The sequence below is a fragment of the Amblyraja radiata genome, chromosome 15 (assembly GCF_010909765.2).
Source record: "Amblyraja radiata isolate CabotCenter1 chromosome 15, sAmbRad1.1.pri, whole genome shotgun sequence".
NCBI lineage: Eukaryota > Metazoa > Chordata > Chondrichthyes > Rajiformes > Rajidae > Amblyraja > Amblyraja radiata.
Genome location: NC_045970.1, coordinates 50,575,097 through 50,647,185, shown reverse-complemented (window position 1 = coordinate 50,647,185; position 72,089 = coordinate 50,575,097). Strand labels below are relative to the sequence as shown.

The window sequence follows — 72,089 nt, the reverse complement described above, 5'->3', positions numbered from 1 at the left end:
CCAAACAGTTGGTAACCTGAAGTCAATCTGGATTTGTGTATGTTCGCTGTACATAAATTGCATTAGATATTGACAGGCACAGAATAGAAACTTAGCCCTTTGATTCCACGAAACCTCACTCGTTACCACTCTTTCCATATTATTCTACTTTCTCACCCACTCCCTTACACACTCGGAACAATTTAGTGAGGCCAATTAACCTATAAAGCCGCATGTCTTTGGGATGTGGGAGGAAACCCGAGCAACTGGAGGAAATCCACACAGGGTGACATGGAGAAAGGGAAACCTCCACACGGATAGCTCCGAAGTCAGGGTCGAACCCCGGTCTCTGGCATTGTGAGGCAGCTACGCTACCAGCTGCCTCACCGCGCCCCCGTTCATCCATGCTCCCCGTTCGATCCACATGCAACAATCCCGAGAATTGTATGATTTCTAAGAAGCCCACTATACCTTGATGGACATATTACTGATTGTTTATGGGCTGGAGTTATGCATATGTAGTTTCAAGTTTGTAAACTAAATTTCAGCATATTTTAACAAAATCACGAGCTCCAAATATTCTGTTCACTTGCATTTTACGACGTCTGACAAGGGCAGGGCCTACACAGTGAATAAGAAAGGACTACCTGAAACGTGACCTATTCCTTCTCCCCAGAGATGCTGCCTGTCCGCTGAGTTACTCAGCTTATTGTGTCTGCCTACTGATGGTAAGGATCTAAGTAGTGTTATAGAGCAGCGAGATCTAGGAGGGCAGGCGCATAGTTCCGCTAAGGTGGAGTCGCAGGTAGACCGGGTGGTCAAAAAGGCTTTTGGCACATTGGCCTTCGTCAGCCAGAGTATCGAGTATAGAAGTTGGGAGGTCATATTTCAGTTATACAAGACGTTGATGAGGCCACATTTATAGTACTGTGTTTACTTCTGGGCACCGTGTTGTATGAAATATGTTGTCTAGCTGGAAAGGGTACAGAGAAGATTTTACGAGGATGTTGCCAGGACTAGAGGGTCTGGGTTATACGCAGAGGTTGAGTAGGCTGGGACTCTATTCTTTGGAGCGCAGGACGATGAAGATTGAGATTATAGAGGCATATAAGATCATATAAACATAGACAATAGGTGCAGGAGTAGGCCATTCGGCCCTTCGAGCCCGTACCGCCATTCCATGTGATCATGGCTGTTCATCCAACTCAGTATCCTGTACCTGCCTTCTCTCATACCCCCTGATACGTTTAGCCACAAGGGCCACATCTAACTCCCTCTTAAATATAGCCAATGAACTGGCCTCAACTACCTTCTGTGGCAGAGAATTCCAGAGATTCACCACTCTCTGTGTGAAACTTTTTTTTCTCATTTCGGTCCTAAAAGATTCCTCCCTTATCCTTAAACTGTGACCCCTTGTTCTGGACTTCCCCAACATCGGGAACAATCTTCCTGCATCTAGCCTGTCCAACCCCTTAAGAATTTTGTAAGTTTCTCTAAGATCCCCTCTCAATCTTCTAAATTCTAGCGAGTACAAGCCGAGTCTTCCTACATATGAAAGTCCTGACATCCCAGGAATCAGTCTGGTGAACCTTCTCTGTACTCTGTACTCCCTCAATGGCAAGAATGTATTTCCTCACATTAGATCACGAGAGTAGTAGATCGGGTAGAGTCTCTTGCTCTGAGTAGGTGAATCGAGGACCAGAGGACATAAGTTTATGGTGAAAGGGAAAAGATTTAATAGGAATCTGAGGGGTAATTTTTTCACACAAAGGGTTGTGGATGTAGGGAACAAGCTGCCAGATGAGGTAGTTGAGGCAGGGGCAATCCTAACAGTTAAGAAGCAGTTAGACAGGTACATGGCAATCTCCTTTAAAACTACCCATGACTTGCCTCCACAACTGTCTGTTGTAATGAATTCCACAGATTCACAGTCCTCTGCTCTTCTTCATCTTGCGTGTGGCGTGCACAGCCTAAAGTTGTAGGACAACTTGTGCTATTTGCGCTTATTTGATTGTGCACGCCAAGTTGATTGCATTCGTCGAAACTGGGCGGACCACGTGAAGGTTGCAATTTCCCACCCCATCCCCGGCTCTGATCAAATACATTCCTCCTCATTGCTTTTCTAAAGGTAACTGCTTTTATTCTGAGGCTGCTTCCTCTGGTCACAGATTCTCCAATTTAGTGGAGACATCCTCTCCACGTCCTATAAACACAATATTCAATATTGACATCACCGCATTAATGCGGCATTCAGGAGAATATCGACTCCATGAGCTTGCTTTATTCACAGTATAAGGTCATAAAGTCAGAAGGAATAGGAGTAGAATCCGGCACACCAAGTCTTCCGCCATTCAATAAAGGCTGATCTATCTCTCCTACCTAAGCCCATTCTCCTACCTTTTCCCCTTTACCTCTGACAACCTTACTAATCAAGAATCTATCTATCTCTGCCTCAAAAAATATTCACTAACTTGGCTTCCACAGCCTTCTGTGGCAAAGAATTTGTCAGTCTCCCTACCTGCTTCCACTACCTGCAACCTCCAGCAACCAACTGCAACCTCCGGGAGCCGCACGGAAACCTTGGGTGGGGCGTAAAGTCTCCAGAGGTTTCCGTTGAAGTTTCCTAAGTGGGACAGGGACATTACACGTTAACTGGAGAGGCACCTACGGTCTGGCAGGCTGGTTTGCTAGTGCAAGGTCAGGACCAATAGTGACCGTTGTGAGAGAATAGGTGAATACCGAAATTAAAGTGTTGTATATGAATGCGCGAAGTGTAAGAAATGAAGTGGATGAGCTTGAGGCTCTATTAAAAATTGGCAAGTATGATGTTGTGGGAATGACAGAGACATGGTTGCAGGAGGACCGGGGCTGGGAACTGAATATTCAGGGGAATACATACTAGCGAAAAGACAGACAAGTGGGCAGAGGAGGTGGGGTAGCTCTGTTGGTGAGGAATGAAATTCCGTCCCATGCGAGGTGTGAAATAGAATCAGGAGATGTAGAGTTAATATGGATAGAACTGAGGATTTGCAAGTGTAAAATACCTTAACGGGAGCTATCTACCCCCCCCCCCCCCCCCCCCCCCCCCCCCCCCCCCCCCCCCATACAGTAGCCGGGTTATAGGGTAGCAAGTTGAATCAAGAGTAAAAATTAGCATGTAGCAAAGGTAAAGCTATCATGGTTATGGGAGACGTCAACATTATTATTAATAATAATAATAATAATAATAATAATAATAATAATAATAATAATAATAATAATAATAATAATAATAATAATAATAATAATAATAATAATAATAGAGGAAATTGTTTTCTAAATGGAGAGAAAATCCAGAAATCGGAGGTGCAATGTGAGAAAGCTGGAAAATTGAATTAGGAGGCAGAGATCAACCATGATTGAATGGCGGAGTAGACGCGTTGGGTGGACTCGGCTTGTACTCGCCAGAATTTAGAAGATTGAGGGGGGATCTTATAGAAACTAACAAAATTCATAAGGGGCTGGACAGGCTAGATGCAGGAAGATTGTTCCCGATGTTGGGGAAGTCCAGAACAAGGAGTCACAGTTTAAGGATAAAGGGGAAATCTTTTAGGACCGTGATGAGAAAAACATTTTTTACATAGAGAGTGGTGAATCTCTGGAAGTCTCTGCCACAGAATGTAGTTGAGGCCAGTTCATTGGCTATATTTAAGAGGGAGTTAGATGTGGCCCTTGTGGGTAAAGGGATCAGGCGGTATGGAGAGAAAGCAGGTACAGGATACTGAGTTGGATGATCAGCCATGATCATATTGAATAGTGGTGCAGGCTCGAAGGGCCAAATGGCCTACTCCTGCACCTATTTTCTATGTTTCTATGTTTCTATGTAATTGTCCAATACCAATAATTTGTGAACAATCAAGGACAAATCTAACATCGGTCACTCCCCCATCTCCCCTCAAGAGGTACAGAAGTGTGAAAATGCATGCCTCCACATTCAGGGGCAGTTTCTTCCCAGCTGTTATTAGACAACTGAACCGTCCTTTCACAAATTGGAGAGATGTCCTGATCTACCATCGACCTCATTGGAGACCCTTGTACTATTTTTAATGGGAATTTATTGGACCTCATCTTGTACGGAACGTTATTCACGTTATCCTATATCTGTACGCGGTGGACGGCATGATTGTAATCACGTGTAGCCTTCCCGCTGTCTTCGTACCACACAACAAAATAGCTTTCAATGTACCTCGGTACAAGTGAAAATAAACTACACTAAACTAAACTTTTCCTGATATGTCTTTACAACTTGAATGTAGAGAGGAACGTTTCAAACTTGTGGGATCAGATGTGGGAGCACTTGGAAGTGTGGTAAAGAGCGAGAATTAGTAAATACATCAATTGAGTGGGGACGGGTGGAGATATGGTCTGTTGAGTGAAATGTCAGCGACAAAATGATCAATATAATTTAATATCTAAAAGCTAACGCTTTCAAAACTCGATGGCATTTGAATTCATCAAAAGTAGGACGGACAGAGGGAAAGCTGTAGATTGTGTTTAACCTAGATTTTCAGAAGACATTCGATAAGGTGCCGCACGTCAGGCTGCGGGGGAAAATGATATTCATCGTATATCCCATGGTATTACCTAAATGGTGGCCGATTAGGAAAAGGGGAGATGCAACGAGACCTGGGTGTCATGGTACACCAGTCATTGAAAGTAGGCATGCAGGTGTAGCAGGCAATGAAGAAAGCGAATGGTATGGTAGCATCCATCGCAAAAGGATTTGAGTAGAGGAGCAAGGAGGTTCTACTGCAGATGTACAGGGTCTTGGTGAGGCCACACCAGGAGTATTGCGTACAGTTTTGGTCTCCAAATCTGAGCAAAGGCATTCTTGCCATAGAGGGAGTACAGATGGTTCACCAGACTGATTCCTGGGCTGTCAGGACTTGCATATGAAGAAAGACTGGATAGACTTGGCTTGTACTCGCTAGAATTTAGAAGGTTGAGGGGGGATCTTATAGAAACGTACAAAATTCTTAAGGGGTTGGACAGGCTAGATGCAGGAAGATTGTTCTCGAAGTTGGGGAAGTCCAGGACAAGCGGTGACCGTTTAAAGATAAAGGGGAAATCCTTTAGGACCGAGATCAGAAAAATATTTTTCACACAGAGAGTGGTGAATCTCTGGAACTCTCTGCCACAGAAGGTAGTTGAGGCCAGTTCATTGGCTATATTTAAGAGGGAGTTACCTTCTTCTTCTACCTGTGGCCCTTGTGGCTAAAGGAATCCGGGAGTATGGAGAGAAGGCAGGTACAGGATACTGAGTTGGATGATCAGCCATGATCGTATTGAATGGCGGTGCAGGCTCGAAGGGCCGACTGGCCTACCCCTGCACTTATTTTCTATGTTTCTATGTATTCAAGGGAAAATACTAGCAGGTATAGCGGGTAGGCGGGATGAAAGAAGGCAAAGTGTTGCAATAAAAGGCGCATTGTCAAGTTGGTTGGCAATGACGTGGAGTTCCGCAAGGGTCGGTGCTGGGGCCAATTATGTTCACGTTGTGTATTATTGATTTGGATAAGAGGATTGAAGGCTCTGTAGCCAAGTTTGCAGATGGTGCTCAGGCAGGTGGAGGGGCAGGCAGTGTAACGGAATCAAGGACTCTGCAGAAGGTGAGGATAGGGGGCAGAGAAGTGGCAAATGAAATTCAGTGTAGCAGAGTGCGGAGCGCATTTTGATAAAAGAATAAATGGAGAGAGAATCCAGAGAGAAGGTGCAATGGGAGAAGGCAGGGAAATGGAATTAGGAGGCAGAGATCAGCCGTGATTGAATGGCGGAGTAGACGCTTCAGGCGGAATGGCCTAATTCTACTCCAATAACTTGTGAACTTATTAATAACCAAGGACCAATCCCACATCGGACATTCCCTCTTCTCCCTTCAAAGGGTAGAGAAGTGTGAAAATGCATGTCTCCACATACAGGGACAGTTTCTTTCCAGCTGTTGACCCTTCCTAAAAGCAACGGAACCGTCCTCTCACAAACTGGAGAGATATCCTGATCTACCATCGATCTCATTGGAGACGATCTTTACCATGTACTATCTTTAAACGGAATTTATTGGACTTCATCTTGCACTTCATCCTGTACTTGTGCTCGGTGGACGGCATGATTGTAATCAAGTGTAGCCTTCCCGCTGTCTTCGTACCACACAACAAAATAGCTTTCAATGTACTTCGGTGCAAGTGAAAATAAGCTACACTAGACTAAACTTTTCCTAATACGTCTCTATAACCTGAATGTAGAGAGGAACGTTTCATACTTTGCAGATGTGGGAGCACTTGAAAGTGCTGTAAAGAGCGAGAATGAGTAAATACTTCAATTGAGTGGGGACGGGTGGAGATATGGTCGGTTGAGTGAAATGTCAGCGACATAATGAGCAATATAATGTAATATCTAAAAGCTAACATGCTGTCAAAACACGAAAGGATTTGCATTCATCCATTTTACTGCATTAAAAAAAATGAAACTCAAATCGGCTGCAATAAGCAGTTTGTTTCATGAATATAAATAAAAGCTGTGATGCAACATACTCCGACGTTCGGCGAATTCAACTGAAAAACAAGGTTATTATCTAATTGCATCTCTCATGAATTGGTGGGGTGCAATGCGCCATCAAGAAGGCATATAATGAGGGGTGTTAAGAATGTCGAGTAGACCGAATGTGTGACCCGGATCACACTTCGCTCGCAGGAAGAAAATGCACGCTCCGCCTCGAGGTCTGGTGTACGCCGTTTACTACACTGCTCTTGCAGCTTGCGCTATTCCAGGTGAAACTATTACGCAAGATGTCGTTATTTATTGCAGCCTGTTTCTTTCAGAATATGTTGACCAGCGCTCCGGTTGATGGATAACAGGAATTGATAATTGTACTCCCGTCTTTATTGCGTTGCTTTATTTTCCGACGGAATCTTTACCATGACGTTGAGTGGAGGAAGGTGACGGGTGCATTAGCAGCAAAATAACCTTTCAACCAATATCTCCGTCTATCAGGTGCGAGCAGCTATGCAGTTGAGGAAAGCTGTATCCAAAGGCATTCCACTTGCTGCAGTCTAATTGTGTGTTTACAGTGTGTTTTCTAGATGTGTTTCATTCACCGCCAGTTACTAAAAAGCACTTCGAAATAAATCGCTTAATGTTATGTAATTTTGTAATCGAGAATCGATTGGAATCGTTTCATTTATTTTTAAAATCTCACCATGAAACGTTGGCAGGAAATACATCAAGAGGTGTTCTACATGCTGCACTCATTAGAATGTAAACTTTCCGATGCAGCGCTGATATGTTTCAACCGTCTGCCTTTAACTAAAAAGAGCGTTCAAATAATTAGTTTTAAACGCCAGTATTTTATGCAATTCGTTATCCAGAATCTATTGGAAACGTCAAACATTTGGGCGAAATCGATCAAAACGTGTAGGAGGGAAATGCAGATGCTGGCTTACACCGAAGATAGCAACAAAATGCTGGAGTAACTCAGCGGGAGAGGCAGCGTCTCTGAATGAAAGGAATGGGCGACATTTCGGTCGAGATCCTTCTTCATTCTCAGAGTCAGGGGTGGGGAAGACACAAGAGATAAGGAAGGGTAAGGTGCGAAAACGAGACATGAAAGAGGATTGGTATCAAGGAAAATGTAGAATGGATCGTTGTTAGCTGCTTGTAAAATCATTGTGAGTGTCTCGACCCGAAACGTCACCCACTCCTTCTATCCAGAGATGCTACCTGTCCCGCTGAGTTACGCAAGCGTTTTGTGTCTATATTAGATTCTGCTTGAGTCATGTTCGAGGATCTACTGATAGCATTTATGGTCTCGTAAAAGCTTGCAGTGATTTTTTTTTTTGCATATATTGCAAAAAGGTATTCTACTTGCTTCAAAAAATCTACTTCATATGCCATTATCTAACAATAGTTTGATATAGTTTATAGTAGGCCACGTGTTTTTTGTAATCCACGATCCCGAATCTATTGGAAACGTTTATTTAGTTGTAAACCCTCACTATGAAGATTCAAAGTAAGATACACCAGATTCCACTGTATTCCACTTGTTGCAAATAATATAATTTAGCATTTCAAATGAAAAGTAAATAAAGAACGGGAAGAGGTCCATTGTCTACATAGTTCATGTCATTGCCCTCCCATTTTTGGATGAAACAATTTTGTGTTCTCCACGCCTTCTCAATGTACAATGTCGCTACAAGTACCTGAGGCGCGAATTCCACTTGATAATACTCTTATCTCTCTTTCTGTCTCTTATTACAGTTAATCTAATGGCCATCGTAATCCTTTCCCAAGGGAGATGCGGTTTGTCCAAATGTATCACTAAGTACCTACTGGCGATGGCGGTGACGGATCTCTTAGTCATTATCACCGCTGTTTTATTAAACCGGGTCCCTGCGACCTATTTCCCAGGCAGCTTCTTTTCCATTACACCTGTGTGTAGTCTCTCCATTACTTTAATCCAAGCAACCAGGGATAACTCCGTCTGGTTAACAGTCGCCTTCACTTTTGATCGATTTGTGGCCATTTGTTGCCAGAACCTGAAAATAAAATATTGCACAGAGCGGACGGCTGTTGTGGTGATAACAACGGTGTGCGCACTGGGAAGTTTGAAAAACGTGCCCTGGTACTTTATACACGAACCCCGGTATATCATCAATGCAGTTCCCTGGTATTGCAGAGTGAAGGAAATCCGTTACATCTTGCCCCAGTGGAAAGCATTTGACTGGTTGGATCGTATTTTGACCCCGTGGAGCCCATTTGTTCTGATAATTCTGCTCAATGTTCTGACTGTCAGGTTCATTCTAGCGGCGAGTAAAGCGCGCAGCAGGCTTCGGGCGCAGAGCAACGGAGAAAAACAAAGTGATCCAGAGATGGAGAACCGGAGGAAGTCCATCATTTTACTTTTTGCCATCTCGGGCAGTTTCATCCTCTTGTGGACGACGAATCTTGTACAATTTGCTTTAAAACGCCTTACGATTGGTTATAAAATCACCAGCTTCAATGACCCCAGATATATTCTGCAGGAGGCCGCTATTATGCTTCAGTTGTTAAATTCTTGTACCAATACGTTTATTTACGCGGTAACTCAAAGCAGCTTCAGAAAGGAGCTGAAGGATGCGATCAAATATCCGTTTGTTGCATTGGGCAAAATAATCAAATAATGGTGGTCTAAATATAAAATTAGATTCTGTTTACGTGAAGGTGTCGGGGTCCAGAAACGTTTTTATTATATTATCATTCGCTGAAAGTTAAATGTGTGTTCTTATTTTTCGGCTGTGGCAAATATGATGAATATGAGGAAAAGCACACAGAAAAATACTGCCCTCCCTGCTGTTGTATTGTGTATGTCGAATAATGAAGACCAATACCACTCCCCCCCCCATCCCCATCCCCCTCTTAACAACACAATTAATCTCCGCTTCAACCTTCAAGGTTCGATGTTCGCCAATAGTGTGCTAACATTCTTGGTGTATGACCTAGACACGTTAGTATCCAAGTATCACCTAGCATTTACCTGGATTAAAGTACATCTACTATTGCTCATCCCATTTCAGTAAGACGTCAATATTGCTCTGTAATTTTTTGTAAACGTACCGGGTTCACGGGAATGTTACCGTGTCCTGTTTAAAAAAAACCCACTAAAATGCAAGTCTGCCGGTGTATTAATAAAATAACATTGGATATTGAATAAAATATGTTAACCCAGAAATACCAAAATGTTGTGAATTGTTTAACCGAAATCTCTGAAAATACTGTCAGTAAGCCTGTAGGACCGAACTGGCCAAGGCTTAGTCAGGCTACAATCCTCTTAGACCAACTGAAAACATTATACACGTAACTGGAAGGGTGATCTTCGTGTCGGTACATTTAGGTAGATGAACCATCCCAGTCAATTGGTGGCATCAACATGTTGGCTCCAGGAGACCAAAAGAACCGCAGGTGTGCGTTTAAAACAACACAAACTGTTGGAGTAACTCAACGGATCACGCAACATATCTACAGGACATGGATAGGCAACGTTCGGCGCGGGAATCCTTTCTCAGACTGATTGCAGAAGGTTTTGGTGGGGGGGGGGCTGGATAAGGGAGGTGTGGGGACAAAGTCTGCCAAGTGCTAGGTGGGTTGACACAAAAAACCTGGAGTAACCCAGCGGGTCAGGCAGCATCTCTGGAGTTTCTCGACCTGAAACGTCGCCTATTTCTTTTCTCCAGAGATGCTATCTGACCCACTGAGCTACTCCAGCTTTTCGTGGCTATCTTCGGTTTAAACCAGCACCTGCGGTTCCTTCCCACACAAGTGCCAGGTGGATAAAGGTGAAGGGAGTTTGATTGGCAGGTGGTTGGACACAAAGATGAAAACGAGAATAAGCGGTATTAGATAAGGAGAGAAAGGGAGTCAACTGGAATGATAGAGGTGGGTGTGTAGTTGGAAATGGACGAAGGGAAGGGAAAATGGATCACGGGAGAGTGGGAGACATATGTGCGCATCAAAGTGCGGCATCACATAGAAACATAGAAAATACGTTGCAAGAGTGGATCACTCGGTCCTTCCAGCCATCACCGCCATTCAATATAATCATGGCTGATAATCCAAAATCAGTACCAGTCCCTGCTTTCTCCCCATATCCCTTGATTCGTTTCACCCTAAGAACTCTATCTAACATACTAACTAAGAAAGAGAACGGGAGAAAAGAGTCGGATGTGTTATCTAAAATTTCATGTTCGGTCCAAAGGATGCGTACCTACGAGACACACCAGAAATACATAACCCATCGCTTTAATGGACCTCTTCATGGCGGATTTCGGATAAAGCCGACCGAATCTGTTAACCATATAATAACCATATAACAATTACAGCACGGAAACAGGCCATCTCGGCCCTACAAATCCGTGCCGAACAATTATTTTCCCCTAGTCCCATCTACCTGCACTCAGACCATAACCCTCCATTCCTTTCCCATCCATATACCTATCCAATTTATTTTTAAATGATAAAATCGAACCTGCCTCCACCACTTCCACTGGAAGCTCATTCCACACAGCTACCACTCTCTGAGTAAAGAAGTTCCCCCTCATGTTACCCCTAAACTTCTGTCCCTTAATTCTCAAGTCATGTCCTCTTGTTTGAATCTTCCCTACTCTCAATGGGAAAAGCTTGTCCACGTCAACTCTGTCTATCCCTCTCATCATTTTAAAGACCTCTATCGAGTCCCACCTTAACCTTCTGCGTTCCAGAGAATAAAGACCAAACTTATTCAACCTTTCGCTGTAACTTAGTTGCTGAAACCCAGGCAACATTCTAGTAAATCTCCTCTGCACTGTCTCTCTATTTTGTTGACATCCTTCCTATAACTGGGCGACCAAAATTGTACAACATACTCCAGAATTAGTCTCACCAATGCCTTGTACAATTTTATCATTACATCCCAACTTCTATACTCAATGCTCTGATTTATAAAGGCTAGCATACCAAAATCTTTCCTTACCACCCTATCTACATGAGATTCCACCTTCAGGGAACTATGCACAGTTATTCCTAGATCCCTCTGTTCAACTGTATTCCTCAATTCGCTACCATTTACCAGGACACTATTTTGATGTGTCCTGCCAAGATGTAGCAGCTCACACTTATCAGCATTAAACTCCATCTGCCATCTTTCAGCCCATTCTTCCAAATGGCCTAAATCTCTCTGTAAACTTTGGAAAACTACTTCATTATCCAGAACACCACCTATCTTAGTATCATCTGCATACTTATTAATCCAATTTACCACACCTTCATCCAGATCATTGATGTACATGACAAACAACTTTGGACCCAACGCAGATCCCTGAGGCACCCCACTAGTCACCTGCCTCGAACCTGACAAACAGCCATCCACCATTACTCTCTGGCGTCTCCCATTCAGCCACTGTTGAATCCATCTTGTTACTCCTGCATTTAAACCCAACAATTGAACCTTCTTAACCAACCTTCCATGAGGAACCTTGTCAAATGCCTTACTAAAGTCCATATAGACAACATCCACTGCTTTACCCTCATCAATTTCCCTAGTAACCTCTTCAAAAAATTCAAGAAGATTAGTCAATCATGACCTTCCAGGCACAAATCCATGTTGACTGTTCCTAATCAGACCCTGTTTATCCAGATGCTTATATATATTATCTCTACGTATCTTTTCCATTAATTTGCCCACCACTGAAGTCAAACTAACAGGTCTATAATTGCTAGGTTTACTCTTAGAACCCTTTTTAAACAATAGAACAACTTGCGCAGTACGCCAATCCTCGGGCACTATTCCCGTTTCTAATGACATTTGAAATATTTCTGTCATAGCCCCTGCTATTTCTACGCTAACTTCCCTCAATGTCCTAGGGAATATCCTGTCAGGTCCTGGAGACTTATCCACTTTTATATTTTTCAAAAGTGTCAGTAATTCTTTTTCGTTGAATCTCATAATATCCATAGCTACTCAGCTTGTTTCCCTTACCTCACATAATTCAATATCCTTCTCCTTGATGAATACCAAAGAAAAGAAATTGTTCAATATCTCCCCCATCTCTTTTGGCTCTGCAGATAGCTGTCCACTCTGTCTCTCTAATGGACCAATGTTATCCCTCGTTATCATTTTGCTATTAATATAGCTGTAGAAACCCTTTGGATTTATTTTCACCTTACTTGCCAAAACAACCTCATATCTTCTTTTAGCTTTTCTAATTTCTTTCTTAAGATTCTTTTTACATTCTTTATACTCCTCAAGCACCTCATTCACTCCATGCTGCCTATAATTATTGTAGATCTCTCTCTTTTTCCGAACCAAGTGTCCAATTTCCCTTGAAAACCATGGCTCTTTCCAATTTTTACTATTTCCTTTCAACCGAAGATAAAGTACAGAATAAAGATTCTGTACTCTTAAAATTTCCCCTTTAAATGTCCTCCATTTCTCTTCTACATCCTTCCCATAAAACAAAAGGTCCCAATTCACTCCTTTTAAATCCTTTCGCATCTCACCAAAGTTAGCCTTTATCCAATCAAAAATCTCAACCCTAGGTCCAGTTCTGACCCTCTCCATAATTATATTGAAACTAATGGTATTGTAATCACTGGTCCCGAAGTGTTCCCCAACGCATACCTCCGCCACCTGACCTGTCTCATTTCCTAACAGGAGGTCCAGCGCTTCCCCTTCTCTAGTAGGTACCTCTATGTATTGCTGCAAAAAACGATCCTGCACACATTTTACAAACTCCAAACCATCCAGCCCATTTACAGAATGTGTTTCCCAGTCTATGTGTGGAAAATTGAAATCTCCCACAATCACTACCTTGTGCTTACTACTAATATCTGCTATCTCCTTACATATTTGCTCTTCCAATTCTCGCTCCCCATTTGGCGGTCTATAATGCACCCCTACAAGTGTTGCTACACCTTTCCCACTTCTCAGTTCCACCCAAATAGCCTCCCTCGACGATCTCCCCAATCTATCCTGCCAAAGCACTGCTGTAATATCTTCCCTGACAAGCAATGCAACACCTCCACCTCTTGCCCCTCCAATTCTATCACAGCTGAAACGAAATCCTGGAATATTTAGTTTCCAATCACAGCCCTCCTGCAACCATGTTTCACTGTTCGCCACACCATCATGCTTCCAGCTATCAATCCAGGCTCTAAGCTCATCCACCTTTCTTACAATGCTCCTAGCATTAAAATATGCACATTTAAGAAACCCACCGCCTCTTATTCTCTGTTTATTTACTTTTTCATCTTTCTTCCCTAGATTTTGGGTCCGAGTGCTTCCCTTCTCTGCCTCCTGCCTCACGCTCTGTCTACTAACTTTCTCTATTTGAGTCCCTCCACACCCCCCCCCTCCCCCCCCCAATTCTAGTTTAAAGTCTACCCAGTAGCCTTTGAAAATCTCCCCGCCATGATATTGGTCCCCCTCGGGTTCAAGTGCAGCCCGTCCTTTCTGTACAGGTCACACCTTCCCAAAAGAAGTCCCAATGATCCAGAAACTCGAATCCCTGCCCACTGCACCAGTCCTTCAGCCACGCATTTGTCCTCCACCTCGCTCCATTCCTACTCTCACTGTCGCGTGGCACAGGCAGTAATCCTCAGGTGGTTACTTTTTTGGTCCTTTTCCTTAACTCTCCTCCCAACTCCCTAAATTCTCCCTTCAGGACCTCTTCTCTTTTTTTACCTATATCATTGGTACCTATATGTACCACGACGTCAGGCTCCTCTCCCTCTGATTTCAGGATATCTTGGACGTGTTGTGGACCGATTGGTTGTTGCACTGGACAACCATTACGTGGACGGAGCTAATGGTGTTTTTAACCATTTTAGTTTAGATTAGTTCGTTTGTTCAGTGGTAAGGCGTGAAGGCACCGAGTCCGTGCCGATCAGCGATCACCTACACACTAGTTGTATCAGACAAACTAGGGACATTTCATAGAAACATAAAAATAGGTGCAGGACCCATTCAGCCCTTCCAACCAGCACTGCCTTTCAATAAGATCATGGCTGATCATCCAAAATCAGTAGGTGCACAAAAATGCTGGAGAAAGTCAGCGGGTGCAGCAGCATCTATGGAGCGAAGGAGATAGGCAACGTTTCGGGCCGAACCCCTTCTTCAGACTAACCCAGACTCACAGTTTTATCCCCTCTTAATTACCCCCTTTGTCCTCCTCTGTTGAGTTCTAAATGTCTCCCTGCGCTCTGGTTTGCTGCTTCTTCTGGCATTTTAAATGCCTCCTCCTTGGATTTAACACTATCCTTAACTTCCCTTCTCAGCCACGTTTGAGTCGCCTTCCCAATTTTAATTTTTGGCCAGACAGGGATGAACTATTTCTGGAGTTCATCCATGCGGTTTTTTAATCTTTGCCGTTGCATCTCCACTGTCAATCCTTTAAGTATAATTTGCCAGTCTATCCTGGCCAATTCCCGTCTCATACTTTCAAAGTCTCCTTTATTCAAGTTCAGGACCCTAGCAGAGGCTAGGGTTAACCGTGTCACTCTCCATCCTAATGCAGAATTCCACCATATTATGGTCACTGTTGCCCAACAGGCATTTCCCAACAAGATCGCTAAATAATCCTTCCTCATTACACAATAGCCAGTCAAGGATGGCCTAACCTCTAGTCGGTTGCTCTTCATATCGGTTTCAAAACCCATCCCGAATACATTCCAGGAAATCCTCCTCCTCAGCACTGTCACCAATTCAGTTGGCCCAATCTAAACGTAGATTAAAGTCACCCTTGATAACCGCTGTACGTTTGCTACACGCATCCCTAATTTCCTGCGTGATGCTATCCCCAGCCTCCCTACTGCTGTTTGGTGGTCTGTATACAACTCCAACAAGCGTTTTCTGCCCTTGGCTATTTAGTAGATCTACCCATACCGGTTCCACACCATCCAAGCTAATGTCTCTCCTTGCTATTGCATTCATCTCCTCTTTAACCAGCAATGACACCCCACCTCCTCTTCATTTCTGTCTATCCTTCCTGAATATCGAATGCCCCTGCATGTTTAGCTCCCAGCCTTGGTCACCCTGGAGCCATGTCTCCAGAATTGCAACTATATCATATCAATTAACTACTAAAAGCGTATTCTATTTATTTTGAATGCTCCTCGCATTAAGGCATTCAGGTTCGTTTTTCTTATCTCCATTTTACTTTTTATGGCCCTCTGTCTCCTTACACTGGGTCCCAGCCCCCGCCCTTTCAGTTTGAACGTGACACTTTCTTTCCCGTTAGCTGCATGAACATGCTTCCACGTTGTTGTATCCAGTCCCCCCCCCCCCCCCCCCCCTCCTCTCATCCTTCTAAATTCCAGTGTATACAAACCCAGCCGCTCCATTCTTTAAACATATGCCAGTCCCGCCATCCCGGGAATTAACCTCCTGAATCTTCGCTGCACTCTCTCAATATCAGGAATGTCCTTCCTCAAATTTGGAGATCAAAACTGCACACAATACGCCAGGTGTGGTCTCACTAGGGCCCCCGCACGACTGTAGACGGACCTCTTTGTTCCTATATTCAACTCCTCTTGTTATGAAGGCCAACATGCCATTAGCTTTCTTCACTACCGGCCGTACCTGCATGCTTACTTTCAGTGACTGCTGAACAGATCTCGTTGTACTTCCCCTTTTCCCAACTTGTCGCCATTCGGATAATAATCTGCCTTCCCGTTCTTGCCACCAAAGTGGATAACCTCACATTTATCCACATTAAACTGCATCTGCCGTGCATGTGCCCACTCACCCAACCTGTCCAAGTCACATTGTATCCTCGTAGCATCCTCCTCGCAGTTCACACTGCCACCCAGCTTTTCGTCATCTGCAAATTTGCTAAAGTTTTGACAAATTTGACATTGATTGATGAGGTGCTGCTTCATTCAGTGCTTTGGCTAAATAATTTGTATTCGTCTGTTTCCCAAGGGAAGCAATTCTCTCAGTCATTCAATCCGATGAAACAGATAACGCACCCACTAAAAATAGCCATCTCTCCAACTCCCAATCCCCAACAAAAAAAATCAGACATATTCTATCAGTTTGCGAACACTGGGATTAGGTGGAGCGGGTGGGGGGAGATGGGCGAAGAGGTTAATGTACGATTGTGACAGGACTCGGGCACGGAATATTTGCCCCCTCCGTCAAGAACGGAGATGGTGAGCCTCGGGTTCCTCGTGGGACAAGATGTAAACAAAATCATTTGGTCGATTTATTGAAAGACATCATGACCTCTCTCTAACTGTCCCCATCAACTGATCGACCACATTACCTACCTTACAGCTCCCCCACCTCTCCCCCCCCCCCCCTCCTACCCCCTCCGAGCACCCTTGGCTTCGCCCCATCATAGATACGCTGTTTGCCCGACCACCCTCCCTCCTTCCACATCCTTTCCACAACTTATTTCATCTGTTTCCCAGTTATCACGAATGGCCTTTGACCAGTAAAACCTGAAAAATAATATTGTTCCGGAGCACACGTTTTCAGTATCAATAATTGAATGCTGTCAAGTTCCATCGTCCGATGTATCCAATTCCTTGAGAAGTTTGCGTGAAGTGGATTGAACTGGCTGAAAGCTGGCATCTGCCATCCTGGAGACCAGAAGGTTCATCCACTCTGCATTTTAATGTCTGAAGATGTTTGCCGATGCTTCAACTTTTTTTCATTTGCGCTGATATGCTTGCACCTCCCTCCCTACCCGCCACCAGCACCACCACTGCCCCCACCCCATAGTTGAGATTGGTGAAGTTTGTGAATCTTCTATTTCAAAGAGTTGTTTGTGTACCACCATTCACGACTAGACGTGGAAGCTTAGATCTGCTCCTGCGGCTGTGGGTTCCATAAAGCCCCTGTCCCACTTAGGAAACCAGAACGGAAACCTCTGGAGACTTTGCGCCCCACCCAAGGTTTTCGTGCGTTTCCCGGGGGTTCCCGGAGGTTTTTTTGTCAGTCTCCCTACCTGCTTCCACTACCTGCAACCTCCGGCAACCACCTGCAACCTCCGGGAACCGCACGGAAACCTTGGGTGGGGCGCAAAGTCTCCAGAGGTTTCCGTTCAGGGTTCCTAAGTGGGACAGGGGCATTATTTAGTTGTGTCTATTTCTTGCTGTGTGTGTTGTTTGGGGCGCGAGAAGTCCTATCCGGCAGTTTCGCCAGTTTGATCCTTCATTCAGAAGTATTATCTTGTATAGCTCCTGACATCCCCTCCTTCGCATGGACAAGTATACCATGCTCAAACTTTATAAATCGTTGGGCAAACCTCTGCTGAAGTACCCCGGGCAGATTTGTTCTTCACGTTGGAAGAAGGACGTCCGAGAAGATGCAGAGAATATTTAGCGGGCTATTGCGTGGGATGGTACGTTTCAAATGAGGGGATATGCGAGAGGCTAGGATTATTTTCCCTCCCCTGGAGAAGGTTAAGAGGAGATATTATTGGGGGATATAGATCCTAGGATGTTCCGCTTGGGCAGCTTACATTTGCATTTCGTCTATCCCCCCGATTCCTGTTATTTTGCTAGTTTCACTGTTCGTATCCTTTCGTTATCGCCTCTTCCGCAGCCAACGATAGACCATTGAGGGTCTCGCCGACTCTGATGTGTTCTGTACCTTTTCATGCCTCTAGTTTCCCACTCCCCCTGACTCTCAGTCTGAAGAAGAGTCCGTGCCGAAATGCCACAAATTCCATTTCTCCAGAGATGATGCCTGGCCCATTGAGTTACTCCAGCATTTTTTGTGTCTTTCTTCTGAGGTTTCGATAAGGTTGACTGCAATAAATCTTTCCCCTCATCAAAGTAGTATAAAACGAGCAGACATTGATGTAGGGTATGGCGTCAGAAGTTTAGCGTGTTCTGATGCTCACTGTTTTCACTCAGAAAGGGACGAGTAACTGGGAAGCGCTGCATGACAAATTCGTGGAAACATATAACCATATAACAATTACAGCACGGAAACAGGCCATCTCGGCCCATCTGGTCCGTGCCGAACACTTATTCTCCCCTAGTCCCATCTACCTGCACTCACACCACAACCCTCCATTCCTATCCCGTCCATATACCTATCTAATTTATTTTTAAATGATAAAACCGAACCTGCCTCCACCACTTCCACTGGAAGCTCATTCCACACAGCTACCACTCTCTGAGTAAGGAAGTTCCCCCTCATGTTACCCCTAAACCTCTGTCCCTTAATTCTCAAATCATGTCCTCTTGTTTGAATCTTCCCTACTCTCAATGGAAAAACGTATCCACGTCAACTATGACTATCACTCTCATCATTTTAAAGACTTCTATCAAGTCTCCCCTTAACCTTTTGCGCTCCAAATAATAAAGACCTAACTTGTTCAACCTTTATCTGTAACTTAGTTGCTGAAACCCAGCCAACATTCTAGTAAATCTCCTCTGTACTCTCTCTATTTTGTTGACGTCTTTCCTATAATTTGGCGACCGAAATTGTACACCATACTCCAGAATTGGCCTCACCAATGCCTTGCACAATTTTAACATTACATCCCAACAGAGTCGACGACAGCATTTAAGGAATATTTAGGCGAGCATACGAATCGCCTCGGCATAGAATGCGAAGATGGAGCTGCTGGAAGATGACATTAACTCCGATAATCCCCCACTGGTTATAGTGGACATGATGGTCCGATTGTACTGTCTCTATGCTCTGTGAATCTTTGAAAAGTTAACAATATTTCTCTTTCCACCGATGCAATGTAACTATCTGGGAGTTTTCTGCATTTTCTACTGTTGCCTCCCGTCAATATCGAAGGATTAAATGACGATGACATGTCCACGTTCCCATAATTGGTTTTCCCAGAATAACAACAACCATCAGTCAGTATAAGCAGCATTGGAGTGTACCAGTTATGAATCAATTTGGCGAAATAGGCAAACAGGTTAATATTGTGATCTCATTCTGGTAAGAAGACAACGTGGCGTCGCATGAATGCGCATTGTGGAGAAAAAAAACTCTGTAACGGAGGGAGCGTGTTTGTTCAATGAGTCTAACTAATTGCCATGTTGATCTTCGTTTGCTCCATCGCTGATGTGGTCTAATTGTCTCACTTGGCGTTTGCAGTTATTAAATAAATGAAGCCTTTGTATATAACGGTGTCAGAGAGTTAAAAGTCAGTCGATACGGCAGGAGTGAATGTGAGGGAGATGCACGGGCAAGTCACGGGACTGGCCTATGCGATTTTCTATCCGCTTCTGGCGGCTCTCGGTGTTCCAGGTAAAGTCCTGTGACTAGTGATGTGTTGCCAAGCGCAGCCAACGGGCACAGAACATCGCTTCTTTTCCTCCGGCATATTTGCAATCTTTCCTATACCGTTGGATAACATTGTATTAGTTGTTCAATGTGATATTTCACGGCAAAACGTACGTTTATTTTATTTCAACAGGTTTAAATTAACGCGTTATTTAAACAAACCAGCATATGTCCTGCCATTTGTGTGTCTGCCTACGGTGAACTGAATAGCGCTTACGTAGTGACCATGACTGCTATTCTTTGACTCACTGAATTTCACCCTAAAGGTTCCAGTCGGTATTGGTATCGGTTTTGATTTATAATTGTCATTTGTACCGAGGTACAGTGGGAACAACTTGTTGTACGTGCCGTCCGGGCAAATGGTGCCATACAACAGATAGTGCCAACGAGAAAGGAAACTGAGTACAGATTCCGAGAAAGTGCCGTTCAATGCAAGTGCAAGGGCAGCAACGGGTAGGTTGGCAGGTCAGGAATACATCCACGAAAAAATAAATGTTCGGCACGGACTTGAAGGGCCAAAATGGTCTGTTTCCGTGTTGTAATTGTTATATGGTTATATGGCTATATGGTTACTTCGTTTAATTAGGCTTCTGATGACCGTTATCAGATTCCATAATCCACGCTGCCGGAGCGATAATTCCTAGCTCGGTGTGACAACTTTAATTTTCCAAACGATTGTGCCCTCTCTTAATGATGTACCGGTGGCAACAACTGGGTGTTTTCAGAAAAGACCCACACACAAGGATCGCCTGGATTTGAGAAGTCCAGTCTCGGCTAATCCTATAGCAACTACCCAGCTGGTGGATCTGCTGCCTCACAATGCAAGAGACCCGGCTTCAATCTTCATCACGATGTCGTCTGTGTGGGGTTTGCACGTTCTCCCTGTAGCCGCGTGGGGGTTTCCACCCGGCGCGACGCCACCCCACCACTCCTCACCTCCCCATCCCAAATGCATGCGGATTTGTAGGTTAACTGACGGATGTAAACTCCTTTGGTGTGTTGGAGAATCTGGGTGCGAGGGGGTTAATGAAAATGTGTGTCGAATTAATTAAGTGCAGAATTAATGTAAATAGATGGTTCGTGGTCGGAATCGGTGGGAAGGAGTTTGGGGTTAAGAAAGAACATCCATGGTCGAAAGGCGCAGCAGACTAGATGGGGCCCAGTGCCTGATTCTACTCTCATGTCTCGTGGTCTTTTGGCTGAAGAGCCTGTTTCCGTGCGGTATCGCTCTATGACTCTCAAGTACCGTCTGCGAACAACATTATCGGACCTACTTTTCCTGAAGTGAAGTTCAAACGGCGCAGCTTTTGAGTTGCTGCCTTACAGCTAGAGACCCAAGTTCGATCCCGACAAGGCAGGTTGCCTGTACGGAGTTTGTACGCTCTCCTCGTGATCTGAGTGGAATTTCTCCGGGATCTACGGTATCTTCGCACACTCCAAAGACGGAAAAAATTGTAGATTAATTGGTTTGGTATCATTGTTGGGGGGGGGGAAAGGAGACTTTGACGGTATAAGACGGGAATTGGCTCGGATAGACTGGTAAATTATAGTCTAGTAAAGATGGATTTAAGAGAGAGTTAGATAGAGCTCTAGGGGCTAATGGAGTCAAGGGATATGGGGAGAAGGCAGGCACGGGTTATTGATAGGGGCGATCAGCAATGAATGGCGGTGCTGGCTCGAAGGGCCGAATGGCCTCCTCCTGCACCTATTTTATATGTCCCTAGTGTGTGTAGCATAGCACTAGGTGGCTGGTCGGCGCGGATTCGGTGGGCCGAAGGGCCTGTTTCCACGCCGTATGTCAACTAAACTAAACTAAACTGAACATGACGGCCGTTCTCTAATGGGACCGGTATTCCACACGATGTGGCATTACTGGATCATCATCCGTCTCTCGACGATTATTATGCTATTGTATGCTAATGTATGCTATTGTGCGTGGTCTGGATAATAAATAAAACACTTCTGTTTCATCTCAGGTAACCTGGTGACTATCGCGATCCTATCCCGGGGGAAATGCGGCCTGTCCAAGTATACCACTCGCTACCTGGTGGGCATGGCGGTGACTGATCTCCTGGTCCTCATCACGGCGGTGATACTAAACCGGATGAGTGCGATTTATTTCCCTGTGTTCTTTCTCTCCACCACTCCGGTCTGTAGCCTGAAAATCGTTTTAATCTACGCGGCCAGAGACAGCTCGGTTTGGCTCACCGTCGCGTTCACCATCGATCGCTTTGTAGCCATTTGTTGCCTGAAATGGAAGGCAAGATATTGCACCGAGAGGGTGGCAGGCGTGATTATAGGAACAAGCTGCGTTGTGAGTTGTATCAAAAACCTGCCGTGGTACTTTGTTTATGAGCCTTTGTACATACTTAAGGGGGCCCCTTGGTACTGTAACATTAAATTAAGCTTTTATTCAGAACTGTTGTGGACTATATATGACTCGGTCGACCGCTTTCTGAATCCCTGGTTGCCCTTCTTCCTGATGTTGCTAGTCAACGCTCTGACCGTCAGGCACATTCTGTTGGCGAACCGAGCCCGCAGGAGACTCCGAGCCCATAACGCCACGGACAAGCGGGATGATCCGGAGATGAGGAGCCGAAGAAACTCAATCATACTGCTCTTCACCATCTCGGGGAGTTTCCTGCTGTTGTGGACGACTTTTGTCGTGAATTTCCTCTTCGTGCGATTTACCAAGAGCAATTACTCGACGGGTTCGAACGCCAATGACCCGCGGTTCATTCTTCAGGAGAGCGGGAATATGTTGCAGCTTCTGAGCTGCTGCACCAACACATGCATTTACGCCGGAACTCAGAGGAGATTCAGGGAGGAGTTCAAAAATGGTTTGAAGTATCCGCTGAATCTGATCAGGAAACTGTTAAGGTCGTGAAACTAGAGGGGTTGTTTGCTTATCTTGGAACCAGTTGCGCTTTCGTGTTTGGTTCCCTTTCTTTTGCCGTATTCACTGGGTCTGGCCGCGTCGCCTTCTTGGTCAATCCTGCCCCCCCCCCCCCCCCCCCCTTCCAGATCCCCATGAAGTGGTTATTCCCAAACAGACAAGGGCTGAGCGTAAATGAAAGGGAGCCGAAGGAAGCACAGTGGTGCCACCATGTTTAGTTTAGTGTACAGATACAGCGCGGAAATAGGCCCTTCGGCCCACCGAGTCCGCGCCTTCTAGCGACCCCCTAGTGCAGTAACGCTATCCTACACACACTTGGAACAAGCCAATTAACCTACAAACGTCTTTGGGATGTGGGGGGAAACCGGAGCTTCCTGGAAAAAAAACACACGCAGGTCACGGGGGAATCATAGAAATTCCATACATTCAGCACCCGTACAAGACCGCACCCGGGTCTCTGACGCTGTGAAGCAGCAACTCTGCCGCTGCACCAGTTGTTATTGCGTTCAGATACATTGAAGACATTTCTTGAGTAATGACCAATAATCTAGTGTAGTTGGGTCAATGGAAACCCGGGTTTCATTTTGTTATCACCCCCCGCACACCCTTCCCCGGACTCATTCTTGCCGCAGGAGTGGTCGCCACTGACCCAATGCGGGGCTTGTCAATATAGTGCGGGATTGGCGTTCAGCCATGATTGCAAATCGCCGGCCGTAAATTCTGTCTTAAATTAGTGTAACCGTTCAATAAATTTAGAATAGAATGATAAATATGCTTTTTCACAATCTTTGAATATTTGTTGAAAAATATCTGCAGCTTAATTGGTACAGCTAGAATTTCGTGTGGTCATTCAAATTGTATGTAAGATCCAATATATTGTCAAAAATCTACTTTAAATAACTGATATTAAAAGCTCAGTTATTAGCGGTAATGATGCTTGATTTTTAAATATATATCAATAAATACCTTGGAAAAATTTGCCGATTTATTTCAGTCCATAAGCGGAATCACTGAGGGTTACTATTCATAACTCCACCTACCAATGTTCTCCAGAGATGCTGTCCGACCGCTGGGTAACCCAACACTTTGTGTCCAGAAAACATAGAAACATAGAAACATAGAAAATAGGTGCAGGAATAGGCCATTCGGTCCTTCGAGCCTACACCTCCATTCATGGCTGATCATCCAACTCAGTATCCCATCCCTGCCTTCTCTCCATACCCCCTGATCCCTTTAGCCACAAGGGCCACATCTAACGCCCTCTTAAATATAGCCAATGAACTGGCCTCAACTACCTTCTGTGGCAGAGAATTCCAGAGATTCACGTGGTCCGCCCTGTTTCGAAAAATGCAATCAACTCGACGTGCACAAACGGAAGAAATGTAAAAAAATTCTGTGTAAAAAATCTGTGTAAAAATGATTTTCTCATATCGGCTTTTCTCAGCTCTGGCATTCCGCTAAAGCTTGGTATAAGAGTCAAAGAGAGGCAGAGTTCTACAGCATGGAAACGGTGGCAGTTCGGTCCGCCAAATCTATGCCGATCATCATGCCTGTCCATAAAATCCAAATTCCCTACATTAATTCCATATCCCACTATGCCACGCTCTTTCAAACAACTGTCGAGGTTATATGTTATTGTTCTAATATATTTAATGTTACTGTTCCTATTTCTACTGCTTTCTCTGAGAACTCACTCCAAATACCAACTACTCTTTGTGTAGACTTTGTTACACACGACATCTCGTTTAAATCTTCCACCTCTCATCTTAAACCTATGTCCTGTAGTTTTAGACTCACCTGCGTGGAAGATAGACACAGACTATCTACCATCTTATGTTTTATATCCCTGTCACATTTACTCCCAATCTCCTTTGCTCAAGGGGAAACGAACCGAACCTATCTGATCGCTTCTGATAAATCAAAATCCCCCAATCGAGGTGACATTTGTGTGAACCTTCCCTGCACCCTCTCTGTTCTTTCGTGTGTGGCGTGCACAACCTAAAGTTGTTGGACAACTTGTTCTATTTGATCTTCCGTTTGTGCACGTCGAGTTGATTGCATTTTTCGAAACAGGGCGGACCACGTGAAGGTTCCAATCTTCCAACCCGCACCCTTTCTCGATAAACCATGTCTTCCTATAGTGTGGGGATCAGAACTGAGCACAATACTCCAAGTGAGGTCGATCAACGTCCTGTACAACAGCAACATAACATCTCAATGCTCATATTCAATGCCTCGGCTGATGAAAACAAGCATGTCAAGTTCCTTCTCACCACCCTGTCTCCGACATCTCTATTTTGAGGGACTAATATGCTGTATTCAGCAACACATGCTAGAACTTTACCATTTGTTGTGCATGTTCTGGTCTGGTTTAACTACTTAAAAGACATCACTCTGTGCTTACTCGAGTTAAATTCCATCTACCATTCCCCTTGCCAGCTGCCCCGTTGTAACCGTGGACACCCTTCTTCTGGAGAAGGGGCCCGACCCGAAATGTCGCCTGTCCATTCCCTTCACGAATGCCACCTGACTCGCCCAGTTACTCCAGCACCTTGTGTTTTTGCACAAGATTCCACCATCTGCAGTTCCTTGAGAACCCTCTGCAATATCCACATTGCCACCAATGTTGGTGCCACATGCAAACTTACTAAAGATGCCACCTACTTTCCAATTTAAATAATTAATATATGCTGGCTGATAGTACCGTTTCAAATGCTACATTATTGAAATTTTGCATCAATCCAAAGGTTGCGGTAACAGTTCGCCAGGCAATTTAACGCTGACTTTAACCATTTGATTTAATGGATCTTACATTAAACGAACAGTAGGTTGTTTAAAGTGGTGGAATTAGAATTTCTAAACCCGTAAGGGTGAAAACCTTGAGGATCCTCCCTGCCGCCAGGAAGAATAAAATGACAGTCAAAACACCTGGGAATGTTGATAGCAAATGCACTTCTATCTGGAAATCCCATTGTTATTGTATTTTGTGCGGTAAATTCGCTGGCTCAATGGAAATCTGGTCTGTTTCTTTCACGCAATACCAGCCAATTTGGTTTTAAACTGGTGCACTTCAAACGACTTAAACTCCTCTTTAAATGTATTTCCTCAAGGTTGAGGGGTACTGATTTCTGCTCATTTCTTTCGATTGCGTGATGGCCGATGACGACAATGTGGTGTCAGTAAACCCTGCTAGAACTGGGACTGTTTTTGACTGTTCAAGTTCAAGTTCCATTTATTGTCACATGCACCAATTGGTGCAGTGAGATTTGAGTTACCTAACAGTTGGTAACCTGAAGTCAATCTGGATTTGTGTATGTTCGCTGTACATAAATTGCATTAGATATTGACAGGCACAGAATAGAAACTTAGCCCTTTGATTCCACGAAACCTCACTCGTTACCACTCTTTCCATATTATTCTACTTTCTCACCCACTCCCTTACACACTCGGAGCAATTTAGTGAGGCCAATTAACCTATAAAACCGCATGTCTTTGGGATGTGGGAGGAAACCCGAGCAACTGGAGGAAATCCACACAGGGTGACATGGAGAAAGAGAAACCTCCACACGGATAGCTCCGAAGTCAGGGTCGAACCCCGGTCTCTGGCATTGTGAGGCAGCTACTCTACCAGCTGCCTCACCGCGCCCCCGTTCATCTATGCTCCCCGTTCGATCCACATGCAACAATCCCGAGAACTGTATGATTTCTAAGAAGCCCACTATATCTTGATGGACATATTACTGATGTTTATGGGCTGGAGTTATGCATATGTAGTTTCAAGTTTATAGACTGAATTTCAGCATATTTTAACAAAATCACGAGCTCCAAATATTCTGTTCACTTGCATTTTATGACGTCTGACAAGGGCAGGGCCTACACAGTGAATAAGAAAGGACTACCCGAAACGTGACCTATTCCTTCTCTCCAGAGATGCTGCCTGTCCGCTGAGTTACTCAGCTTATTGTGTCTGCCTACACCCTGATGGTAAGGCTCTAGGTAGTGTTATAGAGCAGCGAGATCTAGGAGGGCAGGCGCATAGTTCCCCTAAGGTGGAGTCGCAGGTAGACCGGGTGGTAAAAAAGGCTTTTGGCACATTGGCCTTCGTCAGCCAGAGTATCGAGTATAGAAGTTGGGAGGTCATATTTCAGTTATACAAGGCGTTGATGAGGCCACATTTATAGTACTGTGTTTAGTTCTGGGCACCGTGTTGTATGAAATATGTTGTCTAGCTGGAAAGGGTACAGAGAAGATTTTACGAGGATGTTGCCAGGACTAGAGGGTCTGGGTTATACGCAGAGGTTGAGTAGGCTGGGACTCTATTCTTTGGAGCGCAGGACGATGAAGATTGAGATTATAGTCATATAAGATCATATAAACATAGACAGTAGGTGCAGGAGTAGGCCATTCGGCCCTTCGAGCCCGTACCGCCATTCAATATGATCATGGCTGATCATCCAACTCAGTATCCTGTACCTGCCTTCTCTCATACCCCCTGATACATTTAGCCACAAGGGCCACATCTAACTCCCTCTTAAATATAGCCAATGAACTGGCCTCAACTACCTTCTGTGGCAGAGAATTCCAGAGATTCACCACTCTCTGTGTGAAAAATGTTTTTCTCATCTCGGTCCTAAAAGATTCCTCCCTTATCCTTAAACTGTGAGCCTTTGTTCTGGACTTCCCCAACATCGGGAACAATCTTCCTGCATCTAGCCTGTCCAACCCCTTAAGAATTTTGTAAGTTTCTCTAAGATCCCCTCTCAATCTTCTAAATTCTAGCGAGTACAAGCCGAGTCTTCCTACATATGAAAGTCCTGACATCCCAGGAATCAGTCTGGTGAACCTTCTCTGTACTCTGTACTCCCTCTATGGCAAGAATGTCTTTCCTCACATTAGATCACGAGAGTAGTAGATCGGGTAGAGTCTCTTGCCCTGAGTAGGTGAATCGAGGACTAGAGGACATAAGTTTATGGTGAAAGGGAAAAGATTTAATAGGAATCTGAGGGGTAATTTTTTTCACACAAAGGGTTGTGGATGTGGGGAACAAGCTGCCAGAGGAGGTAGTTGAGGCAGGGGCAATCCTAACAGTTAAGAAGCAGTTAGACAGGTACATGGCAATCTCCTTTAAAACTACACATGGCTTGCCTCCACAACTGTCTGTTGCAATGAATTCCACAGATTCACAATCCTCTGCTCTTCTTCTTCTTGCGTATGGCGTGCACAGCCTAAAGTTGTAGGACAACTTGTGCTATTTTCTCTTATTTGATTGTGCACGCCAGGTTGATTGCATTCGTCGAAACAGGGCGGACCACGTGAAGGTTGCAATCTGCCACCCCATCCCCGGCTCTGATCAAATACATTCCTCCTCATTGCTTTTCTAAAGGTAACTGCATTTATTCTGAGGCTGCTTCCTCTGGTCACAGATTCTCCAATTTAGTGGATACATCCTCTCCACGTCCTATGAACACAATATTCAATATTGACATCACCGCATTAATGCGGCATTCAGGATAATATCGACTCCATGAGCTTGCTTTATTCACAGTATAAGGTCATAAAGTCAGAAGGAATAGGAGTAGAATCCGGCACACCAAGTCTTCCGCCATTCAATAAAGGCTGATCTATCTCTCCCACCTAAGCCCATTCTCCTACCTTTTCCCCATTACCTCTGGCAACCTTACTAATCAAGAATCTATCTATCTCTGCCTCAAAAAATATTCACTGACTTGGCTTCCACAGCCTTCTGTGGCAAAGAATTACACAGATTCACCACCCTCTGACTAAAGAAATTTCTCCTCATCTCCTTCCTAAAAGAACGCCCATTAAATCAGGGGCTATGACCTCTATTCCTAGACCACCCCACTAGTGGAAACATCCTCTCCACATGCACTCCATCCAAACCAAGTATAGTTAACACGAATGGTTCAGCTCTGTTTGGACTACCATCAGTGACATCACTAACATGTTAATAGCTCACACTGGTTTACAATAATTGTGCTCTTATCACAGCGCGCCTCTGGAGATTTCGCAAAGGGTATAATAAAGGATAATTAGCAAGTCTGCTGGAATAAAGCAGAGATCTTACCTTCTACTTCTCATCGAAAATGCATACTCCGCCCAGAGGTCTGGTGTATGCCATTTATTACGCAACCCTTGCAGCCATCGCCGTCCCAGGTAAAACGTTACACCGAGCTATTAATTTTATATTTGAATTATAACATTTGGCGCAGCGGAGGTGGTAGAGTTGTTGCCTTACAGCGCCTGAGACCCGGGTTCAATCCTGACTACGGGTGCTGTCTGTACGGAGTGTGTACGTTCCCACCTGTGACCGCTGTGACTGGCCGCTGTCTTTTCTCCGGGTGAGCCTTTCCTCCCACACTCCAAGTAAGTACAGGTTTGTGGGTTAATTGCCTTCTTTTCATTTCACTGCACTTCATTGCATTTCATTTCATTGCCACTTTTTATTTCACTGCACATCTCGTATGTGTATGTGACGAATAAACTTGACTTGACTTCACTTGACCTTCTGCAAAAATTGTAAATTGTATTCTGTAAATTGTCACAATTGTGTAAGATATTGCACGTGCTGAACGCTGGTGTCCCGAAGCGCCTGTTTCCGAGCTGTATCTCCAAAGTAAAGTCTACAGTCTAACTATATGAAATGCGTACGATGTGATTAGACATTATACAATGCCCTTCATAATGCTTGGGACAAAGACCCATCACTCATTTATTTACCTCTGTACTCCACAATTTGAGATTTGTAATAGAAAAAAATGCATGTGGGTCAAGTGCACATTGTCAGATTTTAACAAAGGCCATTTTTATACATTTGGTTTCACCGTGTAGAAATTACAGCAGTGTTTCTATACAGTCCCCTTATTTCAGGGCACCATAATGTTTGGGACACCGCAATGTCATGTAAATGAAAGTAGTCATGTTTAGTATTTTGCTGCATATCCTATGCATGCAATGACTGCTTGAAGTGATGCTCTGCCAGGCCTGTGTTGCAGCCATCTTTAGCTTATGCTTGTTTTGGGGGGCTAGTCCCCTTCAGTTTTCCCTTCAGCATATAAAAAGCATGCTCAATTGTGCTCAGTTCGGGTGATTGACTTGGCCACTCAAGAATTTATGTTTGGGATCATTGTCTTGCTGTAGATTGAACCGCCAGCCAATAAGTGTTGAGGCATTTGTTTGAACTTGAGCAGATAGGATGTGTCTATACACTTCAGAATACAATATGCTACGACCATCAGCAGTTGTATCGTCAATGTAAATAAGTGAGCCAGTACCTTCAGCAGCCGTACATCCCTCGCCATAATACCCCCACCACCGTGTTTGCTTTGGATCTTGGGCAGTTCCTTCTCTCCTGCATACTTTGCTCTTGTCATCACTCTGATATGAGTTAATCTTCGTCTCATCTGCCCACAAGAGCTTTTTCCAGAACTGTGGATGCTCTTGTAAGTACTTCTTGGCAAACTGTAACCTGGCCATCCTATTTTTGCAGCTAACCAGTAGTTCGCAACTTGCAGTGTAGCCTCTGCGTTTCTGTTCACGAAGTCATCAGCCGACTCAAGAAGAGTGTTTCCAATCTGTTGGACAGATGTTGGGGGGGGGGGGGTCTTGATTGTAGAGATAATTATTCTGTCTTCCTTGACCTGCCAGTCCCTTTGTGATTAGTAAGCTCACCAGTGCTCTCTTTCTTCAGACAGATGTTCCAAACAGTTGATTTTGGTAAGCCTAAGGTTTAGCTGATGTGTCTGACAGTTTTGTTATTTTCTCAGTCTCATAATGGCTTCTTTGACTTTCATTGGCACAACTTTGGTCCTCATGTTGATATACAGCAATAAAAGTTTCCACAGGCGATGGAAAGACTGGAGGAAAGACTAGGTGCCGGGAGCTCTCTAATACCTGCATTAAGGAGGCAATTATACGCACCTGAGCAATTACAAACGCCTGTGAAGCCATGTGTCCCAAACATTATGGTGCCCTGAAATGGGGAGACTATGTATAAACACAGCTGTAATTTCTACATGGTGAAACCAAATGGCCTTTAATAAAATCTGTCAATGTGCACTTTAACCACATGTGATTTTTTTTTCTATTACCAATCTCAAATTGTGGAGTACAGAGGCAAATAAATAAATGATGGGTCTTTGTCCCAAACATTATGGAGGGCACTGTATGTCGTTATAGTGTACCTATGGACGACCTTCTGACTCAGGAAGCAGTTAAAAGTGCCGAAGTGTTCTAACATGCATGCAGCCGTAGTGGTGAATTCCATATATGGCATAAAAATAGTCATAAGGTGAAGATTAAAGGGAAATTGCTTCTTCCACACAAAAAAAAGCTGGAAACCCGGTGGAATTTAGAACTCTTCTCCCAATTGAAGGGTGATATCGGTGGGAGATAGCAAACGTAGACAATTCTAGACAATAGACAATAGACAATAGGTGCAGGAGTAGGCCATTCGGCACTTCGCGCCAGCACCGCCATTCAATGTGATCATGGCTGATCATCCCCAATCAGTACCCCGTTCCTGCCTTCTCGCCATATCCCCTGACTCCGCTATTTTTAAGAGCCCTATCTAGCTCACTCTTGAAAACATCCAGAGAACCTGCCTCCACCGCCCCCCGAGGCACAGAATTCCATAGACTCATCACTCTCTGTGAAAAAAAGTGTTTCCTCGTCTCCAGTCTAAATGGCTTACTCCTTATTCTTAAACTGTGGCCCCTGGTTCTGGACTCCCCCAACATCGGGAACATGTTTCCTGTCTCTAGCGTGTCCAAACCCTTAACAATCTTATATGTTTCAATGAGATCTCCCCTCATCCTTCTAAACTCCAGAGTGTACAAGCCCAGCTGCTCCATTCGCTCAGCATCTGACAGTCCCGCCATCCCGGGAATTAACCTTGTAAACCTACGCTGCACTCCCTCAATAGCAAGAATGTCCTTCCTCAAATTAGGAATTGAACAGCATAGCACGGGAACAGGCTCTTCGGCCCACAATGTCTGGTCCAAAGACGATGCAAAGGTAAACTAATCCTCTCTGCCTACAGGTGATCCACACCCTCCATGCCCTACATATTCATGGGCCTTTAAGCCTTTAAAATGCCACTCTCGTATCTGCTCCATCTCATTTAAGCCATGCCCTCTAGTCTTTGACATTTCCACTCTGAGACAAAAGTTGTGACTATCTATCCTATTTAATCCTCGCGTAAATTTATATACTTCTTTTTGAAATTGATGTCAATTTTTCTCAATTTTGTCGCTTATATCATTTATTTTACAGTGGGATCAAGAGTGAACCACAATAGGTTCAATATTGTGCAAGTTGTTGATTATACATTCCTTTCGTTCCTTCCGGTATTGATTACCGGGACTTTAGTATTTCAAATAAAATACAATTGGACAGGTACATGGATAAGATAGGTTTAGACTGATGTGGGCCAAACACAGGCAGGTGGGACTAGTGCAGATGGGGGCATGGACCAACATGGACCTGTTTCCACGCTGTATGACTACGACGCTGTATATCACAGTGAATTTATTTAATCTCTCGCCGATTTGTCTCTCGTAATGGGATTCAGACAGAAATTTTATTAATGACTTTTAATTCCATCAACGTTGATATTTATATCAAGTCATAGTCGCCACATTTCTCGGAACTGGGACCGAATCAAATGTGTTCTTTAACCCGATTCCTGCCTCATAGCGCCAGAAACCCTGGTTCGATCCTGACTTCGGATGCTGTATGAATTTTGAACGTTATCCCCGTGACTGCTTGGGTTTGATCCGTGTGGCCCCTGTTCCATCCCACATCACAAAGATGTCCAGGTTTGTACCTTAATTGGCCTCTGGAAAAATTATCCCTAGAGTGCAGGGAGTGGATGAGAAAGTGGGATGAACGGGTGATCGATGGTCGGCGTGGACTTAGTGCACCGTTTCCATGCTGTAACTTTCAATCAAATTCTATAATTATTCTAGCATCATGTGTCTATCTTCAATAGTTTAAAGTCTCCGACCCTCTGGAGCCATTGTTGAATTGAATCACAGTATACCCGACCCGTGGAAACGGTATCGAATTTGGTGATATATTATGAAATCTGTCTATAGTTTGTTCTTTACTGCCCCCCCCCCCCCCCCCCCCCCCCACTCCTTCTCTCTCATTACAGTCAATTTACTGGCGATTGTGATCTTGTCCCGAGGAAGATGCGGCCTTTCTAGATGCATCACTCGATACTTGCTTTCGATGGCAGTTTCGGATCTCGCGGTCATTGTCACCGCTGTAATATTAAACCGCATCCCTGGTATTTACTTCCCTGCTGGTTACCTTTCCCTCACGCCCGTGTGTCGCGTCAGCATAACGATGATCTATGTAGCCAGAGACAGCTCGATCTGGCTAACAGTAGCTTTCACATTTGACAGGTTCGTGGCTATTTGTTGCCTGAAGCTGAAGACTAAATATTGCACGGATAAAATGGCGACTAAAGTCATTGCCACAGTGTGTTGTTTGTGTTGTCTGATCAATATCCCCTGGTACTTTCTACACGAACCCGTGTACATCATTAACGACGTCCCGTGGTACTGCAGGCTGAAGGAGATCCGATACAGCTCACCAATATGGGCGACTTTTCAATGGAGTGACCGTCTTCTAACCCCTTGCATCCCTTTCTCTCTGATTCTCCTACTCAACGCTATGACGGTCAGATACATCATGGTGGCCAGCAGAGCCCGCATGAGACTCCGGGTGAAGAGTGATGGGGAGAACCAGAGTGACCCAGAGATCGAGAGCAGGAGGAAGTCTATCGTCTTGCTCTTCGCCATTTCGGGGAGTTTCATCCTGCTGTGGACCACATATGTAGTACAGTTCTTTTATGACCGATTTACAAACGATTACCAAATCAAAGGCTTCAACGACCCCAAATTCATTCTCAGAGAATCTGCCAACATGCTCCAGCTCTTGAGTTGCTGCACAAACACGTTCATTTATGCAGTGACTCAGAGTAAATTTAGGGAACAGGTTACGACGATGTTGACCTGCTGCCTCAAACGAAGGGATAGACAAATTAAATAATAAATGTAAACAGTTGAATTTGTGTATATTTGTCCCGCTCGGCTCATGAGATGTAATGAATATAAATCTTTTATATTTTTACATTAAAAAATAAATTAGGGCAGCAGGTTGGGGTGGTCCGGTTACCTTCCACAATCCAAACTTGTACGGGTTTGTAGGTTAATTGGCTTCCATAAAAGTGTAAGTTGTCCATATAAAAGCATATAACAATTACAGCACGGAAACAGGCCATCTCGGCCCTTCTAGTCCGTGCCGAACACTTACTCTCACCTAGTCCCATCTACCTGCACTCAGACCATAACCCTCCATTCCTTTCCCGTCCATATACCTATCCAATTTATTTTAAAATGATAAAATCGAACCTACCTCCACCACTTCCACTGGAAGCTCATTCCACGCAGCTACCACTCTCTGAGTAAAGAAGTTCCCCCTCGTGTTACCCCTAAACGTTTGTCCCTTAATTCTCAAATCATGTCCTCTTGTTTGAATCATCCCTACTCTCAATGGAAAAAGCTTATCCACGTCAACTCTGTCTATCCCTCTCATCATTTTAAAGACCTCTATCAAGTCCCCCCTTAACCTTCTGTGCTCTAAAGAATAAAGACCTATCTTGTTCAACCTTTCTCTGTAACTTAGGTGTTGAAACCCAGGCAACATTCTAGTAAATCTCCTCTGTACTCTCTCTATTTTGTTGATATCCTTCCATGGCTGATCGTCCCCTATCAATAACCCGTGCCTGCCTTCTCCCCATATCCCTTGACTCCACTAGCCCCTAGAGCTCTATCTAACTATCTCTTAAATCCATCCAGTGACTTGGCCTCCACTGCCCTCTGTGGCAGGGAATTCCATAAATTCACAACTCTCTGGGTGAAAAAGTTTTTTCTCACCTCAGTCTTAAATGACCTCCCCTTTATTCTAAGACTGTGGCCCCTGGTTCTGGACACGCCCCACATTGGGAACATTTTTCCTGCATCTGGCTTGACCAGTCCTTTAATAATGTTGTATGTTTATATAAGATCCCCTCATCCTTCTAAACTCCAGTGAATACAAGCCTTCCACAATCCAACCAGGTACGGGTTTGTAGGCTAATTGGCTACCATAAAATTGTAAATTGCCCCTAGTGTGTGTATAGGACTGTGCAAGTGTATGGGGATCATTGGTCGCTGCAGACACGATGGGCCGAAGGGCCTGTTTCCGCGCTGCATTTCTAAACTAATCTAAACTTGGTCAGTCTGAAGAAGGGTCTCGACCCGAAACGTCACCCATTCCTCCTTTCCAGAGATGCTGCCTGTCCCGCTGAGTTTTTTTTGTGTCTATCTTTGCTTTAAACTAAACTTGCAAGTTGTTAACAGGAAAAGATCCGAACTGAGCATTGATTGGCGTTGACACAAGGAACTGCTGGTGCAGGCTCAGGGATATGCAGGGAATGGGGGGATATGTATTATAGGCAGACGGAGAAGATTATTTTAATCTGGCATCATTTTCTGCACAGACGTTATAGGCCAATAGGTTCCTGTGCTGTACAAAAAAACACACACACAGATCTGGAGCAACTCAGCGGGTCAGGCAGCATGGACAGGTGACGCTTCGGGTCGGGACTCAGTCTGAAGACTCCGGATTGATAGCCTGGGTCTACCTGGAATAATGGTTTAGGGATAAATGAATAGGCACTTGGTAAAGTGAGTTAATGAAGACTAGATTCAAATACATAAATTAAAATGTTCTCTTGGCATGATGACATGAACATTTGTTAAATATATTGTACTTCAGTTCTGCATGGATATACAAGTCGACAAATTGGTCGGCTAAATATCAAATAAGACCATTAATTATATTTGTGTGCAAATCTGCGGAATTCTCTGCCACGGAAGGCAGTGGAGGCCAATTCGCTTGATGTTTTCAAGAGAGTTAGATTTAGCTCTTGGGAAAAAAGCAGGAACAGGGAACTGATATTGAATGATCAGCCGTGATCATATTGAATGGTGGTGCTGGCTCGAAGGGCCGAATGGCCTACTCCTCCAAATATTTCCTATGTTTCGGTGAAAGTGGTGCTTTTGAAAGTGGGTACATGGTAATCTCCTTGACTCCAGCTGTGTCCCACGGATGTGGAAGGAGTCCACACTCATACCGGCGCCGAAGAAATCTAACGCCAGGGAGATGAAGGACTTCAGACCGGTGGCACTCACATCCATTCTTTCCAAGTGTATGGAGAGGGTGGTAAGTGATCACCTCACTGCTATGGTGGTGGACAGGCTTGACCCACTCCAGTTTGCCTATAAGGCAAGGCGTGGGGTGGAGGATGCCTGTTTGACTCTCCTGGACACAGTTAGCAGACAGCTGGACTCCCCACACCCCCACACACGGATTTTATTTATGGACTTTTCTTCAGCTTTTAACACAGTTAACACGGTCACCCTCTGCAACCGCCTTCTGGATCTACAAGTCAACCCATCACTTATCCTGTGACTTTCTGCAGGACCGGCCTCAGCATGTGGTGGTAAATGGTTTTAAATCCAAGAACATGATTTTAAACACTGGTGTCCCCCAGGGTTGTGTCTTATCACCGATTTTATTTTCCATCTACACAAACAACATAACAAACAATAACAGTGACATTTCCCTTTTTAAGTATGCAGACGATATGGCCCTGGTGGCCCACATCAAGGATCACACTTCTCTGGCTGCCTACTATCAGCAGGTCAACATCCTGATGCTGTGGATCAAAGAGAGCTCTCTGGAGCTTAACATCTCCAAGACCAAGGAGCTGTGTTGTGGGGGGAGGCGAACATCTTCCCCCCAACCTCTCTTTGAACCTCTGAGGCTGAATGGGCAGACAGTTGAGCAGGTAGAGGCCTTTAGATACCTGGGCACAGAGATTGACACCCGCCCTTCCTTCTCCCAGCACACAGACTCTGTGTACAAGAAGGCACAGCAACGCCTGTTCCTGCTGAGGAAACTCAGGAGCTTTGATGTCAGACAGGACATTTTAACAGCTGTCTATAAATCACTTATAGAATCTGTACTCACATTTAACATCACATCCTGGTTCACCCTCACCTCTGTCAAAGACAAATCAAAGCTTTCCCGGATCATCAATCAGGCAAGCAAAATAACTGGCAAAACTCAAAATCAATTATCAGTACTCCACACCCAGGCAGTTAAAAGGAAAGCCAACCTCATTACACAGGATCCCACCCACCCCCTGCACAAGTCTTTCCAACTTCTGCCATCAGGCCGCCGATATAAAGTCCCCCTATCCAAGAAAAACATCCACAAAAACTCATTCATACCCATTGCCATAAACAGCTTAAATAAAAAATGAACAATGGACAAATTAACCCTGACGCATTGTCACTTTACACGTATCCACAACTTTTATCTTCTCTATTTTTACAGTTTTTAATCTTTATATTTGCTTTTAAGATCGATACACACTGTGTGTGCTCACAGAAATCTGTGTTGTATGACTGCTTATCAGTACATTGTCCTGTCTGTATGTTGAGCCATGTCAAAGAAGATTTTCTGTTACGACAGACAATAAAGTTTTCTGAATCTGAATCTGAATCTGAATATTATTTTATTCAATGGCTTAGATGAAACACTAAGGGGCAGAAAACGCTGGTGGGTGGTGTGTACAGGCCACCTAACAGTAGTAGTGAAGTTGGAGATGGTATCAAACAGGAAATTAGAAATGCGTGCGACAAAGGCAAAACCGTTATAATGGGTGACTTCAATCTACATATAGATTGGGTGAATCAAATTGGCAGGGGTGCTGAGGAAGAGGATTTTATGGAATGTATGCGGGATAGTTATCTAAATCAACATGTAGAGGAACCAACGAGAGAGCAGGCTATTTTAGACTGGGTATTGAGTAATGAGGAAGGGTTGGTTAGCAGTCTTGTTGTACGTGCCCCCTTGGGCAAGAGTGACCATAATATGGTTGAGTTCTTCATTAGGATGGAGAGTGACATTGTTAATTCAGAAACAATGGTTCTGAACTTAAAGAAAGGTAACTTTGAGGGTATGAGACGTGAATTGGCCAAGATTGACTGGCAATTAATTCTAAAAGGGTTGACGGTGGATATGCAATGGAAGACATTTAAAGACTGCATGGATGAACTACAAAAATTGTTCATCCCAGTTTGGCAAAAGAATAAATCAGGGAAGGTAGTGCATCCGTGGATAACAAGGGAAATCAGGGATAGTATCAAAGCGAAGGATGATGCGTACAAATTAGCCAGAAAAAGCAGCATACCGGAGGACTGGGAGAAATTCAGAGACCAGCAGAGGAGGACAAAGGGCTTAATTAGGAAAGGAAAAATAGATTATGAAAGAAAACTGGCAGGGAACATAAAAACTGACTGCAAAAGTTTTAATAGATATGTGAAGAGGAAAAGATTAGTTAAAACAAATGTAGGTCCCTTGCAGTCAGAAACAGGTGATTTGATCATGGGGAACAAGGATATGGCGGACCAATTGAATAACTACTTTGGTTCCGTCTTCACTAAGGAAGACATAAATAATCTGCCGGAAATAGCAGGGGACCGCGGGTCAAAGGAGTTGGAGGAATTGAGTGAAATCCAGGTTAGCCGGGAAGTGGTGTTGGGTAAATTAAATGGATTAAAGGCCGATAAATCCCCAGGGCCAGATAGGCTGCATCCCAGAGTACTTAAGGAAGTAGCTCCAGAAATAGTGGATGCATTAGTAATAATCTTTCAAAACTCTTTAGATTCTGGAGTAGTTCCTGAGGATTGGTGGGTAGCAAACGTAACCCCACTTTTTAAGAAGGGAGGGAGAGAGAAAACGGGGAATTACAGACCAGTTAGTCTAACATCGGTAGTGGGGAAACTGCTAGAATCAGTTATTAAAGATGGGATAGCTGCACATTTGGAAAGTGGTGAAATCATTGGACAAAGTCAGCATGGATTTACAAAAGGTAAATCATGTCTGACGAATCTTATAGAATTTTTCGAGGATGTAACTAGTAGCGTGGATAGGGGAGAACCAGTGGATGTGGTGTATCTGGACTTCCAGAAGGCTTTCGACAAGGTCCCACATAAGAGATTAGTTTACAAACTTAAAGCACACGGCATTGGGGGTTCAGTATTGATGTGGATAGAGAACTGGCTGGCAAACAGGAAGCAAAGAGTAGGAGTAAACGGGTCCTTTTCACAATGGCAGGCAGTGACTAGTGGGGTACCGCAAGGCTCAGTGCTGGGACCCCAGCTATTTACAATATATATTAATGATCTGGATGAGGGAATTGAAGGCAATATCTCCAAGTTTGCGGATGACACTAAGCTGGGGGGCAGTGTTAGCTGTGAGGAGGATGCTAGGAGACTGCAAGGTGACTTGGATAGGCTGGGTGAGTGGGCAAATGTTTGGCAGATGCAGTATAATGTGGATAAATGTGAGGTTATCCATTTTGGTGGCAAAAACAGGAAAGCAGACTATTATCTAAATGGTGGCCGACTAGGAAAAGGGGAGATGCAGCGAGACCTGGGTGTCATGGTACACCAGTCATTGAAAGTGGGCATGCAGGTGCAGCAGGCAGTGAAGAAAGCGAATGGTATGTTAGCTTTCATAGCAAAAGGATTTGAGTATAGGAGCAGGGAGGTTCTACTGCAGTTGTACAGGGTCTTGGTGAGACCACACCTGGAGTATTGCGTACAGTTTTGGTCTCCAAATCTGAGGAAGGACATTATTGCCATAGAGGGAGTGCAGAGAAGGTTCACCAGACTGATTCCTGGGATGTCAGGACTGTCTTATGAAGAAAGACTGGATAGACTTGGTTTATACTCTCTAGAATTTAGGAGATTGAGAGGGGATCTTATAGAAACTTACAAAATTCTTAAGGGGTTGGACAGGCTAGATGCAGGAAGATTGCTCCCGATGTTGGGGAAGTCCAGGACAAGGGGTCACAGCTTAAGGATAAGGGGGAAATCCTTTAAAACCGAGATGAGAAGAACTTTTTTCACACAGAGAGTGGTGAATCTCTGGAACTCCCTGCCACAGAGGGTAGTCGAGGCCAGTTCATTGGCTATATTTAAGAGGGAGTTAGATGTGGCCCTTGTGGCTAAGGGGATCAGAGGGTATGGAGAGAAGGCAGGTACGGGATACTGTTGGATGATCAGCCATGATCATATTGAATGGCGGTGCAGGCTCGAAGGGCCGAATGGCCTACTCCTGCACCTAATTTCTATGTTTCTATATAAATTGCATCTGTAGATGCAATGCTTCATTAAGCAACATAGACCAGTGCATTTTCAATGCCAGCCCACACTAAATACTCATCCTTTAGGAAGGTTACGAAATGCAAACCCCGCGGGATCTTTTGTTCATGCTGCTTCTGAAGTGCTCACTGATTAAATGGATCACTTCACATTTCCCACTTCCCTGTCGTAAACTTCATATCTTTGACAGAGCAGGGGAATATGTTACTTCCGAAAACAGCTTTTAATCCCATTTTTTGGGTGTTGAATAGTTCTACCAAGTCCAGGGCCGTACGGTGGTGTAGCGGTAGGGTTGCTGCCTTACAGTGCCAGAGACACAGGTTCGATCCTGACTGTGGGTGCTGTCTGTACAGAGTTTGTATGTTCTCCCGGTAGCCGCGTGGTTTTGTTCCGGGCGCTCCGGTTTCCTCCAACACTCATAATGCGTTCCGATTTGTAGGTTAATTGGCTTCAGTAACAATTGCAAAATGCCCCTCGTGTGTAGGATGGTGCTAGTGTATGGGGATTGCTGGTTGGTGCGGACTCGATGGGCCAAAGAGCCTGTTTCTGCACTGTATCACTAAACTAAACTCATTAAAAACTGATATATGAAACAAAAGAATTGCAGAGTTGTAAATTGTGAAGCCAGAGAAAGGAATGTGGGTAGAGGTGGCAGGGGAAGGGAGAAATAGGTGCGAAGTGAGGTACATGGGAGGGGAAGAGTGGGTGTGGGGGAGAAAGGGGAATGTAGGGGATATCTTAAATTGGAGAGTTCAATGTCCATACTGCTGGGTTGCAACTACCCGAGTTGTTCCCCCATTTGCGTGTGGCAATGGAGACGGCCCAAGACAGAAAGGTCAGTATGGGATGGGAAGCGGTTAGTAACCATTTTAACGCCCCATCCCATTCTCTGCTTGTTCTGAAATGAATGTCAGTTTAGTTTAGTTTAGTTTAGAGAAACAGCGAAGAAACAGGCCCTTTGGGCCCACTGAGTCCACACCGACCAGCTATCCTACACACACGAGGGACAATTTTACAATTGACCTACAAACCTGTACGTCTTAGGAGTGTGGGAGGAAACCGAAGATCTCGGTGAAAACCCACGGGGAGAACGTACAAACTCCGTACAGAGAGCACCCATCGTCAGGATTGAACCCTGGTCTCCGGCATTGCAAGCGCTGTAAAGCTACCACTGTGCCACCGTGTTGCTCAGTTGGTGAGAACGCTAATTTACTGACTGACTGACTGAGCTTTGCTGTGTGACTGTCCAACAGTGGTAATTCCCCAGATGAATATTCATGCGAGAGTACTTGATGCAGCTTTGCTTCCAGTGTAAGCCATTTACTGGTTCACACAAATAATTTGACCTTTATCTGGCATATAGCAGCTGAGCAGTGCATTCTGTGTGTGGAACAAAACATGCTATTGTCCTCCTTCTGCTGTCAATGAATGAATGTACGTACACTTCTGTAAACTTTTTATGGCATTCACAAGCCTTTATTGTTAAACAAATCTCTTTATACTGTGCAAGGTAAAACACCATTTATCCATCAGAGAATTTAAACAGTTACAGGCTTATTTGGCCAATGCTCCCTGCATCCTTTTATTTAAACAAATGGATTTATTTTTATTCTTTTGTTCACCAATGATTTTCCAGTTGACCAGGACAGAATTAATCCAGCAATTCGCATTGTAAGACAATGTGTACTTGATTGTGTTTGAACCATTTCTTCCACTATTATACTACAGTTCCCGACTTCAATGAATGCACCCAACACTTATGCAGGCAGTGGAATGCAGCTAGGGTAAGAACAATATTCAGTTATCTCCCATCTTGCGACACCTTCAACCAACCGATGATCTATTCAGTTCTCTCATGCAAGAGAAAGGAAGCAGGTTAACGCGGTTCCAGGGAGACACAAGAGACTGCAGAATTTAGAGGGATGTGGGTGGATCTCAATGAAACCTATTGAATAACGAATGGCCTGAGTAGAATGGACATGCAAAGGATGTTTCCAGTAATGGGAGAGTCTAGGACCAGAGGGCACAGCCGCAGTATAAAAGGACGTACTTTTAGAATGAAGATGAGGAGGAGGAATTTTTTTAGCTGGAGGGTGGTTTATTAACCTACAAACCCACACATGTTTGGGAAGTTGGAGGAAACCAGATCACCCGGAGGAAACCCACACAGTAAGAGGCAGAACGTGCAAAATTCTCCCAAATATTTGAATGGTAGGAGAATCAAATGTTGTGAGGGTCAGAGGAGCAATGAAAGGAGGATGCCCTTGAAGTAAATTTGGGTACTCCAATGTACAAACAAATGCTGTGAGACAACATGTAGATATTAGGCTAAAATTAGTGCTGGAGTAACTCAGTGGGCCAGGCAATATATGTGCACGGAATGGACAGATTCGAGAGAATTTTCTGCAGACTTTCGAAACGGGATGAGGTGGAATTTCTTGAGTCAGACGGGGGTGAATATGTGGAAATCATTGCCACAGACGGTTATGGAGGCAGTCAATGGATTTTTTTTACGGCAGAGAGGGATAGATTTTTGTTTAGACAATAGGTGCAGGAGTAGGCTATTCGGCCCTTCGAGCCAGCACCGCCATTCAATGTGATCATGGCTGATCATCCCCAATCAGTACCCCATTCCTGCCTTCTCCCTATATCCCCTGACTCTGCTATCTTTAAGAGCCTTATTTAGCTCTCTCTTGAAAGCATCCAGAGAACTGGCTCTTCCACACTCACAACTCACTGTGAGAAAAACTGTTTCCTCGTCTCCATTCTAAATGGCTCACCCTTTATTCTTAAACTGTGGCCCCTGGTTCTGGACTCCTCCAACATCGGGAACATGTTTCCTGCCTCTAGCGTGTCCAAACCCTTAACAATCTTACCTGTTTCAATAAGATTCCCTCTCATTCTTCTAAACTCCAGAGTGCACAAGCCCAGGCGTTCCATTCTCTCAGCATATGACAGTCCCGCCATCCTGGGAATTAACCTTGTAAACCTACGCTGCACTCCCTCAATAGCAAGAATGTCCTTCCTCAAATTAGGGGACGAAAACTGCACACAATACTCCAGGTATGGTCTCACTAGGGCCCCTGTACAACTGCAGAAGGACCTCTTTGCTCCTATACTCAAATCCTCTTGTTATAAAGGCGAACATGCCATTTGCTTTCTTTACTGCCTGCTGTACCCGCATGCTTACTTTCATAGACTGATGAACAAGGACCTCCAGATCCCGTTGTACTTCCCCTTTTCCCAACTTGACGCCATTTAGTTAGTAATCTGCCTTCCAGTTTTTTGCTACCAAAGTGGATAACCTCACATTTATCCACATTAAACTTCATCTGCCATGCATCAGCCCAGTTCCCCAACCTGTCCAAGTCACCCTGCATTCTCATAGCATCCTCCTCACAGTGCTCACTACCACCCAGCTTTGTGTCATCTGCAAATTTGCTAATGTTACTTTGAATCCCCTCATCCAAATCATTGATGTATATTGTCAATAGCTGCGGTCCCAGCACCGAGCCTTGTGGTACCTCACTAGTCACTGCCTGCCATTCTGAAAAGGGACCCGTTAATCCCTACTCTTTGTTTCCTGTCTGCCAACAAATTTTCTATTCATGTCAACACTCTACCCCCAATACCATGTGCCCTAATTTTGCCCACTAATCTCCTATGTGAGACCTTATCAAATGCTTTCTGAAAGTCCAGGTACCATTTTCCTTGACCATTTTCCTAGTTACATCCTCAAAAAATTCCAGAAGATTAGTCAAGCATGATTTCCCCTTGGTAAATCCATGCTGACTCGGACCGATCCTGTTACAGCTATCCAAATGTGCGGCTATTTCATCTTTTATAATTGACTCCAGCATCTTCCCCACCACCGATGTCAGGCTAACTGGTCTATAAATTCTCTGTTTTCTCTCTCCCGCCTTTCTTAAAAAGTGGGATAACATTAGCTACCCTCCAATCCACAGGAACTGATCCTGAATCTATAGAACATTGGAAAAATATCACCAATGCATCAAATGTTTACGATAGGCTTCGGGGGTTATGGGGAGAATGGGGTTAGGAGGGAGAAATCGATCAGCCATGATTGAATGGCAGAGTAGACTTGATGGGCCAAATGGCCTAATTCTGCTCCTATAACTTATGAACATTTGGGGGGGAAAAGTAGAAAAAGAGGTGGGAAGTGATAGGTGGATGCAGGTGAGGACTGAAATGGAAGAAGAGTCAAAGACTTTTATTATGATGCAGCAATGGAAGATAACAGAGGCAAGGATGAAGAAGTCAGGGAGAAAAGCTTAAGGTGACGAATAAGATCATAAGTTATAGGAGCAAAATTAGGCTATTCGGCCCATCAAGTCTACTCCGTCATTGAAATATGGCTGATCTACCTTTCCCTCAACCGCATTCTCCTGCCTTCCCCCCATAACCCCTGACACCCGTACTAATCTTCGCCTTAAAAATATCCATGGACTTGGCCTCCATAACCGTCTGTGGCAATGAATTCCACAGATTCACCACAGCCAAATTATACGCAGTGGAAGTTTCGGAAGGGAAGATGTGGGAGACGTACCACAAAGTCTTTCTGGACGAGATACACCAGCGCCCCGACGCTCACTTGTGAATTCGCTGGTGTTTCAGCAGGGTGGAGGACTGCGAGAATCCTTTCTCGCACACAGAGCAGGTGAACGGCCTCTCCCCCGTGTGGACGCGCTGGTGCTTCATGAGTGTGGATGACTGAGCGAAGCCCTTCCCGCAGACCGAGCAGGTGAAGGGCTTCTCCCCGGTGTGAGTGCGCTGGTGGATCCGCAGGTTGTTCTTGCTCTTGAACTTCTTCTCGCAGTCGCTGCACTTAAACGGCCGCTCCTGGGTGTGGATGCGATGGTGCGTCAGCAGGTTGGTCAGTTTGGCAAAGCCCTTGCCACATTCGGTGCAGGTGAAGGGCCTCTCTCCGGTGTGGATGCGGTGGTGAGTCAGGAGGTTGGACAGCTGAGTGAACCCTTTCTCGCAGGCAATGCAGGTGAACGGCCTCTCGCCGGTGTGAACGCGCTGGTGCCTCTGAAGCATACACAGCTGAGTGAATCCCTTCCCGCACACGGAGCAGATGAAGGGCCTCTCCCCCGTGTGGCTGCGCCGATGCGTTTCCAGCTGCGACGGGTAATTGAACCCCTTCCCGCAATCCCCACATTTCCACGGTTTTTCCGTGATTCGACTGACCTTGTGCCTCGCCAGATTTTCGCCACTAGTGATTCCCTTGCCCACAGAGGACACGTGCACAGTTTCACCTTGTTGTTGAGGTGTTCTTTCAACAGATCAAAGCTCTTCCGGCAGTCAGTACACTGGGACCCTCTCACTCATCTGCATGTGGCAGTACCTTTCCAGTCACAAGTTGCTCAAACTTCCTCCCACAGATGGGACAGACAAACATCTCTCCTTTCACATTCAAACCCTAATGATATTCAGGACCTGGTGAATCAGGTTAACTCTGGCAGATCTTGATGTGATGCTTGGCTTGGATTCCCCATCTGTAAATCATTCCTTATCATGTCCTGTAAAAGGCGTAAACAAAATTCAATGCTATAGGTAGAGGATAGAAACTTACTGCAAACTATTCAGGTCACAAAAGATTATTTTGTTCATACAAAGGAAGGGTCACCACCCAAAACATCACCTATCCAGGCTCTCCAGGGATGCTGCCTGACTGGCTGTTATTCCAGCATTTTGTGTTTTACCTTGGTAAACCAGCATCTGCAGCTTCTTGTTTCCGCAAGATTCCTTTCTTTCCAGATTCCCAAAATCTAATCTGAGGAATAGAATAGATTTGGGCGGCACGGTGGTGCAGCAGTAGAGCTCCTTACAGCGCTAGAGACCTGTTGGGGTTCGATCCTGACTACAGGTGCTGTCTGTACAGAGTTTTACGTTCTTCCATGACCTGCATGTGTTTTCCCCGGGTGCAATGGTTTCCTCCCACACTCCAATGATGTGCAGGTTTGTAGGTTAGTTGGCTTTGGTAAAATGGTATGTTGTCACTAGTGTGTAGGATGGTGTTACGGTACGGGGATCACTGGTCGTCACAGACCCGGTGGGCTGATGGGTCTGTTTCCGCGGTGTATCTTCAGCCTAAACAAATATAACTTGAAATGAAGGTAGACAAAAATGCTGGAGAAATTCAGCGGGTGAGGCAGCATCTATGGAGCGAAGGAAATAGGCAACGTTTCGGGTCGAACCCCTTCTTCAGACCCGGGTTTCGACCCGAAACGTTGCCTATTTCCTTCGCTCCATAGATGCTGCCTCACCCGCTGAGTTTCGCCAGCATTTTTGTCTACCTTCGATATTCCAGCATCTGCAGTTCCTTCTTAAACATAACTTAAAAAGAAGCCAAGATGAGCAGCACACAAGGAAATAGGAGCAGGAGTATGCTATAATATTACGCTTCAAATACTAATCCATCTCCAACTTAAATATATCTAATGATCTGGCACCGACACCTCAGGGCAGAGAATTTCAGCAATTCAGTATAATCCCAAAAGAAGATATTTCTAAGCAAATCTGTCTAAAATGTCCAGCATTTTATTTTGCAGCTGTGTCCTCTTGCTCATGACTCTCCCATCAATTAAAATATCTCAACAGTTAAGGACAACAAAGAACAAACTGCTGGAGGAACTCAGCAGGTCAGGTCCATTGATTTCCACCATCTCTCTGACCTGCTCTCCACCACTCTCCCCCTGGACTCAACCCCCACCTCACCTGATGATCTCACAAACCATCTCAACTCCACCTTGTCTACCTCCCTCAACACTCTGGCCCCCCTCAAAACAAGAACCGTAACTTTCAACACATCCTCACCCTGGTACACACCTGCACTTCGTAAACTGAAACAGACTGGTCGCCAACTCGAACGACTTATAAATAAATCATCTCTCACAGTCCACCTTGAAGCTTACAAACTCCACCTCACTGACTACAAAGATGCCCTCATTGCTGCAAAATCTGCCTACCTCTCCTCCATATTCACCGATCCCTGCCTAAACCACAGAACCCTCTTCTCCACAGTGGGCAACCTCCTCAAGCCTCGGGCCAACACTCTCCCTACCTCTACTCCGGCTCTCTGCAACTCATTCCTCCACTTTTTCGCTGATAAAATCAGCACCATCTATCAATCTTTATCCCCTGTACCCGACTCCCCAGCATCTACTCCACCACCTACCAAGGCCCCTCCTTTCAACATCTCCACTGACCTCCTTACCCCTCCTCCACACTGCTTCCTCTCCCAGTTTGACCTGGTCACCCCTATTGAAATCTCCAAACTCATCAGCTCTTCCAAACCCACTACCTGCTCCCTCGACCCTCTCCCCACTCCCCTGTTGAAGTCCTGCCTCCCCGTTCTCTGCCCCTACCTCACTAATCTCTTCAACTCCTCATTGTCCCAAGGAATTGTCCCCTCCGCTTTCAAAACTGCTGCCGTTACACCAATCTTAAAGAAACCTGGTCTTGATCCCTCCTCTCTCATTAACTACCGCCCAATCTCAAACCTCCCCTTCCTTTCAAAAACCCTGGAGCGTATCGTTGCGTCGCAACTTCATTCCCACCTCCTTGCGTATAACCTACTTGAACCCCTCCAATCTGGCTTTCGCCCCCTCCATAGCACAGAAACTGCTCTCCTCAAAGTCCTCAACGACCTCCTCACCTCTGCTGACACTGGTTCCCTCAACATCCTCATCCTCCTCGACCTGAGCGCAGCCTTCGATACAGTGAACCATAACATCCTGCTCACCAGACTCAAGGACCTCGGCATTGAAGGCTCTGCACTCAGCTGGCTCCGTTCCTACCTTTCCAACAGATCCCACTTCATCTCTCTCCACAACCACACCTCTGCTACAGCCGCAGTCACTCAAGGCGTTCCCCAAGGCTCCGTACTCGGCCCCCTCCTCTTCATCATCTACATCCTCCCCCTTGGTCAGATACTCCGCCACTTCAATCTGGACTTCCACTGTTACGCTGATGACACCCAGATTTACCATGGCACCAAATCCCCCCACCACCCCCCCCCCCCCCCCCTCTCCCATATCAACTCCTGTTTGTCAGCTATAAAAACCTGGATGCAACATAATTTCCTCAAACTCAACAGCGATAAGACAGAATTCCTCCTCATAGGCTCCAAAGCCACACTCAGCAAAATCAATAACCCCACTATCACCATCGACGGCACCACTGTCTCCCCATCTCCCCAGGCCCGCAACCTTGGCGTGATCTTTGATTCCACCCTCTCCCTTGAGTCTCACATCCGCCATGTCATTAAAACCTCCTTCTTTCATCTCCGCAACATCGCCAAACTCAGACCCTCTCTCACACCGCCTGCTGCTGAAAGACTCATCCATGCCTTCATCTCCTCCCGACTGGACTATTGCAACTCACTTCTCCTTGGCATCAGCTCCACCTACATCAACCGACTCCAACTGGTCCAGAACGCAGCCGCCCGACTCATCACCCACACCAAATCCTGGCATCACATCACTCCAGTCCTCAAAAAACTTCACTGGCTTCCCATCTCCCACCGGATCACCTACAAATTCCTGGTCCTCACCTACAAAGCCCTCCACCATCTGGCCCCCACATATCTCACTGACCTCCTCTCCCCCTACCAACCCTCACGGTCCCTCAGATCCACATCAGCCGGTCTCCTCTCCACCCACAAGTCCAACCTCCGCAGTTTTGGGGACAGAGCCTTCTCCAGGGCAGCTCCCAGGCTCTGGAACTCCCTCCCCCAACTGATCCGCAATTCCGTGTCCCTCACCATCTTCCAGTCCCACCTCAAGACCCATCTCTTCACCTCTGCCTATCCTTAGCCCCACGTCCCCGTCCCTTTTCATCTGTGCATTAATTGCCTCATACTGTGTTTTGTATTGAATTCTGTCTTTACTTTGTGTACTAGTCATGTCTCAACTATTTATTTCATTCCCCTTACATGTTTTTCCTCTACATGCTCAATTTTTGTAAGGTGTCCTTGAGACTCTTGAAAGGCGCCCATAAATAAAATGTATTATTATTATTATTAACATCTACAGTCTCATGTGCCTCCATTTAACAGCTCACCTGTTAAGCCCCTTTAGTAACTTCTATGTTTGAAAAAGGTGGCCCCTCATTTGTCTGAACTCCAAGGAATACAGAGTCAAACAGTCCAGCTTCGCTTGATAGGACAAACATCTCACCAGAAGAATTAGCCTGGTGTTTCTCCTCTGGGTGGTCTCAAATACGACCATGTAATTTTCCGGGGAAGGGGACTAAAACTGTGCCCAGTATTGCAGGTGCGGCATTAACAACATCTTGTACAAAAAAAAACATCCCTACTCTTAAACTCTAACCCTTTTGCAGTAAAGGTCAACATGCTATTCGCCTTGTTGCTAACATGTTGTGATTCATGCACTCACATTCCTAGTTCCCTCTGAATTTGTAGATCCAAGGAACAGCAGGAAGATGCTCATTTCCAAAACAAAAGACATAAGGTGCTGGAGTAACACAGCAGGTCAGGCTGCATCTCTGGAGAACATGGATAGGCAACTCTAAATACAACTCTATATACTCAGACAGAGTTTGTCTGAAGAAGGGTTTTAATCTGAAATGTCACCTACCCAACGCTCTCCAGAGACCTGCTTGACCCGCTGAGTTAGCACTTTGGTACTTTTGTGTAATTTTCCTCTCCTCTGAACTTCATTTGTTTAGAATCTCGGTGAATTGACGGCCCTGGCCCGGCTGGCACCCGGGGGAGAGGTGAGGACCAGCAGAGCCATTGGTCGTGGCCGGCCAGAGCGTAGGCAGTGGCAGCGACAAGCGCGGTCTGGAAACGGCCAAGGAAACTGCGTGGGCCTGCAGCGGCAGCAATAAGCCCAGACTGGAAGCAGCCGGGAAGGCAGTGCGGGTGGGGGTGGCATCAGCAGCCCAACCTGGATGTGGCCAAGGAGGAGGTGGGGGTCAGTGGTGCCATTAGCAGCCAGTCCTGTGGGTGGGGGTGGGAAGTGGGTACATGCTAGAAGGTGGTCCAACTTGGTGATGAAGGTCATCCACCATAACCTAAATCAGTTATAAAGGGGTCCATAATAACATGGACAGACAAGAAAGGCTGGAGTAACTCAGCGGGTCAGGCAGCATCTCTGTAGAAAAGGAATAGGTGACATTTCGGGTCGAGACAAAGCTTTATAAAAAGTTAATGACATTCAGCTTTCCAACACGATTATTTATTTCATTTTTAATTATTGATACACTGCTGACGAAAACAATGCGATCATTCTAAAGTAACCCAACATGCTGCAAGGCATATTACCAATCATTTAATTTACACAGTGCAGCCAGTGAGTTGCTCAACTTGCTTTGAACCCATTTGTTAGGTTCAGCTACCAGGGCACTAGGACCCAGTTCAGTCGAGCCGCCCCCACTCAGTGCCCGGGACCAAGGTAATCGCGCATGCGCCCTGGTTTCGCCGTGTCCAAAATGGCGGCCGGCTGCCCGGTTGTTCTGTGACTGGCAGTCGGGTTCCAGAAGTACTGGACGCGGGAGACTTTAATTAAGCCCTGAGGTCTACACCGGGTGTTCATATCCCTTTATCACCCACCAGCCAGTCCATTTCCACCCCGACACTCACGAATACCGACCGTTCTACGACCCGTCGGGCCCGCCTTTGTCCCTCTCCACTCTGCACACTGCGCATGCTCGAGGCATTGCCCGATTCTGCGCAGGCGCAGTGGAACCCAGTCTTCACCGATGGGGCCGTTTCTGATGCGCAGGAATTCTGGGTGATCACGTCGCCATTGCACGCCCTTTTGGTGACAACAATTCTTCTCCCCAATCTCTCCAGTTCAAGAGTCAAGCGTGTTTTATTTTCATATGACCCAGATAGAACAATGACATTCTTACTTGCAGCAGCACAACAGGATATGTAAACAACATAATAAAGGAGAAAAGAGTTCAGTATTTGTGTATATATACATAAACATGTTTGTGTATATATATATTATACACGCACGTACACATTTAAAAATATGAGGGAAGGAACAATGGAGGACCTGGTGTGAGGGGACCTGCTGCTTACAAAACCAGATTTTCACATTTTCCAGGTGTTGTAGGGCAGCACTATGGCGCAGCAGCAGAGTTGCTGCCTTCCAGTGCCAGAGACCCAGGTTTGATCCTGACTACGGGTGTTATCTATACGGACTTTGTACTTTCTTCCCGTGAGCATGTGGGTTTCCACTGGGTTTTCCGGTTTCAATTCAATTCGAAAGATGTGCGGGTTAATAGGTTAATTGGCTTCTGTACATTTTACCTAGCACGTAGGATAGCACTAGCATACAGGGTGATCGCTGGTTGGCACGAACATAGTGGAAGGGTGTTTTCCTGCGCTGCAGCTCTAAACTAAACTGAAACTAGTTACAGATTCACCACCCGGACTCACGCCCATTTTTCCCCTTCCCCCCACTTCCCTGTGCCCCCACCTAGATTCACACCTATTTCTCCCCCCTCTCCACCTATATTGCTTCCTCAGGCTTCACAATTCCTCTTCTATCCTTATCTCACACCAGTTGTCATTTCATCTTTGGCCTCTGTCGAACCATCTGCCTATCAAACTCCTCCTCTCACCTGTATCCACCCATCACTTGCCAGGCTTTGTCTTGCCCCTCCTTTCTTCCAGTTTCCCCCCTTCACACAACAATCAGTCTGATGAAAGTTCCCAACCTGAAACGTTCGCCATCCATGTTCTACAGTGATGCTGCCTGGCTGATTTTTTCTTTCCTAGATCTTGATTCCATAGAACATATAACAGTACAGCACAATAGCACAAGAACAGAACCTTCAACCTGCAATGTCTTTGCTAAACATGATGCCACGTCATGCCTGTACATGATCCATATCCCTCCATATACACGTGCCAATCCAAAAGCCTCAAAACACCACTATTAAATCTATCTCGATTGGCTTGTGATCATGTATTGTCTTGCTGCTGCCTGATTAACACGCCACAAAGGGTTTTCACTGTACCTCGGTACAGGTGATGATAAACTAAACTAAACTACCTCCACCATGTTTCAGGCACCCATCAAGTTCCAATTAAAAATAACGTGTCCCGCACATCTCCTTCAAACTTTGCCATTCTCACTTTAAAGCTAAGCACTCAAATCTTTGACATTTCCACCCAGGGACAATAGACAATAGGTGCAGGAGTAGGCCATTCGGTCGTTGGAGCCAGCACCGTCATTCACTGTGATCATGGCTGATCATCCACAACCAGTACCCCGTTCCTGCCTTTTCCACATATTCCCTGACTCTGCTTTCTTTAAGAGCTCTTTCCAACTCTCTCTTGAAAGCATAGTGAATTGGCCTCCACTGCCTTCTTTGGCAGAGAATTCCACAGATTCACAACCCTCTGCGTGAAAAAAGTTTTTCCTCATCTCCGTTATAAATGGCTTCCCCGTTATTCTTAAACTGTGGCCCCTGGTTCTGGACTCCCCCAACATCGGGAACATGATTCCTGCGTCTAGCGTGTCCAAATCCTTAATAATCTTATATGTTTCAAAAAGATCCTCTCATCCTTCTAAATTCCAGAGTGCACAAGCCCAGCCGCTCCATTCACTCAACAGATGACACTCCTGCCATCCCAGGAATTAACCTTGTGAACCTACGCTGCACTCCCTCAATAGCAAGGATGTCCTTCCTCAAATTAGGAGACCAAAACTGCACACACTACCCTAGGTGTGGTCTCACTAGGGCCCTGAACTGAACAAGTGCAGAAGGATCTCTTTGCTCTTATACTCAACTCCTCTTGTTATGAAGGCCAACATGCCATTCGCTTTCTTCACTGCCTGCTGTGCCTGCATGCTTACTTTCCGTGACTGATGAACAAAGACCCCCAGATTTTGTTGTACTTCCCAACTTGAGAAAGGTTCTGACTCTCTATCTACGCCTCTCATAATTTTATTTATTTCTATCAGGTCTCCCCTCAACTTGCAGCATTCCAGAGAAATATGTTTTACATTGTTGTCGAATATCATTTGAGCACATTTCCTCAACAAAACAAAAGGAAATTTGTTTAATATCAATGGACATTTCACAGTAACACAGTCTTTCATAAGAGGCAGACATTCAGTCATTCTACTTTATAGGAAAATTGAGCACAGTACAGAAGCTCACTGCTGCCGAAATGAAGGCTTTTTGTTAAAATACTGGTTTAATAATTTATTTTTAAAAGCAAAAAGTTTGCTGGGCTGAAACACTATTCGCACTTTAAAAGATCATGCTACAGAATACAGAGTCCAGTAGCTGAAAATGATTCTAGGTTTAGTGATCAAATGTCATTGGTAGGAATGGGGTAGAAAATAACATAACACAAGGTTTAAAAGTATGAATGCTGCAATTTTCTAGAATATCAGTTGGTCCCATCCTGTCTTGGTCTGATCAGCAGAATGCTCAAAACAAATTCTGATTTAATAGACATAAGACAGATAAGCAGTTAGGCCATTCAGCCCATCCAGCTCTGCCATTGTGGCCAATCTATTTTTCCCTCTCAATTTTCCCTTGTCTTCTCCCCGTAACCTTTGACGTCCTTACTAATCAAGAAACTATCAATCTCAGCTTTAAAAATATCCCATATCTTGGCCTCCACAGCCATCTGTGGCAATGAATTCTACAGAGTCACCACCTTGTGGCTAAAACAAAAAAAATCCTCCTCATCCTCATTCTAAAGGTACGTCATTTTATTCTGACGCTGTGCCCTCTTGTATTAGATCCTGCCACCTCTGGAAACAACCTCTCCACATCCACTCAATATAGGTCCTTTGTTATTTGGTAGGTTTCTCTCACATCGTCTATACCTGGGAATTTCCAGACAGTAACATCAGCAGAATGAACGCAGTTTATGCCTGGATGTGATTAACAGCAGCAGAGCAAAACGGAGGGCAGCACGGTGACGCAACGCCAGAGACCCAGGTTTGATCATGACGACGGGTGCTGTCTGTATGGAGTTTGTACGTTCTCCCTGTGACCCGCTGGGTTTTCTCCGGGTGCTCCTGCTTCCTCCTGGTCCAAAGACGTGCAAGTTGTACGTTAATTGGCTTTGGTAAAATTGTAAATTGTCCCTAGTGTTTAGGATAGTGCGTGTACACGGGGTGATCGTTAGTCGACACGGACTCGGTGAGCCATAGGGCCTGTTTCCGTGCTGTATCTCTAAAGTCTAAAAGAAGTCAGCATCCAAACTCTGCAGCCTTCTGTGAACCCGCTGGTGTCTCATTAGGTGGGACGAGCGAGTGAAGCCCTTCTCACATATAGAGCAGATGAAGGGTCTCTCCCCAGTGTGGATGCGCTGGTGCTTCAGCAGGTCCTTTGTGCTTTTAAAACTCTTCTCGCATTCGGCACATTTAAAAGGCCTGTGCTCAGAGTGAACCAGCTGGTGTTCGGTGTAGTGGGACGAGTACATGAACCTCTTGCCGCACATGGGGCAGGCAAAGGGCTTCTCCCCGGAGTGACTGCGTCGGTGGGTCAGAAGGCTGGAGGAGAGACTGAAAGCCTTCCCGCACACGGAGCAGGTGAATGGCCTCTCCCCGGAGTGGACCGGCTGGTGCCTCAGCAGATCCCTGGAGGCTTTAAAGGTCTTCTCGCAGACGGAACACCCGAAAGGCTTCTCGTCGGTGTGGACGAGCTGGTGGGTGGCGAGATTGGATGGCCGCGTGAAGCCCTTCCCGCACAAGGAGCAGGTGAAGGGCTTCTCCCCATTGTGAACCCTCTGGTGCGTTAGGAGGGTGGATGACGTCGTGAATCCCTTCCCGCACACAGAGCAGGAGAAGGGCCTCGCCCCAGTGTGACTGTGCTGATGCTCCACAAGGTTGGGCAATCGCTTGAACATCTTCCCACAGCGGGAGCAACAGAAACGCCTCTCCGTGTGGACGAGCTGGTGTTTGGCCAGATCCTCGGCGCTCTTGAACCTCTTCCGACAGCGCGGACAGCGAGACGGCCGCTTGTCACTGTGGGCTCGCTGGTGTCTCAGCAGGTGGGACCAAAAATTGAATCCCTTGCCACACACCGGGCAGGTGAACAGGTTCTCCCCCGTGTGAATGGACTGGTGTGTCAGCAGGGTGGAGGACAGAGTGAATCCTTTGCCACATGTGGAGCAGGTGAACGGCCTCTCCCCGGTGTGGTTGCGACGATGTATTTCCAGCTGTGAAGGGAAGCGGAAACCTTTCTCACATTCACCGCATTTCCACTGCCTCTCTGTATTACGTGTGTTCTTCAGCATCTCCAGGTTGGACGATTGAGTTGAAAACTCAATCACAAAACAGGAAAAGCAAATGAGCGGTATCTCCCCTCCGCTCACCACACAGTCAGTGAGCTAAGGTGGCACGGTGGAGCAGCGATAGAGCTGCTGCCTCACAGCAGAGACCCGGGTTCGATCCCAAGTACGGGTGCTGTCTGTACGGAGTTTGTAGGGTCTCACTGTAACCGTGTGGATTTACTCTGGGTGCTCTGATTTCCTCCCACATACCAAAGACGTGCAGGTCAATCAGCTTCTGTAAATTTCTCCTAGTGTGTAGGTTGGGTTAGCATAGAACTAGTGTACAGGTGATCGATGGTGAGCAAAGACTCTATGGGCTCAAGGACCTTTTTCGATGAGCTGGTGTTTGGCTAAGGAACTGCAGATGCTGGAATCTTGAGTAAAACGCAAAGTGCTGGAGCAACTCAGCGAGGTCTGGCAACATTCATGGAGGGAATAGACAGTTGACTTGTTATCTGGTCCCATCTTCAGACTCAAAAACTGTATGCAGGTTTTCTCTCCAGTATGGAGCAGAAATTCAGAACACACATTTCTAACGTTTATGGCAGAGAATAGAAGATGCTGAAGAGGCAAAATCTGTGGAGAAAGAAACATTTAATGTACCAGGTTTAATTACTCGTGTTTTGCTTTTGAATGTCCGTTTAATTGTATTCTTTCCTATTCCCCAAAGCTTGTAAGTTGCGATCTCAGTGACACACAAAATCTCTCTTCCTGTGCAAAAATCCCAAACCGCATTCCCTCCCTCCACCCGCAGTCTCTTCACAACAAAATACCTACAGGACAATGTAGAAACAAGGAACTCCAGATGTTGGTTTACAGAAAAGAACACGGTGCTGGAGTAATTCAGCGAATCAGGCAGCATCTCTGGAGAACATGGATAGGTGACGTTTCGGGTTGGAACCCTTCGTCAGACCGACAGGACGCAAGTACCACATGATTTCACAGGCTTCACCTAAGTACGGGTGGGCATCCACACAACAGTCCCAAAATAAAGAGATGGCGTTCAACACCAAGATGAGATGAATTTGTTGAGCGAAGGTAGGTGAGGAACTGCAGATGCTGGTTTACACTGAAACATAGAAATTAGGTGCAGGAGTAGGCCATTCGGCCCTTCGAGCCTGAAGTTGGACACTAAATGCTGGAGTAGCCCTGCGGGATAGGCAGCATCTCTGGAGAAAAGGTTTCGGGTCGAGACACTTCTTCCCAAAGATTAGAGAGATCTTTGCTTCTTCCTAGCCTTTGCAATCCGTTCCCCAACGGGACAGTGGCGGCTCGGTCACAGATTACATTCAATAGGAATGTCGATTGCTTTGGACATTTGAGGGGATCAAGAAACATGCAGAATGTGGCATTCATGGATGCAAATAATCTTACTGAATGACGGAGCAACAAATGGCCTCCTGCTCCTGCTGCATCGAAGGATGTTTTGCAGCCTCCCGTTGCTCAGGTTGGGATGCGCAGCTGCGGAGCGGCCAATGACGCGGCCGCCTGCGGGGTCAGGGCAGGAGACCGCCCCCCTGACCCCACTGTGTCACCAAGATGGCCGCGCCCACTCGTCGCCCTTGCAGCCGCCGGTGGGCGATTACTCCGCCGAAGCGGCTCGCAAGACCGTCCCAGGTCAGGAGAGAAGGAGCCGATGGAATATTAATCACGGCAGGCGCTCTCTCCCTCCAGCCCGACCCACAGTACGGATCCGTACAACCTCCAACCGGCTGCGCTTGGCGTCGCCGCCACCCGGTCTCCGTGCGCCCACAGCTGACTGCCATCGAGCGCATGCGCACCTGGCGCTTGTCGGCACTGATACGGCGCTTTCTGGCACGCAATGTATTCTGGATGAACACGCCGCCATTGATGAGCCGAGGATTCTGCCACGGGGAGCTGATTACTTACAGGAATAGCCAATTGAGATTTTCTCCAGAGGATAAATTATCTAAATTGACAATTGTACTGGAATTTTAAAATCGCAGCTGTCGAGTGCTGTTGTTTAAAAAAAAAAATAAGGTTCGATGTCAGTGTATTCAATCTGGGTAAATACTTTGTGTAGGAAGGAATTGCAGTTGCAGGTTTACACCGAAGTGGGACATAAAATGCTGGATAAATGGTAGAACACAGGAAGTAGTAGAAATGTGGGAAGAATTAAATTATTTGCATAGGATTATTTTAGAAATGTGTGCTTGATAATCTGTGCAGATTCTGTGGTCCGACGTGGCTGTTTCTGTGCTGAATGATGCTAACTAAACTAACATGATATTTTTTACTGAATTGGTAAAGTCTCCCAATTTGAAATTATAGTCTTAAAATATTATAAAATAATGTATGCTCACGGAAGAGTGTGCTTTATCGGGAAATATATTGAAATAAGGTGAACATGCATGGTCTACCATTTAAAAATGATGCATAATTTGTATTATGCGGGTAAGATCATCTCTGATCCCTCTCACCCTGGCCACCCTGGCCACAAACTCTTTGAATCACTTCCCTCTGGAAGGCGACTCGGGACTGTCAAAGCTGCCACAGCAAGACATAAAAACAGCTTTTTTTCCACGAGTAGTAGATCTACTCAATAACCAAAAATCAGTAGCCTCTTTTTGCTCTGGTATTTCATTTAATTCGCATGCTTAATCAATAATGTTTTATTATTAATGTTTAATGTTTTATGTATCATTCTTAACTGTCACTGTATGTCAAGTTGTCACTTGCGGGCAGAGCACCAAGGCAAATTCCTTGTATGTGAATACTTGGCCAATATACTTATTCATTCATTCATTAAAAATCCCCAGAATTTCAACAGGAAAATTAGTATATCCATGGCAGACAGAAGAAATTAAAGGCACAGTCAAGAGTGTTTATTTGTCATGTAATGTACAACAGATAAAAACCGGAACAATAAATTCTTGATTTACAGTTTTACAGACACATTAAAGGCAACATTAGAATAACAGTGTATTCAATAAATTATCACTTATTCAGATTAAACTAGACCATGGTAGTGCTAAGCGAAAGTATGTAGAGCAACTATAGTGACCGTAGTCTGCCAGAGACGTGGTAGGCAAAGGGACTTGTTTCCATGCGATGTAACTGAATGATTATCTACAACTCTAATATAACTTTTCAAAATTAATCTTTTTTAAGTGGTGTTGATTTTAGTATATTTCCAGAGGACTTGGCCCATGAGTGCCAACTGCCTGCGTAACCACTGAGCCCTTTCCCGGTGACACAGTGGATGATCTAGATTACGTTGTAGAACTATGATCTTGGGAGTGGGAAGTAACTGCAGAGGCTGGTTTAGTCTAAAGATAGACAGAAAATGCTGAAGCATCTCTGGGTAGAAGGGACGGGTGACGTGTCAGGTCAAGACCCTTCTTCGGTCAGGAAAGAGGGAGACACAGAGATAAAGAAGGGTAAGGTGCGAAAACGAGGCATCAAAGGAAATGTGGAACAAGATACTCGTACTTATCTCTATGTCTTTCTCTTCCCTGACTCTCAGTCTGGGAATGGTGCTGCAAGAATTTCATTGTTCCATTGTCAGTATGTATAACAATTAAACAGTCTTGACTCTCCCTCTCTCGATTCTTGTCGCCAAAGAGTTAGTCATCAATGGTCACCGACTTCATGTTCATAAGCGATAGAAGAATTAGGCCATTCTGTCCATCGAGTCGACTCCACCATTCAATCATGGCTGATCTATCTTTCCCTCTTAACCCAATTCTCCCGCCCTCTCCCCATAACCCCTGACAACAACAGCGATTGATAAAGAATCCAAAACAGATAGTAGAACTAGGTCTTATTAATTCAATAAATTATTAACCACAATACAAGAACAAAACAAAACTGAATATCCTTAGTGCAACCAAGGACAGTCCATAGAAGTTCATTGCACTTCATTGTCTTGAGTGATTAAGATTCGTATCCTTCTTGACAGATCATAAATAGACGATCGGTTTTAGCCATTGAAACAGAATTGGATAATCACTTGATGGAGAAATACTTCAAGAAAATGAACATTAGTGCGGTAACATCGAAAACCAGTGAATTCAGAGTGGCGCAGTTGCCTCACAGCGCCAGAAACCCGGGTTCAATCCTGACCAAGGGTGCTGTCTGTGCAGGGTTTGTACATTCTCCCTGCGACCTCGTGGGTTTTCTCCGGGTGCTCTGGTTTCCTCTCACACTCCAAAGACGTACGGGTTTGTACGTTATTGGGATTTGGTAAAAAATTGTAAATTGGCCCAAAGATGTAGGATAGTGGTTGTGTATGGGAGTGATCGCAGGTTGGCATGAACATGGTGGGGCCAAAGGGCCTGTTTCCGCACTGTAGCTCTAAAGTAGAGCGCACTGCATTGCTCCGAGCAGTATTCTCCTTTATGTGTTGTATGGTGCGTGACTCTGTGGCTTTTGTTACCCCATTAAGATGGTGCAGTGGCAGACCTGCTGCCTCACGAGACCCGAGTTTGACCCTGACTTCAGGTGCTGCTTCTGTGGAGTTTGCACGTTCTCCCCGTGACCTTGCGGGTTTCCCTCCGGGTGTTCCGATTTCCTCTCAAATGTGGAGAGATTGTGGACAGTGAGAGTGTGGACAGAGGGGGACAGAGAGAGGGAGGGGGGGACAGAGAGAGGGAGAGGGGGCAGAGAGAGGGAGAGGGGGACAGAGAGAGAGAGGGGGACAGAGACAGAGTGTGGGCAGAGAGAGTGTGGACAGGGGGGGACAGAGAGAGAGAGGGAGACAGAGAAACAGAGAGGGGGACAGTGGCTCAGGCATAGTACACTAACGTCACACTAGATGGCTTACCCATGATAAGAATAATTACCAGAAAAATGATGCAGTTTAAAATCTACAGATATTAACCATGACCTGTTAGAACGAATGCGGTTCAGTCCACGATGTGATGAACAGTGCCCGGGTGCCAATCACGAGTGCACCCGCTCGTGTCTAAGCTGGTCGGAGGAGCGGGTGAATCCCTTGCCACACACGGAGCAGGTGAACGGCCTCTCCCCGGTGTGAGTGCGCTGGTGTTTCAGCAGGTCCGGCTTGCTCTTGGAGCTCTTCCCGCACACACCGCACTGGAAGGGCCTGCGGTCGGTGTGGACGAGCTGGTGGGTCAGCAGCTCCCTCGCCGTCTTGAAGCTCTTTTCGCAGGCGGAGCAGCGGAATGGTCTGTCGTCGGCGTGGACCAGCTGGTGCCGCAGCAGGTTGGACGACCAGGTGAACCGCTTCCCACACGCGGAGCAAGTGAACGGCCTCTCGCCCGTGTGGGTGTGCTGGTGGGTCAGCAGGTCCTTCTTGCTCTTGTACTTCTTGTCGCACTCGGGGCATTGGAAGGGCCGTTCCTCGGTGTGGACCCGCCGGTGGGCCTGCAGCTTGGAGAGCTCCGTGAATCTCTTCCCGCACAGAGGGCAGGTGAACGGCCTCTCCCCCGTGTGAATCCGCTGATGCGTCACCAGGCCGGACGACTTGGTGAAGCCCTTTCCGCACAGGGAGCAGATGAACGGCCTCTCCCCCGTGTGGCTGCGCCGGTGCGTTTCCAGCTGCGACGGGTAATTAAATCCCTTCCCGCAGTCCCCACACTTCCACGGCTTCTCCGTGGTGTAAGCGTCCCTGTGTTCCTCCAGGCTGAACATAGTGTCGCAGCGGTAGAGATGCTGCCTCACAATGCCAGAGACCCGGCTTCGATTCTGACTGCGGGTGCTGTCTGTACGGAGTTTGTACGTTCTCCCCGTGACCTTGCTTTGGTTTTCTCAGAGTGCTCTGGTTTCCACTCACACTTGATAGACGTACAGGTTGGTAGATTAATTGCCCTACAACTAAATGCTTCACCATCCATTCAAAACTCTGATGAACTTTACTTGAGTTCTTGTTGAGTTTTTCAGCAAATCGTTAACCTCCCACACCCTGTAAAGAGAGTTTTAAAAAGCCATTACTGTAAACAGAGGACTTTGCAACAATAAAAAATAATGTCCCAACCCGATTCCATGTTTGGGATGCTGCCTGACCAGCTGAGTTACTCCAGCATTTTGTGTCTATATTCAGTGTAAACCAGCATCTGCAGTTCCTTCCTACACATTGATTGTATTTATGTATTGTATTATCTGATTTGCTTGGATAGCGTGCAAAACAAATATTTTCACTGTACCTCAGTATACACGACAATAATAAACCTAAACCTAATTAAGTAACAGAATTAGCAGACAAACCAAAGAGGGACCCGGCATGGGTGGTCCACCAAGAGAACAAAGATGGACCATTGGAACTACATTGAGCACTTTGTAACTTTGTCAGTGCCCTTTATGTGGCGATTATTTGCATACTTTGTATATGGTATGCAAAACAAGGAATTCCACTGTGACATGTCACCTGTGGTGATAATAATAATAAAGTCTAATTCATTCAAACGGAATATAGACACAAAATGCTGGAGTAACTCAGCAAACAGGCAGCATCTCTGGATAGAAGGAATGAGTGATGTTTCGGATCTAGACCCTTCTTCAGATTAAGAGTCAGGGGAGGGAAACAAGAGACATTAAAGGGTAAAGTGTGAAAAGAAGCATTCGAAGGGGACAAAGTTCAATGTTGTACAGCTGGAGAGCAGGTGGAATGACAGAGGGGGTGCAGCGAGAGAGAATGTTGCAAAATTGAAGATACCTTGACGAGATTTCACAGTGGAGCAGACGCAATGTGTAGAAGGAACTACAGTACAGATGCTGGTTTACACTGAAGATAGACAGAAAACACTTTGAAGTGTTTAAGAAGGAACTGCAGATGCTGGAAAATCGAAGGTACACAAAAATGCTGGAGAAACTCAGCGGGTGCAGCAGCATCTATGGAGCGAAGGAAATAGGCAAAGTTTCGGCCCGAAACGTTGCCTATTTCCTTCGCTCCATAGATGCTGCTGCACCCGCTGAGTTTCTTCAGCATTTTTGTGTACCAAACACTTTGAAGTTCTCTTCTGTTCGACGAGTGTTTTGCAACATTCACTCCCGCTGCACCCTATCTTTGACTCCTCCTGCTCTACGGCGTTTTCCTTGATTTCGTCCCCTTTGATCTCACGTTTTCACACCTTACCCTTCCCATATCTCTCGATCCCCTCTCCCCTGCCTCTCAGCCAGAAGGAACGTCTCGACCCGCAACCTCACCTCTTTCTTCCATCCAGAGATGAAGCCTGTCCCGCCGAATTACTCCAGGATTTTGTGTCTTATCTTCGATGTTAACCAGCAGCTGCAGTTCCTTCAAACAGCCTATACCTGTTCCCTGCTGCTTGCTGTCAGTGACCAGGCAGGTCCACAGCTGACAGGGGAGAGGTGCGCATGCGCGAGGTGGAGAGCCGCCCCAGCCCCGCGCATGCGCAGTGAGGGCGGCCGCGGGCCTGGGTAACGCCGGGCAACGTCCTGGTCCTCGGCTCCGGGCCACAGGCGCGACCCCGCGGATCGTCAGCGAGCTCCCGCCTCCTTTCGAGCAACGACGCGGCGCCGCCAGAAGCACCGACTCCTCGCCGTCTCCTCCCGTTTCCAGCGACACCGACTCTCGACAAAGGACGGGACCTGCATGCAGCGCGGCCAGCGGGAGCATGCGCACTCTCCGCTGGGAAAATCAATAGGATGGATAGAGCACTTGCGGCGCGCAGAGCATTGTGGACCTTTTGACCGCTATTAGTCCACAGCCTTGGTACGTTTCCCACATGTCCCACCCATCAGCTGCAATTTCCATCATTGTCACCTTGATATTTCATTTTACCGAGGTGGAAGTGGGTTTATTTCTCTTGTTTTATTTCCTATGTCATGCATGTAACCGAATCTACAACTTACAGCAATAGAAAACAAATAAAACTGTAAATGCTGGAAATATGTGTCATAGATCAGTCCTAGAGTCTTACAGCGCGGAAACAGGCCCTTCGGCCCATCATGCCCGATCTACACTAGTCCCACCAACATGCGTTTGACCATCTCCCTCTAATCCTGCCCTATCCATGTACCATGTCATGGGAAGGGACTGGACCCGTTGGAGCTGAGGAAGGGGGGAGGAGGAGTGTGGGTGGTGGTCGGAAGGATCATGTGAAGATAAGACGAAATAAGTTTGGTAGGACAATACATCAGGCAGAACCAATTATCAAAGGTCAGTCATCAGTCTGAAGAAGGGTCTCGACCCGAAACATCAACCATTCATTCTCTCCAGAGATGCTGCCTGTCCCGCTGAGTTACTCCAGCATTTTGTGTCAAGGCAGAAACAATTGCCCCACCCTGATAGTGTTGTTTGTGGATTTGGGCTAGGTGCGACAAGTAAGGTTGGCTCACGTTAAGGAAAGACCCGTTGCATTTTGCAGCATTTTACCAATTGCAGATCAGGCCTTTTGCATTAAGAATGGTGTTAAATGCAGAAGGCACAGCTGGCCCTGAATACAGCTCTCTTGTCCATCATACTAGTTCTGTTACTCCACGTTTGCATCCACTTCCTACACACGGGAGGCAAATTTACCGAGGTCAATTAACCAGCGAACCCGCATGCATTTGGCATGTGGGACGAAACCGGAGCACCCGGAGGAAACTCACACGGTCACAGGAAGAACATGCAAACTCCACGCAGACAGCACCCGAGATCAGGATCAAACCTGGGTCTCCATGTGCTGTGAGGCATGAGCACTGCCGGTTTCGTCTGTGACCACCTTTCACAAAACAATTTAGTTTACTGCCCAGAAGGAAACTGAATTATCGTGCCCTTACTTCTTAATCTTACAGCTGAAGTTTGCCAATTTGGGAAGCATAGTCAAAATTCAGGTCAGCCTGCTGAGGTATAGACTTCCTCTCCTTCACTATCTTCCAGCTTACTCCCTCCTCCTGAATAAATGTTGAGCATTTTTTTGTGTTTTACGTGGCAATCTTACTCACGACATCACCACATCCTTTTCACTCGGTTTCAGTCTTTTTCGGTTACTTGATGCAAACTCTCGTACTCCATTTGTTTTCTCCTTCTCCTGCTTTCAATTCACTTTGTAGGGGTTCAGAAGGCGGGGATTTGCGGACAGACGCTAAAGAGACGGCGCTGTCACCTTGTCCACTGAGACCCGCTCGTTGTCGCACCCCGAGACATGGAAGCGAAGGGACCCGCTCATTGCGTGGAGAAGCCGTACACGTGCTCCGTGTGTGGGCGAGGCTTCAGCCGGGCGTCCGGCCTGTCGAGGCACAGGCACAGCCACGCCGGGGAGAAACCGTGCAAGTGTGGAGATTGTGGGAAGGGCTTCAGTTACCCTTTCGAACTCGAGATCCACCGGCGCAGCCACACCGGGGAGAGGCCGTTCACCTGCTCCGTGTGCGCCAAAGGATTCACGCATTTCTCCGCCCTGTTGAAGCATCGGCGGGTTCACACCGACGAGAGACCTTTCAACTGCCCAGACTGTGACAAGTGCTACAAGAGCTCGGGGGAACTAACGTGCCACCAGCGTATTCACACCGACGAGAGGCCGTTCAGGTGCTCTCACTGCGGGACCGGCTTCAGGCGATCATCTGACCTCACGGTGCACCAGCGCACACATACCGGGGAGAGGCCGTTCACCTGCTCGGAGTGCGGGAAGGGATTCCCTCAGTCCTCCCAGCTCACGGCTCACCAACTGGTTCACACCAACCAGCGGCCCTTCAAATGTTCCGACTGTGAGAAGAGCTTTAAGAGCAAGAAGGTGTTGATCACGCACCAGCAAGTTCACACCGGGGAGTGGCCGTTCATCTGCTCCGTGTGTGGGAAGGGATTTGCCCGTTCCTCCCACCTCCAGAAGCACCAACGAGTTCACACCGGTGAGAGACCCTTCTTCTGCTCTGTGTGTGGAAAAGGATTTGCTCAGTCATCCACACTGCTGAGGCACCAGCGAGTTCACAAGTGATTGCTGAGGTTGGATTCTGCTGCTGTTGTCCCAAGGAATGATTGCTGTCCACTGTATTTTTTTCATCTTCTAATATTCCTGGCCTGGAATCAAATATAACAGAACACAAAGTGCTGGAGTACAAACTCAGCGGATCAGGCATCATCTCTGGAGAACAGGTGAAGTGTCAGGTTGGGACTTTTCTGGCTCCCATACTCACTGAGTTACTCCAGAGCTTTGTGTCCTTTAGTGCAAAGCAGCATCTGCAGTTCCTTGTTGCTATGTTCTGGATTTGAGGATGTTAACGATAAAAAAAAAACACAAAGTGCTGGAGTAACTCAGCGGGTCAGGCAGCATCTCTGGGTAAGATATGGATAGGTGACATTTCGAGTTGGAACCCTTCTTCAGGCTGCCTGGCACACTGAGTTACTCCAGCTGCTGCCTGACTCCTGGTTACTCCTGTTACTCCTGCACTTTGTGTCATTTAGTGTAAGCCAGCATCTGCAGTTACTTGTTTCTCCGTTCTGGAGAAATAAATCAGCTGGTAACTATTGTGTGTTTAGTTTAGTTTAGAGATACAGCGCGGAAACAGGCCCTTCGGCCCACCCCGACCGCTCCAACCAGAAATCCCACACATTAGCACTATCTTACACACGCTGGGGACAATTTTACAATTATACCAAGCCAATTAACCTCAAACCCTGGACGTCTTTGAAGGGTGGGAGGAATCCAAAGATCTCGGAGAAAACCCACGCGATCACAGGGAGAACGTACAAGTTCAAGTGAGTTTATTGTCATGTGTCCCTGATAGAACAATGAAATTCTTGCTTTGCTTCAGCACACAGAACATAGTAGGCATTTACTACAAAACAGATCAGTGTGTCCATATACCATTGTATAAATATATACACACATGAATAAATAGACTGATAAAGTGCAAATAACAGATAATGGGTTATTAATGATCAGAGTGTTGTCCGAGCCAGGTTTAACAGCCTAATGGCTGTGGGGAAGTAGCTATTCCTGAACCTGGATGTTGCAGTCTTCGGGCTCCTGTACCTTCTACCTGAAGGTAGCAGGGAGATGAGTGTGTGACCAGGATGGTGTGGGTCACTGATAATACTGCCAGCCTTTTTAAGGCAGCGAATGCGATAAATCCCCTCGATGGAAGGAAGATCAGAGCCGATGATGGACTGGGCAAACTCCGTACAGAGAGCATCCGAATCCGGGATGGAACCTGGATCTCTGGCGCTGTCAGGCAGCAACTCTACCGCGGTGCCACTGTGCCATGTGCTTTTGTCTTTTCCTCCTATCAGGTCCCAAGACCTGGCTCCAACTCAAAAGTGATAATCAGGACAGGAGCACACTGGAAACGGCAACTGGCACTTTGTCTCCTCTTATCTCCATTCCTTAACAACAAAATTTAAGGTTAATCCCGAGGAAATAATTTCCCTCTCCGATGCATTTAAAGTTGGAAAGGACAATACGGAATACTGGATATATGCCGTCCAATTGGAGACTTGTAAAACTGCAATCTATTCTTGATAAGTATTCCACTTCCGTGCGAAAATGCGGAGACTACTGTTTTATGGATGGTTGAATCAATTAATCTGCTGAAGCAAAAACTGCCTTTCCTCTGTGACCATCAGTCAGTATATTTGACACAGAGAATAACATTATGTAGAAGCAAGGAACTTTAGATGCTGATTCATAGAGAAGCCGTTGGAGCTGGAGTAACAGCGGGTCAGACAGCATCCCCGGAGAACGTGGATAGGTGACGTTTCGGGTCGGGACTCTTCCTGACCTGTGTTCTCCTATTACCCATCACATGTATTTACCTATTACCTACTATGCTTTGTCCTGCCCCTCCTCTCTTCCAAATTTATTTACCCCTCCCCAAGCAATGAGTCTGAGGAAGGGTCCAGACCAGAAACTTCGCCTGTCCAGAGATGCTGCCTGACCCGCTGAGTTTTTTTATTTTAGAAATTCAGAGCAGAAACAGGCCTCCCGGCCGACCAAGCCCATACCGACCAGCGGTCCCAGCACATTAACAATATTCTACACACATTAGGGATAATTCACTATACCAAGCCAATTGGGCTACAAGCCTGTACGTCTTTGGAGTGCGGGAGTTTTACCGGTGAAAACCCACACATGTCATGAGGAGAACGTACATTTAGTTAGATCATGCTTGAAGAGCAGCACAGTGGTAGAGATCAGGGGTTGATCCTGACCAAGGGTGCTTGTCTGTACGGAGTTTGTACGTTCTCCCGGTGTTGGACATCGGAGATGTGAAAGGCTGAGGCAAATGTACTTTTGTTGCATTTGATACATGCACAGAACTTTCTCTGCAACGTTCTGCTTTTGTTCTCCCCACTGTGTAATATGCACGCGATCTGGTGTTAATAGCCCCAAATGTGAATCTTATGTTTCTTCCCATTAGGAATAAAGTCATTTTTTATTTTGATAAACTGGACTTTCCTGATGTATTGTTTTATGCAGGGCCTGTGGAAGTTTGGGGTACAGTACACGGATACAGCTGTGCACCGGACACGGATTGTGCATGCATGTGTTGTGTGTGTCAAGCAAATACTGTAGGTTGGGTTGGAACAGGGTTTTCCATGCAGCACAGCGCAGCGGTACAGTCGCTGCCGCACAGAAGAACACAGTGGGTTGGGCTACATCCGTGGAAGGAATGGATAGGAGGCCCTTCTCTTCTTCTGGACCCTTATTCACTCTGGAGAAGGATCCCAAACCAACGACTTGCCTATCCATTCCCTCCGCATATGCTACCTGCCCGTTGAGTTCCTCTAGTGTTTTGTGTCAAGAAAAGCTCCATCGTTCTAGTCTCCGAGAAAAATAGCGACCTGTCACAATGATCACCACCCAGTAGCTCTGGCATCGACCATAATTAAGTGCTTTGAAGGTTGGTAATGGCCCATATCCGGGCCAGTTTTCAGGACAATTAAGATCCCCTGCAATGCGTTTACATGTAAAAATGGGCCGATGCTAGACTCCGTCTTCCTTCCATTGCATTCAGCTCTGAATCAACTTGACAATGAGAGTATTTACGTCAGGATGTTAGTTATTGACTAGGGCTCAGCCTGCGACATCCTACCACAGGTAGTCTGAAGAAGGGTCTCGACTCGAAACGTCTCCCGTTTATTCTATCCAGAGATCTGCCTGTCCGGCTGAGTTACTCCAACATTTTGTGTCTGCACCCTAGTACAGGTTGAGCACCGATTTTCCGGCACCCTCGGTACCAGAATCTGTCTGGATTATCCGTTTCTCCAAACCAACAGAGGTCACGCGATAATGAAATGCCAATACACCCCTGGAGAATGACTCCCCTTCCGTGTCTCTAAACATAGAAACATAGAAAATAGGTGCAGGAGTAGGCCATTCGGCCCTTCGTGCCTGCACCGCCATTCAATATGATCATGGCTGATCATCCAACTCAGTATCCTGTACATGACCTCTCTCCATACCTTTAGTCACTTTAGCCACAAGAGTCACATCTAACTCCCTCTTAAATATAGCCAATGAACTGGCCTCAACTACCTTCTGTGGCAGAGAGTTCCAGAGATTCACCACTCTCTGTGTGAAAAATATTTTTCTCATCTCGGTCCTAAAGGATTTCCCCTTTATCCTTAAACTATGACCCCTTGTCCTGGACTTCCCCAACATCGGGAACAATCTTCCTGCATCTAGCCTGTCCAACCCCTTAAGAATTCTGTAAGTTTTCTATAAGTTTCTAAAGCACCATGAAGCGCAATAAACTTAAAACAAAAACAAATATAAAGAATGAATTGAATGTGAATGGAATTACATTAGTTAGTACCTCCACCAATGTAAAGAACTTTGGCCAACGAGAGTTGTATTTTAAATGTCCAAATCATTAATATATATTATAAATAGCTGGGGTCCCAGCACTGAGCCTTGCGGTACCCAGCTAGTCACTGCCTGCCATTCTGAAAAGGACCCGTTTACTCCTTAGGTGGTAGGTACACAGAATGCTGGAGAAACTCAGCGGGTGCAGCAGCATCTATGGAGCGAAGGAAATAGGCAGCGTTTCGGGCCGAAGCCCTTCTGTTGCCTATTTCCTTCGCTCCATCGATGCTGCTGCACCCGCTTAGTTTCTCCAGCATGTTTGTGTACCTACCGACTAAGGAAGTGCAGATATGTTAATTACAGGAATGTGCTCTTACATTGTACAAAAGCCGCGACTTCCCAGTCCCGAATGCAACAAGGTACAAAGGTAAGCGTACCTTATATAAGTATAACATTATACTTAATTTTAGTATAATGTTATAATAATTTATAATTTAAAAGTAATTTAATAATTAATCATAATTAATTCGTAAATAATTTGACACTGGATCGCGACTTTTTGGGTCTTGGCTTAACGGGGTACGCAAAGTACAGGGAAGTTAAAATGTGTTTCATAGCAGATACCAGCTGGTGGCTTCTGAGTGCTGCATGTGCCAAGGTAAGGACAATATTGACAATTGATACTTGCTGGCGTACGCTGAACTTTGCACGCAGTGTAGTTCAAAGTTAGTGACAACAAATGAGTTGATGGCAAGCCTGTGTGTAATGAATGTATAATGGAAATATTAGTGAGCTTGTAAAGTATTTCAGTATTTACTTTAATGTCATTTTACCTGAGTACTTACATACACAGATGAAACGAAAAAAAATGTTTCTCAACCAGTTCCCATCAGTGCGGTTAATAATAACAGAATAAATACATATAGCTTTAAAAATGAAAATCACCATATCTAAAATAGGCTTAAATATTGAAATAAAAACAGACAGACCCTTTTTATTTTTTTTTATTTTTTTTTTTTTAGTACTTTTTGTTTCGTTTATCTTACCATATTTGTGTGGATATGTATGTATGTGAGTGTTGTTTGTCCCCGTTTGGTTCCGACCTGATTCGGGTGGGTTGAAGGTGGGTAAGGGTAAGGGCTTTGAGGGTCGCTTACATACTGTTGCACAATTATGCCTTGACTGTCACTGTCTGTTATCATTGTATGTATGCAAATTGCTGTGAAATTCAAATAAAAAGATTTAAATCAAAACAGACATTCAGACCGAACAGTGGCTTTGCTATGACAGCTGTCAAAGTATGGGCGAGGTTAGATGTGTTGGTGTATGATATATGGGGAGGGGACACAGTCCGTTAACCAGTCTTACTGCCTGTGGAAAGAAGCTGTGTAGCATCCTGCTGGTTTTGCAGCTGATGCTCCTGTACCTCTCCCCAGATTGCAGAATGGTCGATACTAGCTATCGTCTTCTGAATCCTCATGGAGCGGAGTTCAAAGATACTGAAAATGAATATGTTAAACAACAGATACCATGTGGCAGCTTGTTATAATGTGTTGATGAATTGCACACCTCCAACTGTATCTTTGCCTCCAACGGCTTATGGGACTTCCACACCTCGTCCCCCTCCTCCCGCAACCCCTCTTCCCATCCTGCTTCCCCCTCCTTATTTATTCTCTCCGGGTTTTGAATATCAACGCGTTTTCTCACTGAGGGAAGTGTCTGACATGTGAACGGAATTAATGCCTGATGCATATTTGCACGCCAACTCAGGCATCTGCAGTTATGTGAGATGAAGGTTAACATATGCTGCTGAATATATCTACAATATATTTTAATAATCTGCAATTTAAATTATCCTTCACAGATATAACCAAGATTTAGTTGCTTAAATGCAAGTGGGAGCTATATGGGTGGAACTGAGGAGGAGGAAGGCAGGATCATTGTTATTGTACCTGGGGCTCCTTATAGGAATTAGAGGGGCAAATATGGATAGAGATCGCAAATAACTGCAACTATGGGGATTTTGACTTCCCCCAAATATCAACAGGGCGACATGGTGGCGCAGAAGAGCAATTTTGACAACGTGCCCCAGTGCTGAGTAACCACACGTGGATAGACGCAAAATATATTCCCACGTCTGCGAGGCGCAACTTGGTCAAAGGCACTTCCAAGCCACCACATCATCCTCTTCAGTAGACAAAAAATGCTGGAGAAACTCAGCGGGCGAGGCAGCATCTATGGAGAGAAGGAATAGGCGACGTTGCCTATTCCTTATCCCCATAGATGCTGCCTCACCCGCTGAGTTTCTCCAGCATCTTTTGTACACTTTCGATTTTTCCAGCATCTGCAGTTCCTTCTTCAACACATCATCCTCTTCAGCAGCTGTTGGAGGGAAGGTGATTTGAACCAGGTGATAGTTTAGTTTAGTTTAGCGATACAGCGCGGAAACAGGCCCTTCGATCCACCAGGTCCGCGCAGACCAGCGATCCCCGCATATTAACACACTTTGTATCGTTGATTGACACACCGGGGACATTTTTTACATTTACCAAGCCAATTAACTTACAAACTTGTACGTCTTTGGAGAGTGGGAGGATACCAAATCGGAGAAACCCCACGTAGGTCACCGGGAGAAGGTACAAACTTCGGCCAGCCTGTTGGCTTTGACAATACCCTGAATTGGTCTGTAGTTCTATAACATGTAGCAAGTATAAATATGACATGGCTAATAAAACGTGCGGAAATTTACACCTCCAGCGGAGAAAAGAACAACTCGTGGTACAGATTACAACAGTTCCATGAGGAGTAACGTACAGCCCGATCAGGTCCGTTCGGATGGGCAACTGATATCGTCCCGTCCCTTACCAGACTCAGTCCCATTCACTGAACGGGTGCATCAAACTCCATATGTATTTGTGCATTGTTTAATTAAATAACAACATGCATTTAATGATGATTCTGGAAAAAGAGAAAAACAATAACTAGGGGATTTAGTGTGTTTGTTTAACAAGTGTGAGTAATATATCTGGGGATGTTAACAAATCCCTTTGTGTCTTTGATGACGTGAACGAATTGTTCTACTGGGTAATTGCAACAGATATATATATATATCTTGAGACCCTTCGAA

General features: G+C 45.6%; 4 protein-coding genes across 5 annotated transcripts; 1 reads left to right on the top strand and 3 right to left on the bottom strand.

Moving 5' to 3' along the window:
- Positions 1-44,506: 44,506 nt before the first annotated feature.
- On the bottom strand, positions 44,507-45,295 carry LOC116981581 (gastrula zinc finger protein XlCGF49.1-like; the record flags this gene model as incomplete). The annotated part of the gene is made up of 1 exon (XM_033034704.1): positions 44,507-45,295. A coding segment is annotated over one exon (699 nt), but the record flags the coding sequence as incomplete, so codon positions are not given.
- An 8,828-nt stretch (positions 45,296-54,123) lies between these two features.
- On the bottom strand, positions 54,124-65,484 carry LOC116981544 (gastrula zinc finger protein XlCGF8.2DB-like). Of its 2 annotated transcripts, none has more exons than XM_033034633.1 (2): positions 65,470-65,484; positions 54,124-55,868 (listed from the first exon to the last, which is right to left on the bottom strand). In XM_033034633.1, exon 2 carries the CDS (start codon positions 55,254-55,256, stop codon positions 54,198-54,200), a length of 1,059 nt encoding a protein of 352 aa, XP_032890524.1. In that variant the 5' UTR covers positions 55,257-55,868; positions 65,470-65,484; the 3' UTR covers positions 54,124-54,197. The 2 variants fall into 2 exon arrangements, with proteins under 2 accessions (XP_032890524.1, XP_032890525.1); XM_033034634.1 differs by lacking the exon at positions 65,470-65,484 and adding an exon at positions 56,667-57,035.
- On the bottom strand, positions 60,198-60,908 carry LOC116981435 (gastrula zinc finger protein XlCGF7.1-like). Its single transcript, XM_033034489.1, has one exon. It carries the CDS (start codon positions 60,906-60,908, stop codon positions 60,198-60,200), a length of 711 nt encoding a protein of 236 aa, XP_032890380.1.
- LOC116981569 (zinc finger protein 239-like) lies at positions 62,839-65,329 on the top strand. The gene is made up of 2 exons (XM_033034683.1): positions 62,839-62,949; positions 64,275-65,329. The coding sequence occupies exon 2, from the start codon at positions 64,367-64,369 to the stop codon at positions 65,150-65,152; it is 786 nt and encodes a 261-aa protein (XP_032890574.1). The 5' UTR covers positions 62,839-62,949; positions 64,275-64,366; the 3' UTR covers positions 65,153-65,329.
- Positions 65,485-72,089: the final 6,605 nt, after the last annotated feature.

Bases quoted from the DNA above. Each gene is read 5' to 3' on its own strand.
- LOC116981569 (XM_033034683.1), top strand. From the start codon at position 64,367: ATGGAAGCGAAGGGACCCGCTCATTGCGTGGAGAAGCCGTACACGTGC.
- LOC116981544 (XM_033034633.1), bottom strand. From the start codon at position 55,256: ATGCTGAAGAACACACGTAATACAGAGAGGCAGTGGAAATGCGGTGAA.
- LOC116981435 (XM_033034489.1), bottom strand. From the start codon at position 60,908: ATGTTCAGCCTGGAGGAACACAGGGACGCTTACACCACGGAGAAGCCG.